The sequence below is a fragment of the Artemia franciscana genome, chromosome 4 (assembly GCF_032884065.1).
Source record: "Artemia franciscana chromosome 4, ASM3288406v1, whole genome shotgun sequence".
Classification (NCBI taxonomy): domain Eukaryota; kingdom Metazoa; phylum Arthropoda; class Branchiopoda; order Anostraca; family Artemiidae; genus Artemia; species Artemia franciscana.
The window spans coordinates 40311555-40377873 of NC_088866.1; the positions used below are offsets into that span (position 1 = coordinate 40311555).

Here is a 66319-nt window from a genome sequence, read left to right on the forward strand (position 1 = left end):
CAACCCACCAAAGCTTTGCAATGGCACGCGACTTGCCGTAAAAAAAAAACAATGGAAAACCTAATAGAGGCCACAATCTTGACAGGGCCTTTTGAGGATGAGGCTGTTCTTATTCCTCGCATTCCCATGATTCCAACGGATCTGCCTTTTCAATTTAAAAGATTGCAATTCCCAATTCGATTAGCATTTGCAATCACCATTAACAAAGCTCAAGGTCAATCATTAGAAAAATGTGGTATAGATCTCAATACTGATTGTTTTTCCCATGGACAATTGTACGTTGCACGTTCGAGGGTCGGTAAACCTGACAATTTATTTATATGCTGCGACAATTGGACAGCGAAGAATGTTGTATATTCGCAAGTTTTACGCAGTTAATTTGTATTGTATCTATCTATATAAAAACGAGTTGTGTGTATGCATGTTTGTTTGTTTGTAAAAAGAGCGTTTGCATATGACGTCATTATTAGTACATACGGCTTTGTACATGGACAGACAATGGGAAAGCCAAGAATGTTGTATATTCGCAATTTTTACGTAGTTTGAAACACATATATAAATCTATCTATATTCACAGGTGGGACACAGGGACACAACTACAATGGCGCGTAACTAATATGGCACGTAACGACTTACGCGCGCGGGGGGGCTTGGGGGGCGCGAAGCGACCCACCAACTAGGTGCTGGGGTGGCGCGAAGCGCCACCGCAACAGCTAGTATATATATATATATATATATATATATATATATATATATATATATATATATAAAACATATATATATATATATATATATATATATGTTTTTATTTACGTAAAACTTGCGAATATACAACATTCTTTGCTGTCCCATTGTCTGTGCATATAAATAGATTGTCAGGTTTACCGACTCTTGACCATGCAACATATAATGGTCCATGGAAAAACAATCCGTATTCAGATCTATACCTCATGATTCTAATGATTGCCCTTGAGCTTTGTTGATGCTGATTGATAATCGACCATTCCCTGTGTCGCCGTCGTCATTTATATATCCCCCTGTACCCCCCGGCGTCCCCGTTGTAGTTGTGTCCCTGTGTCCCGGTCGTCGTTTATATTTCCTGTGTCCCGGTCGTCATTTGTGTCCCAGTGTCCCAGTCTGTGATTTCTCTTTGAGTGTCCCGGGCGTCATTTATATTCATTATGTCCCGGTCGTCATTTGTGTCCCGGTGTCCCGGTCTGAATATACATTCGTTTTTGAATTGGTCTTTTTTTAGTTTTTAGTTTTTTACCTTTTTTTAGTTTTTTTAGTTATACCTCATGATTCTAATGATTGCCCTTGAGCTTTGTTGATGGTGATTGCTAATCGAACATTCCCTGTGTCCCCGTCGTCATTTATATATCCCCCTGTGCCCCCCGGCGTCCCCGTTGTAGTTGTTTCCCTGTGTCCCGGTCGTCATTTATATTCCCTGTGTCCCGGTCGTCATTTGTATCCCGGTGTCCCGGTCTGTATATACATTCGTTTTTGAAATGGTATATGATGAAATAAATTTTTGTATTTTTCCCCTTTTTTTCTTTTTAGTTTTTTTTTATTTTTTTTATTTTTTCTTTTTATTTTTTTTTACTTTTATTTTTTTAGTTTTGTTTTTCTCCTTTATTTTTCATTTTTTTCCTTTTTCTATTTTTTTTCGTTTTTAGTTTTTTTAGTTTTTTTATTAGTTTTTAGCTTTTTTTTCTTTTTAGTTTTTACCTTTTTTTAGTTTTTTTTACTTATGTCCTAGTCGTCATTTATACTCCCTGTGTCCCGGTCGTCATTTGTGTGACGGTGCTTTGTTGATGGTGATTGCTAATCGAACATTCCTTGTGTCCCGGTCACTTTCTCTTTGAGTATCCCGGTCGTCATTTATATTCCCTATGTTCCGGTGTCCCGGTCGTCATTTGTGTCCCGATGTCCCGGTCTGTAATTTCGTCAGTCGAAAACATGAAGTCAGTCGACACACAAACATGACGTCACTTGACAGACACACACACACACAAAGACAACTTATTTTTATATTTAGATATATATATATAAATATATATATATATATACATATATATATATATATATATATATATATATATATATATATAGGATTTGGGATCGATTGTGGTGTTGCAGTTATCTATCCCTCCACTGCCACCACTGTAATGCTCTTAGGTCACTCGGTTCGCTGCGCCTGAGGACTGTAGTTGCCCAACGGTCAACTGCCTGGCGTGAATCTTTTTCGGGGGTCCTTAACGCTTGTTAAGGAGGGCCCGCCGGGTTCGAAACACCCAGTGCTAGCAGCCGCAGGCGTAGATAACTGCAACACCACAGTCGATCCCAAATACCTAGACAAGTATGCGTTGGTCCTGGCCGAGTTCAAACTAAGGAAATCCAAGGTTCTCTTTCAACTACTAGAAAAATTTACTTTTTATACTTCCCCAAAAAACCACATTTTTCCAGCCAGGTCCTTTTCTGTTGTTTAATGACGTGCGTCGAATCGGCTAAAAATTCGATAAAGATTTATTAATTAGATTTTTGGAAAGGAAGATTTTCAAAAAATCTAAAGAGAAGATTTTTCTGACCCCCCCCCCCCCCGCCCTCCCCACCCCCGGACAATACGACTATGACAATACGAACATACGACTATGTTTGCAAAGACAGTTCATCACAGCTAGTAGTCACCACATCACGATTCATTGTGTACACTGTCCAACTATATTTGATATATATATAGTTGGATAGTGCACATAGTCCTTTTCCTTTTTAGGAATTAAATAAAAAAAACTTTCTTTAACTGAAAGTAAGGAGCCACATTAAAACTTTAAAACTTTTAAAGCAAACATTAAAACGCACAGAAATTACACTGTATATGAAAGGGGCTGTTCCCTCCTCGACGCCCCGCTCTTTACGCTATCAAACTTTAACTCTTTCTCTCAACTCAACATTTTATAACAGTAAAAAACTTTAGCGTAAAGAGCGGGGCGTTGAGGAAGGAACAGCCCCTTTCATATACGGAATAATTTCTGTTCGTTCAAAGTTTTAATGTCGCTCCTTACTTTCAGTTAAAAAAACTTGTTTTTTTTATTTAATTTCTGGACGTTTTTGAATCGATGCATGTTTTGATGCCCCACTTCTGAATATCTCGCTCTTTACACTAGTGCTTAAATTTTGTCCCAATTCTTTAAGTATGGCCCCTTGAATCACAAAGGCCGTAAAATAATTGTTTAAATTACTAAAAATATTTTAGCGTAAAGAGCGAGGTATTTAGAAGGAGATGAATTGTTTAATAATTTCTGTCGTTTTAAGTTTTAATTTTGTTCGTTACTTTCAGTTGAAAAAACTTTTTCATATTTATTTTTTCATTGTTTTTGTTTTAAATAATACTAGAAAATCTTGTGTCCCCTTCATGGAAATTTTGCTCCCCCATGAGAAATTCCTCCATGGAAAGATCCTCCCAAATAGACCCCTCCCCTCAACCCCTCCCCCCCTTAACTAAAAAAAACTGAAAATGTCTGTACGCTTCCAAATAACCATTCCTGTATGTAAGCAATGGTCAAAGTTTATAACTTGCGGCCCCTCTCCCGGGGACTCTGAGGGAGCAAGTCGTCCCCAAAGACATAGTTAATTAGGTTTTTCGACTAAGCTGAACAAAATGGCTATCTCGAAATTTTGATCTGTTGATTTCGAGAAAAAATGGGCATGAGAGGGGGTCTAGGTGCCCTCCAATTTTTTTGGTCACTTAAAAAAAGCACTAGAATATCTAATGTCCGTTGGAATGAGCCCTCTTAGAACATTCTAGGACCACTGGTTCGATATGATCACCCCTGGGAAAAACAAAAAAAAAACAAACACGCACCCGCGATCGGTCTTCTGGCACAAAATACAAAATTCCATATTTTTGTCGATAGGAGCTTGAAACTTCTACAGTAGGGTTCTCTGATACGCTGAATGCGATGGTGTGAATTTCGTTAAGATTCGATGACTTTTAAGTGGTGTTAGCCCCCCACCCTATTTTCCAAAATAAGGCAAATTTTTCTGGCTCACAACTTTTGATGTTAAAGACTAAATTCGATTAAACTTATATATGTAAAATCAGCATTAAAATCTGATTCTTTTGATGTATCTATTCTTTTGATTTTTTGTTTGAAACGATGAATTTAAATTAGAGTCTATCTTTTTTTTTAACTGACTCAGTTTTAATTTGTGTTTTCTAAACTTTACGGCCAAAAACTAACATTCAGTTAAAATTTTCGACCTACAGTGGCTTTGTGAAAAAATTTTTAATACTTTAAAATTGGGAATGGACGGTTAATAGAATTCTCGATCCAATTGATTGAAAATGCACAGAATATTTTGTGTTATATGGCATTGAGGCAATCTTTGGAAGAAAAAAACATATTCAATCTTTCTGTCTACATACAAGGCCTGCAAGTTACAAGCTTATTATAGGAAAAAAGGTTGTGGGCCATTTTATGGAGTCCCAGTTCGAAAAAAAAAAATTTCCGCACAATAACTTTTTTCTTCATTGAGGTATTCTTACCCTAGTTTAAATGCTTTATAATTTTCAAGCCTATGAGAGACAAAGTAAAATAGGACATATTTTCTGGCTTTATGATTACATATAGCCTAGTTTTTTTTGCAATGTGGTTCACTTAGCTTTTCAAGCCGGCGAAAGACGGAAAATGTTCAGCATTACGTAATGACAAATTAGTTGTTTTGTTTTTGTGTTTTGTTTTTTGATTGTATTGAGGTCCACTTGGCTTTTTAGACCGACCAGGCAAAAGGCATTGGGCTGATTTTTCGGCGTCACAAATTTGTTTTTCTTTTCGTCTTTGCTGATGATATATATTCCGAGGCCGTTATCTTCTTTGGTCTAGCCTCACTGAAACTACGCTGAGTCTGGTTAATCGAGGGCAAATAGTTCCTCGGCCCATTTATGCGCAAAACAAATCCTCTGCTCTAGTTTTTCTGGCTGGTGGTCTCCTTGGCCAAAAGGCTCGAGTCCTTGCTCGTGGATCTGCTGGGGTTACATAATAGCCGGAGCCATATTTATTGAACTTTTTTACTGTTCTGAACAAAAGAGATAACTAACAAACTGCTTCCGATGCCGTGGGGATTTACAAGGTGCCCGGAGGCAAAACAGTATAGGAGAAGGGCTGTTTGCACTCTAATCACCTTTGGTCCTTATAAAGAGCACTAGGGCTTTCAATTAACAACCAAATGAGACCCTACCGAGTTTCTACGACCACCCCTTCTGTATGATATGACTAGGGATAAATAATATTTACTTTTTACTAAGTCATCTTTATTGTAGTGACCCAGGTACAGACTTCATATACTTTTTGAGGTGAAAAGAATCCCGTCTTAGCAGAGATACACGTAAGAACAGGAGCGACCTTTCCTAGATCAAGACCGCTCAATTTACATCAAAAACAAAATAAATAAAAGCCACATAAAAAATGCATCACCTGTAGCAGGAAACTTGCTCTAAGTTCTTTGGGTCTACTTTATATCCACATTCTTCCATAACTTCTTCTGCTGCAATCTCAGGCAATGATTTGTTTTTATCAATGATACCAGCACAGAGCTCAATTGTGAACCCTTTTGTTACATCATGGGCCGCTACACTTATCCTGTCGCCTATTTTAGGCTTTGCACTTGCTGGAAAGTCTGCATAGAAAATAGCTAAAATAAAGAATATGAATGAGAAACGATATTCACTAATTCTGGAATATAATTAATTAATAATAGAATTAGTCACTTTTTCCTTCAGCGCAAACTGTAAAAAAAAAACCGAATACTGGCCAGGTGGCGAAGTAACCTAGAGTTACACTCTGACACCATATACCGAAAACAATATGTTAGTTCAGGGATTAATGATACTAAATAGCATTTCAATATCTTCTCATTTATAAAATGATAACCACAAAAAAAATAAAAAAAAATAACAGTTTACAAAGAAAAAAGATAATCTCTCAAACCATCACTCTTGGCGCTGAGTTGAACATGTTCCACCGAAGCTCCAAGAACGAAAGGTCTACAATAAAAGTAATGTTATAAAAAGCACCTTTCCAAACAAATTTATTGGATACAATTAGAGTACTGACTTTCCTGTGTCGGATTCCATTTTGAACAAACTCCCACTCAGACTCAAATCTAAAATCTTCAAGAAAAACATCAACACATAGGTTGTAAAAACATGGCTAATTTTTGTACAGGTTCACTACCCTGTTTACTTGTGAAACCAACTGTGAAACAAGACATTCTTTTTTTAAATACGAGTCCATTTTGGTTGCACACTTTGCAGAAAATTATACAAAATGACGATACAGAAAAACGCGTTGTAAAAAAAAAAGTGAAAAATGAATCGACATTCGACGCTGATTCAGGAATTATTGACTAAGGATAATAAACGGCTCCACCACTCACAAGTAAACACAAAAAAATTTAACAATAACAAACTGATTTGAAAAGACACAAAAAATGAAAGCAAAGGAAACATGCGCCGTTTTAATTTTTGCCACGATATTTGCTAGGGAAGACTATAGTGGTTGGGAATAAAAAAACTGCTGAACTTGTCCCAAATGCTGACAATTTGTCTGTTGTAATTTCAAATCGCGAAAGGTCATGAATGGGAAGTAAAGAGCGTTTCTTGTCAACAGTTACTAAACTTCAAAACATGAAAACTTGAAAACGACATATACATTGTGGTAATTACCGTTTTATCTTCATTCTAATTGCGTCAAATTAATTCATTTTAAAATTACCCATCAGAAGTTATAAGCATAAGCAAATACACATAATTTTAGAAAAGGGGGAAAACACCAAAAAAAGGAAAAATTCTGGACGACAACTTCACCATCAAATTCAACATGTCTGAGAGTCTTCGAACGCTTGTAAGAAACTATTTTTAAGCAAAAGCATAACAATTCTAATTTTTCTAATTCTAATTGTGATTTTATCTTCATTCTAATTGTGTCAAATTAATTCAGTTTAAAATTACCAATCAGAAGTTATAAGCATAAGCAAATACACATAATTTTAGAAAAGGGGGAAAACGCCCAAAAAAAGGGAAAATTCTGGACGACAACTTCACCATCAAATTCAACATGTCTGAGAGTCTTCGAGCGTTTGTAAGAAACTATTTTTAAGCGAAAGCATAACAATTTTGCCCTTTCCCCAAATTATCAATTATATTTTTGCTCTTTCTTTTTTTTAGCGGAGGTAATCTTACCAAACAACTGTTCGTGAAATATTGAGACAGGGCTATTGGCTCGAAATTACATGGACTTAATTATTTTCATTTATTAGAAACAATAAAAATTTGAAAACGTAACTTAGACTCAATCGCTCTAAAAAAAGAAGGTAATTAAGAAGAGGATTCCAGGGAGAGGGGTAGGGGCATTACAGTTTTAAATGCTTGTTTTTAAATTGTTGACTTATTTGACATGTTTAGTTTTATTTCATAGTCTTCAGAAATTTATACTTCTGAAATTCTCTCCCTTTTTTTAGATCAGTTACTATTGAACTAACAACACACACAGACCACAAGTCTTGCTGATGTGCATGTGGGTTTGGGTGTGCTGTAAGCTTGCTAATACTCGTGTCACATATGTCTGTGTACTATATCAACATGAAAATGATAAATAAATCCTAGATAATTTAGTCCTTTTCCATAATTTGCTGTCTTATTTTGCAAAACAAAGACTGTTTTCCTGTGTTTCAACCTGATATTTGCTTACTATAATGCTTTTAATTTTGCTTTTTAATGGGTTATTGATATTTTTAGCCAAATAGTCCTGTTTGTTGTTGGATATTTTTTTTCGTTGACTGGACTACTAGATATAAAGCAACAGAGGATCAGAAAATCAAAGGACTTTCCATGAAAACGTGGAGGGGTCAAAATACAAAAACGTGCATTTTAGGTCAATGGTTTTAATTTTCCCCAGAAGAATCCTTCGGATTTCATATCGATTTCAAAAGAATCCTTCTCTTGTACACAGGTAGGTTCGAGATACGAAGACAATTTTTCTCTCTAGTCATAATATAACGAACCCATGACACAATAACCTATCAAAAACGACTAGGCACGTTTCTCTTCTTTCATTTTTGTTTTCCTGAAATGTATACTAAGAATACTTACGAGGTCTAAATTGCTTGACCAAAACCAGCTTATTCCTTGAAACATTAAATATAATTATGCTGACCCTGAAAGAAAAGTACAAACATTTACAAGTTTTCCAGTTGTCTAAAAATACTTTCACAAAAATACTGTAAATACAAAAATATGCCTTCGAGCAGTTTTTACTCACATTGATTCAATTCTGACGAAAAATAGCTCTATCAAATCCAATCTCTAATCTCCTGATAATCCTGTATCCGCCGAAGAACCAAACACCACAAAGAACTAACCTCTTAGCAAGCGATGTCACGATTCTGATTGCACTTCATTGACCAAATTTGAAGTGTGATTTTTTGCAAGATTTACCTGTTTTGTTTTTTGAATTGTGTCCATTCGAAATGAATTGATGCACATATGCCTGAATGAATCAGTTTTAAAAGGAATATATTTCGTCAGGGGTCCCTCCCTAGGTTTCTACCAGAGGTGATTACATTGAAATGTTGGTTATAGAAAGTACAATGAGACTTGATCATTTTTTTCAGATCTTGTGGTTTTATATCCGCAACTTACTGAATAAGAATCCCCCCCAAGAAATGGTTCTAGAATCAAAAGAGTAAAAATAAACACAGACAAATAGTTATAAGAGGTAACCTCAAGCAAAAAGCAAGATCAAAGCTTAGAATCAGCCAACCCTATTCACTAGCAGAGGTCTCTAGCCCCCTCAACTCCCATCGTAAATGCTTCAGTCACACTTATGACTTAAATTAAGACACGAATGGTTCAGAAAGGTATAACAATAACTAAAAGTGGCAATACACCAAACCTCTCTGAACATAACAAGTTTGAACACTGGGATATATAATAAACGAAGTTTTTTTTTGTTTTTTTTTTAGAATCTTCTAGGTACTACGGGAGGGTCTTTAAACCAAACGACAGAAAAAACTGCTGATGATAACGAATGAATATATGAAACTTTATTAACCCAATAAACACAAAATGGTGTCAAAATGGAGCATACAAGGGAAAAAAGAAGAAAACAAAAAACAACTTCAATAAGAAAAACTTTTATAAAAAAAAGCACTAAATAAACTATTTAAAGTATCCAAATTATGTTCAAAGCGTAACCAATGCTCCACGACAACAGCACACGGATCAACAACTCCATATACAGAAACCATACGCCGATTTTTGGCCCACAGAGGTACACCCAGTAGGAACTTAGCGTAACGAAAAAAAATGAACAATAAGCTCCTTTACTGACGTACTAAAAACATTTCAAAAATGTGATAAGGCTAACAAATGGGGCAAAGAAAACGCGTTATAAATTTTAGAAAGCACTCTTCTTTTATAACCTGCTTTGCAAGGAACAGGCAGGCCGTATGCAATGCTAGGCTTTGCACCTAGAAATTCTAATAAAAGTGCTTGAGTATGCTTTAAGTCTCTTCCAATGGATTATCCAAGGTAATTTATGCTTGGCGACAGCTTAACAGGATGACCATTAAGACAAACGATTTCGGGGATGGGCCGATTGCGTGACATGAACTGACACAACTTCATTCTTTTCAGCAATAAGCTCAAGTCATATTTTCCTATATTCGGAAAATAAAATCTCAAAATTTTAGTCAATACCAGAAATGGTCCGACTGAGGTTCAGGACGTCGTCAGCATAATTTAAATATGACAAATCAATGCCTAAAAAAATAAACGATGTCAGAACTTTCTTCTGGACCTCTAGCACACTGTTATTATAAAATGGAGGCGATGATACCCCACCCTGCCCAACACCTTTCCAAACGCAAATTATAGCTCTTGAAATAATAAATCTTTTTGAGTTGGCACTTTTACAAAAGCATGAAGTTTACTATACATATGTTTGTAGACACGTAGGATTGAGCTATCAAGAGCCAACGGTGGCTGGCACTAAGCAGTAACTTAGGATGTATCCCAGAATCGAACGCCCGTGATATATAGTGACCAGCCAAAATAAAAATATTATTATTTTCTTCCACGCCAAACACAACATTTGCAATAACTCGGTGGATATGTTCACGACTGTAGCTTTTTTTAAGCCAAACTGATTGTCTCGCACCGAACAAACTCGGGTAATCTCGTCAATAACTAACAGCTCTAATAATTTACATAATACTGGTGAAACAGTTATAGGTCGGTACGAACTACGCTTATTTTTGTCTTTTCCTTTCTTAGGCACAGGGGTCACAACACCAGCACGACAAAGATGAGGAACTAACCCACTATTAAATATTATCTGGAACAGTATTCCAAGATGGTGTAAGAGATTTAAATGTACATGCGCTAGATGCATGCCACAAAACTGGTCAATTCCACACGAATATTTCTTTTTGAGTTTCACAATACATTTACTAATTTTTCTTGACGAGATTCATAATCACTCAAGGCCATATCCAGCGCTCAAGAAAATTGATCTTTTAAGTAGCATCAAGGGGTGAGAACTCACTTTGTAATATTTGAACCATTCATCTTTAGAGGGTGAGGTTTGACTCGCATTCGGTATTCATTTCGCCAACGAACCGCCATATCTCATTAGGGTTTCTTAACAGCCTACCGCTATATTTATCTATAACATCTGCCTTATATTTACTAAGGATCTTAGAAAAATTACACTTAGTATGAAGTCTAACATCGTTAACAACACCAAAACGAGGTCTGCAATCTTTCCAAACACGATATCAAAATTTAGAAGTTTCACATGCTCGTACTAGCCAGGGTTAAGGAACTACAGATGCAACGCGTACTTTACGTTTAGGTACAACAGCAACTTCTGCACATCGCATGGCTTGGGTAAGCTCAGAACAGTATATTTTTAACAGAATCTGTTTTTCACTAGCTAATATATCTGCATTCTGCTGAAGGAACTGGAATGTTATTTTAATTTTTGTCAAAATACTGTCTTGAGCCCATGAGTATGATGTTAAGTCATTTTTTTTTTCCATTCAATGACCAGAAACTGATACGCCGGTGTCAACACGACGATTATCGAGCGCTTTTATATTTTTAAAACAGAGAAAGAAATCCAAAGAGCTAGTATAGCCTGAATGATGGACACAGGTGAAGGAGCAACCGTTCAAGACAGGTTCCAGACCAGCAATAGCGGTAGATCACCAGTATAGTCTCCCAAAAAGATCCCCTGAACATACTTATCTAAACATTTCCTTACAGAGTGCACTAGTTTGGCGTGATCTTCCAAGGCAAGATCACGGTGGTCGGTTGGAAAATAGACGGAGAGCACATAAGTATCCCCAATTTTCACAGTTATGTAATGCTCATCTTTACTAACCAGTTGGGTGGCAAGGTGAGATTTGACAAGAATAGCAACCCCGCCTGACGGTCTCCCTCATCCCCAAGAGATAGCACGCACACCAAATAGTCGGATGTAGTCAGTTAATTTCAGTAGAGATTAATTTCAGTAGAGATAAATATGATTTGCAGATGATACGAGTTATAAATGATCAAGGGTTTGAACCTAATCCAGCCTCTGCCGGAGAGTGGGAGTTTCAAAATAATTTTTCGTCAGGCTAATTAGAGGGCAAGCTGGCAGAGTGCAACCGAACCTGGGCAACAGCTATAATACCGGCTTTGGTTATAAATACCTGATCCGACTTCTGTAAGTGACGGGGTAGATTGTTGTCAACCACGTTCACCAGAAAGGAATCTTCTAGAAACGAGTAGCTTATGCGCTAGATTTTTTGGTCATTTCTTGTTAAAGGTGTAAGTTTTACATCCCATAGCTGACTGTTTCATAGATAGTCGATAAAACAGAAAATTGTCATGGGCTATCCAAGGCAGTTGAGAGCCAAGATCGAAGCGTAAGGATCTGTTTCTCCATACCCCTCCCCCCTTTACTACCTTTCTACATTAAATTGCACGGAAATCCCATCAATTAAGAAAATGTCACCCTGTGCCTCTTTAAGGCTTAGACCCTGATTGTTCCCCTGCCACCTTGAAAACCCTGGAGATGTCACATACGAGGTGATCAAAATAGAAAATGTTCAAAACGCCCTTCCGGTGTTACTTCGTGTACACAAAACTTATTATGGAGGTGTTAACTTATTTTGATGATGGGATACATCACAGAACAACCCAAGTTCTTTTTCAAAATGAGACATTCTCCCGCTTACTGCTCCATAATAATGATCCATGGGCCACAGTAACTGAAACACTTCATAGAGCCATAGTACTAGAGGTCTAGTTTTCTTTTAGCATTCAGGAGCTATTTAGACTCTCCAGTTTCCCCCTTCATATACTAACAAAAAATAAGACAAATTCTTATCAAAATAAGCTTAAAAATAAGGAAGCGAGGGATAACTTCCAAAGAGACGAAACTTCGGCATCTGTCTTCTATAGCACAAAAAAGTTACGATTTTTCTCGGAATGATAAAGAACAAATAGCAAAAATGTTGAGCGAAAGAAAAAAATAAGTAAAAATGAAGGATAACTAGTCAACGAAAGAAATAGGTCTGCCTACGTTCATCCAAATATGGGAACCAGAGTAGCATTCTTGGGCTGGATTACTACTACTACCGCTACAGACAATTCATTACTACTACTACTACTACTACTAATAACTCAATGCAGCACCAAGCCGCCTGAGGCCAACACAGCTACGCACGCTCCTCCTCCAACCTAATCTATTTAAAGCCTCCCTCTTTACACCCTCCCAGGAAGTTCCCATTTCCTTTAAATCCTTATTTATGACATCCTCCCAACCCAGACAAGGACGACCTGCTTTCCGTGTAGCCCCAGACGGTTGGCCAAAAAGGACAATCTTCGGTAATCTGTCATCCTTCATCCGTAGAACGTGGCCTAGCCATCTCAACCTTTCTTTCATTATAGCCCCAGAAAGCGGGATTGAACCACACTTTTCGTACAACCTACTGTTTGAAATACGGTCAGTCAGCCGGGTACCCAGAACAATCCGTAGGCAATTTCTCTGGAAAACATCTAGTAAATTTTCATCTGCTTTTCGGAGTGTCCATGCTTCAGAGCCATATTTGACCACTGTCATCACTGTAGCTTCCAATATTCTAATCTTGGTTTGTAGGCTTATCTTTCTATTCTTCCAAACTTTTTTTAACTGTGAAAAAACACCCTGAGCTTTAGCTATTCTACTTTTAACATCTTCACTGCTCCCACCATCTTTACTAATAATACTACCAAGGTAACTGAAGCTCCCAACCTGATCAATCTTTTCGTTACCTAAGGTCACCTGTTCATCTTCACTTATTCCTAACCTTAGTGACTTAGTCTTCTTAACATTAATTTTCAAGCCTATTTTAGCACCCTGAACTCGTAAAACCTCTAAAAATTCATTCATTTTGCTCACACTTTCATCTAATATGCTTAAATCATCAGCATAATCTAAGTCCAGGAGCGTTCTTCCTCCCCATTTGATTCCATGGTCTCCAATTGCCTTTCCTGTGCTCCTTAAGACGAAGTCCATCAAAATGATCCACATAAAGGAGAATAGAGCACTATCCTGCTTAACTCTTGATTTAATACAGAACCAGTTGCTAAGCTCATTGCCTACCTTAACCGCAGCAGTATTATTCTCGTATATAGTGCAAATCACTTTAATGTATTTTTCTGGTATACCATATAACGATAAGACCTTTGTTAACGCTGTTCTATCAACAGAATCGAAAGCTTGCTCATAATCGATAAAACTAAGGACCAAAGGTGTTTGACAACGAAGGGACTTCTCAATTATTAACCTAAGAGTGAAAACATGGTCGACACATCCTCTACCTTTTCTAAAACCGCATTGTTCTTCCCTTAAAACTTTGTCTACAGCATGTCTCAGTCTAAAAAGTATCATATTACTCAGTAATTTGCTACCTACAGAGACCAGACTAATGCCTCGATAATTCCGACATTCACTCTTGTCACCTTTCTTATACAGTGGTTTAATTAAGGTTTTCCTAAAATCATTGGGTACTTCCCCTTTTTCAAAAATCATGTTCATAATCTTCAGTAGCTTATTCCTAACCTCAGAGCCACCCTATTTAAGGAACTCATTAATCATACTATCAGCACCTGGGGTCTTATTATTTTTTAATCCTTCTAGTACTGTCGCTAATTCTTCCTCACTAAACAAATCTTCCTTCACATCCAAGGTATCACAAACTTTTTCATTTTCGTCTATATCTTTTCCTGCAACTGTATCTCGGTTTAGCACATTCTCAAAATGTTCCACCCATCTTTCTTTAACTTTTTCCTTATCACTAATTGTGACCCCATTTCTATCTTTAACTGGGACTAGTCCGGATCGGCTACTCCCTTTCAATTTATTAACATGCCAGTATAATATTTTACTATTATGCCGTCTAGCCGCATCTTCCAGATCCTCAGCAATTTTATCCATCGCCTCCATTTCACATCTCCTTAGTTCATATTTTAATGCTTTCTCCACTTTCTTTACATTCCTTTTGTTTTCATACGACCTATCGCTCAGATAATTCTTATACAAACCCCTTCTACTCTCTATTAAACCTAAAGCTTTTTCACTAATATTCCTAGTTGCTGTCTTAGCACTCTTCCCTAGGACACCATCAGCAACTTCACAAATTGTTTTTCTGAAATTATTCCATCCATCTTCCACATTGTCAAATTTTAAACCCTCAAGTTTAGTACTCAACTGTTCCTGGAATTTTTTTCTTAAATTTTCATCCTGAAGTCTACCAACATCATAACTTTCCGGGAGGGAGTTACTCTTCCGAAATTTCAGCTTTAAATTAACCTTAGACACTACTAGATGGTGATCTTTACTTTTAACATCAATAACGGCACTCCTATACACCCTAGTATCTTGTATTGATCCTGCTAGTCTTCTGTTTACAATAACATAATCAATAAGGTTTGCTGTCTTACCATCACGTGAATACCATGTCAACTTATGGGCCATTTTGTGACCAAACACCGTATTGGTTATAACTAGGTTGTTATACCTACAAAATTGCAAAAGCCTATAGCCATTACTGTTTTCTTTTCCTACACCAAAATTACCTAGGCTAGGATACCATCTATCCCTATTTCTACCAACCTGGGCATTAAAATCTCCTAGCAAAAACACCATATTTCTACCTGGTACCCTGTCTATTTGCTCCTGTAACTGTAAGTAAAATTCATCTGAGTCACTAGTATCTCCATCAGTTGGTTCAATGGGGGCATATACTACTATAACTGATACCCTAAACTTTTTAGTCATAAAATGAGCAATTAGTATTCTATTATTAATACCTTCCCAGCCTAAACAAGACTTAGCAGCTTCCTTATTCATCATGAGCCCTACTCCCTGTCTATGTACCCCATCCTTCCTTCCTGAGTAAACAAATTCTATGTCACCTAATTTCATGCTTCCTACCCCTGGGATATGAGTTTCTGAAACTCCTAATAAATCCAGTTCAAACCGTCTGAATTCGTCAGTCAAAATGTCGATGCGATAGTCATTTTTTAACGTCGTAACATTCCAAGTTAAAACAAACTTTGTTTAATAGTTTTATTAAACAAATTTTTTGTTTAATAGTTTATAGGGCAACAAAAGCCCTATACAGGGCTTGTGCATGAGTTTGGGTCCCCACATTCTCATCCAGGAACCAATACCCCCCCCCACCAGTTCCCAAAGTCCTCCTACAAGGCCCCAAGTAGCCTGTCCAGAGCCCCAATGCCCCCTTTTAAGGCGAAACGTAACAAACTAGAAGACACTTGGAAAAAAACTTTTAAGGTGAAATGTAACAAAACAGAAAACACTTTGAAAAAAAACTATTGAGATGAAACCTAACAGTTCCATGAGGATTCTTTTCTTTTCTCGGCATTCATTAGAAAAATGATGATTTGAAGTTATAAATGACACCACAACTGATTTTATACTTAGGTTACATTATGTTAACTGATTTTGAGTTTGGTTCATTTATGCTCAGTAAGCGTGCACGCAAGCTTACTGAGCCCATTTTCACCCAATTGAAAAATCAGTTGTGGTGTCATCTATTACTTAAAATCATTCTTTAAGAGCGCTGAGAAAAGAAAAAAACTCGTATGTAATTGTTAAGGTTTAACCTTACAAATTAATTATTCGTACTGAGATGAGTAGCTTTTTCGATCAATTTAAAGAAGAATTCAAGTTCGAATTAAAGAAGGAACTAGATCCTATCATTCAAAGAATTACAAACCTTGAAGTTGAAATTCAAAACAAATGCCCTATGGATGATGTTAAGCTATACAAGAAATACAAAATTTCAGCGAAAATATTTCTACTGACATTACAACAAAACTAGAGGCAACTGCTGCGCCATCTTGTAAAAGCTCTCAATACTTGTCAGATGTAATTCACAAACAGAAAAATCTGATACTTTTTGGTATAGCAGAAAACATGCATTTGGAGACAGAAAGAGAAAAAGTGTCAGCGATTTGGCCGTTCTAAACAACGGAATATTTTGAGATTGCTCCTTTAAGTGCAGTTTTTCTGTAAGGCTTAGAAAACTGTAAGAGAATAAAGTTAGACCAATTAAGATCATTTTTAAATCTTCATTAGAATGTGGTACCGTTTGTAATTTTCTCCTATCGAAAATGAAATTACTTCAGACTCGACGTCCTCAGTTCGGGATATCTCACGACCGAACCAGTGTAGATCTTACTGAGAAAAAGACTTACGATGCATTGAAAGTGGAGCTCGAGGTAAATGTGTCAGCCAGCGAAATGGGTTGGAAAATACGTCGTGGCAGTATTGGACCAGAACTTGTGAATTTGGCTAATTTTCGTGCCCCATAGGAAGGACAAGCTCAAAATTCATGAGTTAATTGTTTTGTATACTAATGTTGACTGATCTGAGATTTATGCTATAAGTCCGATGAATTTAGTGTGAAAATCTCTGAGAGGAATCCGCATATTATAGTAGTCATGGAAGTTTTACCAAAGAACTGTAGTGATCCATCTGTTTACCATTTGCCCTTAAACGGTTATTCCCTTGAAGTTAATGTGAAAGCAAAGAGAAGGATTTTTGTGAATATATATTGTTCACTATCATAGAGCATAGTGCAGGATTTTCAGTCTCCTGATTTAATTGAGTTTATTTGTCCTGATGTACATGTTACTGGCCCTAGAAAAATAATTCGTTTTACTGCGTTTTATAGAAGTCCTTCATTAAATGATAAGTTTGAGCTTTTTGACTGTTTTCGTGAGTTGTCTAAAAATAGTTGTCCAGTCCTAGTAGTTGGTGATTTTAATCTGTCGAAGACAGATTGGCAAAATCTTTGCACGGAAGCTTCTGAGAATAGTAGTGAGCAAAGATTTCTATCTGCTGCTGTTGAAAATCAGGCTCTCTCAACACTAGACATAGTTTAGCCAAGTCCAGTGATTTTGTATCAAATATAGATTTTTGCCCGCCATTAGGAAAAAGTGATCAGGTTGTTTTAGAAATTAGTTTAAGATTATCTATTCCGGAAGTTAAATCGACGAAGTTTCGGTATGACTATGCGAAAGGTGATTATAATGGGTTTAAAAATTGCGTAATTGATTTAAATTTATGTGATGAGTTTAGGAAACCTGATCTATCGCTAGATATGATTTTCAATATTTTGCTCAATGTAATATCACAAGGACGTGAAAAATTTGTCCCAAAAATAAATTTATGCCCAAGGTTTGAAAACAGAGTGAGGCTTCCTAAAACGGTACTCCAGGCAATAAAAGGAAAAATGCAGCCTGGAGCGGTTTCATTGCAGATAGGACTGATGTGAATAAAAAAGCTAAAAATCATGTGACAAAACTGTTGCGTGAAAATAGGTGGGAGCTTGAGTCAATTTTGGTTAGGAATTCTAAAAAAAAATCCGAAAGTATTATGGCGGTATATTGCTCGCTTTTCAGGAAATAAGTCACAATCGTCCAGTGTTTTTAGGGATGGTACCATTCTTATAGAAAAGGACGTCTGTAAAGCCGAGAAGTTCAACTGTATTTTTAGCATTAGTTTCGAAGTTTCTGGGACATAGAGTTTGATAAAAAATGAGTTGCAATCTAGTGTCAAGAATATTTTAACCAGTCATAACAGAGTATCTAATGACCATTTATTTTCTATTTCCAAGGTTTTGAAAGCGCTGAGAACGTTGGTTAAAAGATTTGGCACCTGTTTTATGTGAACTGCTTGTCATACTGTTCAATTGGCCATTTTCGGCTGGGTCTTTTCCAAGCAGATGGAAAGAAGCTCTTGTGAAGCCACTATTCAAGTCTGATAGATGTGCTTCTCTTCAAAATTAGAAACAAAAGGACTGTTCAATTAGAACAAGAAGCTTTTTTAAAGTACTAAAAAAATTCAGCAAGGAAAATTATGCATTGAGGAAATGGCAGCCCATTTCATGTACAGAATAATTTCTGTTTGTTTGAAATTCTAATATTGCTCCTTACTTTCAGTAGAAAAAACTTTTTTATTGAATCATACATAGGCATAATCTTGATTCAGCCAGATTGTATGGTATCAGCTAGCCTTTGCGATTCAAAGAATTATTTCTTGTTTAAAAGTAGTCTTGATTTTACTCTGTTAGAATTTTAATTTGGTCTAATTAGAATTTTTAGTTGACAAGAAAAAACTGGACAAGACATTAGGAAAGTGACCATGAATTAAGCACACTAGATAGGGTTGATGCAATGTTAAATATAGGCCTAACTATATATAATAATAAGCTACATAGAAGTCTTAACAATAAATAACTAGCCCAACTATAAACAACTGTTGTTTTTTTGTGTTTTTTTTTTTTTGCCTTGCATTTGAATTTTTCATTTACAAAAATTCAATTACTTACCCACCATGAGCACATAGAAGATCCCATGCTTTGACATAGCCATTCTTAAAAAAAAAAAAACAGAATGAATAATATGGTTTAAAAAATATGTATATTAACATAACATGAGTTCAAATCTTAAGAAATAAACTTGTATAACACATATATTTTTGGGAAGTCTAGCACAAAAAAAAAAACAAATTAAAAATACAGCTAAAATATTCCTGAATTTTTTTTTACATTTAAAACAACTAATCTTATTCTGCTAATCTAATATGGCACCATTTCCCTTTTTTTGTTTAACTTTCAAATCCATTCTTTTCAACTTTTTTTTTACTGCTTCACAGATTAGCAGGAGACAGTTTGGATCACCTTTATTTTTATTTTTTATTTTTTTACTGTAGACTCATATTGGTTCATTGGTGAACTTCAGGGCCATTCAAATATCAACATTTTCATCTGTCTGCTTTAACAGCATTCAATACAGAAACGAAAGTTACAAATTTATTGATGAAAATATTGTTAGAAAAATCAATCCTAGATTTTTATGTTACTGAAAAAAACTAGTCAATTCAAAGACATAAAATTGAGTGTTTTAGTAGCACTCATCTTCATTAGTCAAACAACTTTGATCCTGATTTTCCAGTTTTTATATGACTTTTTTTGCTTGGCAGATTTGTTTTTAGGGCACTTGGTATTAACCAAGTGACATATAGCAATCGCAAATTCGGTTGGTCTGTTGGTCCTGGTTTTGCTACTTTGGGCACTTCCAGGTAAGCTAGGACGATGAAATTTGGCAGGCGTATCAGGGACCAGACCAGATTAAATTAGAAATAGTCGTTTTCCCAATTTGACCATCTGGGGGGGGAGTATTTTAATTCAGAAAAATTGAAGTATTTTTAACTTACAAACAGTTGATCAGATCTTAATGAAATTTGATGTTTGGAAGGATATTGTTTCTCAGAGCTGTTATTTTAAATCCCGACCGGATCTGGTGATATTGGGGGGGAGTTGGGAGGGGAAAACCTAAAATCTTGGAAAACACTTAGAGTGGAGGGATCAGGATGAAACTTGGTGGGGAAAATAATCACAAGTCCTAGATACATGATCGACATAACCGGATTTTTCTGAAAAAATTCTGAAAAAAATGGATTTTTCTCAAAATTCTGAAAATTAAAAAAAATGAGGTATTTTAAACTTACAAACGGGTGATCGAATCTCAATGAAATTTGATATTTAGAAGGATATCGTGTCTCAGAGCTCTTATTTTAAATCCCGACCAGATCTGGTGACATTGGGGGGGGGAGTTGGGAGGGGAAAACCTAAAACTTGGAAAACACTTAGAGTGGAGGGATTGGGATGAAACTTGGTGGAAAAAATAAGAAAGAGTCCTAGATGCATAATTGACGTAACCGGAACGGATCTGCTTTCTTTGGGGTAGTTGGGGGGAGGGTTAATTCTGAAAAATTAGAAAAATTAGGTATTTTTAACTTATGAATGGTTGATCAGATCTCAATGAAATTTGATATTTGGAAGGATATCGTGTCTCAGAGCTCTTATCTTAAATCCTGACCGGATCTGGTGACATGTGGGGGGGAGTTGGGAGGGGGAAACCTGAAACTTGGAAAACACTTAGAGTGGAGGGATTGGCATGAAACTTGGTGAGAAAAATAAGCACAAGTCTTAGATACATGATTAACATAACCGGAATGGATCCTCTCTCTTTGGGGTAGTTAGGGGGGGGTAATTCTGAAAAATTAGAAAAAAATTAGGTATTTTTAACTTACAAATGGGTGATTGGATCTCAATAAAATTTGACATTTAGAAGGACATCATGTCTCAAAGCTCTTATTTCAAGTCACGACTGGATCTGGTGACATTGGGGGGAGTTTGAGGTGGGGGAACCTAAAATGATGGAAAATGCTTAGATTGGAGGGATCAGGATGAAACTTGGTGGGGAAAATAAGCAGAAGTCTTAGATACGTGATTTGCATAATTGGAACATGATAGAACAATAGAATTAGGTGATAAAGAAGAAAAGAAAATCATTTATTTGAAGATACCTTTCATAGTCATAAAAATCACTTGTTATAGGCAATGATGAAAAACAGTACAAATGATTAATTAAATGATTAGTTCTGCAAGGAACTGGCACTAATTTGTTCTTCTTTCTGGTATTAACTACTGAGTTGGCAACAGGGGTTAGAAAATTTTGATACATAGGGTTAGCAAGGAGAAATTTCCCAAAATGCATTATCAACTAAAACATACAATCTCTAAGAGTTTCAGTGTTTAAAGACTCAAGAGCAGACTTATAATCTACAAATTTTTCTCCAATATCAGATTATAATTGAAGCAATATCTATAGCAATTTCAGCAGTCCAAAGTCTCCATCAGAGGGTGGATATGAACAGCAGAGTTCCCTGGGACTCAGAAGGCTGATAATTATGTTGGTGTTCTCTCAGGCCAGATACCTCCTCTTCATGAATGTCAAGTTGGCATTCAGAAGAAAAAGGAAGAAAGAAAGCCTGGCCAATCCAAGATTTTGACTGCAACCCTGTTCAAGATGCCATTTTAGAGACAGAAAGCCAAAAAGATCTCTAGAGAAAAAAAAGAAGAAGCAACAAAATATAAAGAGCAAAACACCACAAAAAGAAAACAAACACAGAAAAAGAAGCTAGCAAAAGTGACTTTACATTTAAGTGACAGAAGTAGGGGATATGTGGGTACCACAGGACACATTCAAGTTTATGGCAGATATCTGGAGAATGCTTTGGTCAAATTAGTTGGTTTTGCTACTTACTTAAATGGAACTGAATGGGCTTTCTCTCAAATTTTTTTGTAGGTTATTCTCTTGATAAACTTTTTTGTTACCAACAATTGTCATAGCCCCCTCTTATTGTCCCAGAGTACCCAGACCTCTGGATACTCTGGGACACAGAGCTTTTTTTAGCAAATATCATTTATTAAAAACCTATGATCTAATTTGATCTTTTGCTCTAATATATGTATAATATTTATATTAACCAATCATTCCAATAGCTAAGAAAAGAAACAAACTAAGAAACAATCTCAATAGTCAGAATTGCATCATAAATTCAAATTTAACATTTCATTGTGTCATAAATTAACTTAACCCCCCCCCCTTTATATATTAATTTAGGATATATATATTTGTGCATTAAAGTGTTGGTGGTAAAGTTTATTTCTGATGAAATGAATAGGCTATTAAATTTAGATTCAGGATACAATCCTGACTATAGAGGTAATAAAGTCAGTATATAGTAATATACTGAGGTAATATAGTCAGCAATATTGAGATTATTTCTTAGTTTGTTTCTTTTCTTAGCTATCTGAATGATCTGTTAATATAAACATTATACATCTATTGGAGCAAAAGATGGTAAAATTCTAGTTAATTGACTTCTTGTTATCTTGGAATGGGTTTAGGTTAGGAAAATGAAACTTTCAGGGATGGGTCTACAGGCTAAAGTATGTCCTGGGAAGGTATTTTGAAGTACCCACCTCCAATCCTTCTCCCTCTAGAGGGCCCTGAAATTTGCCTACATGACAGGTCTGTACCTATTGAAATTTTGACAAAATAACATTTTACCTTAAATTTCAGTTACTATTTTATATTACATTTTACCTTAATTTTCAGTTAGGCTACTAGTTGCTTTTTCTTTGCCATTAGTTCTGAAAATGCAATTCCTGTTACTTGAGTAGAATTTTGAGCCATATCAATGATTTTTTCAAAATTTAGGATATGCATTTGCATATCTATAAAAACCTTATAAAATCGGATTGAGCAAAGTTATGAAGCTGAAAACAATTTTGTTGTACTTTAATTAAGCAGAAGATCTATTTTGCAAGGTTTCTCTTTTATAACACACATATGCCTATTTTTAGAGGTCAGGGCTCTCTAGAGGGAGAAGTATGCCTAGTGGATGTAGGTACTTCAAAATACCTTCCCAGGACATACTTTGGCCTGTAGACCCATCCCTGAAAGTTTCATTTTCCTAACCTAAACCCTTTCCAAGATATCAAGAAGTCAATTAACTAGAATTTTACCCAAGAGATTGCTGATTTGGAGACAGAAAAGCAAAGGATATTTTGTTAGCTTAGGTCTATCTAGCCTTGTAACTAAAAACAAGTAGCCTAAATAAATCGCTGTGCACCTGTTCATAAGAGAGTCTTAATGGTGTCAAATAAGGAGACTCAATGCATGGTTCAACAATCATATCACTTATTTTCTCCATTTTTTACTACTTGGTTAAGAAAGCACCAGGTTTCTTATTTCCAATTCCAGAATTTTTAAATTTTATTTCATTTTTTATTTCAATTTTTGCTAGCCACTTTTAAAGAAGACGGCTAAACTAATGCGTGATTGCCAACATCCTTTAATGACATTCAACCGTCGCTAGCAGTGTGGTGATGCTACAATCGACACTAACCAGTTTCCCCTCCACCTTCTGTGACAAGATCCCATCTACTCTGAGCACTTGCCATGGATCTTCTATACCACTTTAGATACTTTTAACAATTTTTGTAGTATGATTTTACTAATTTTCACAGTTGCTTTGCAAACTTTTAAGAAATGATAAACTGCTGGTGCTTGTCTTTTGAATCAGAATGATTTCAAAGGAAAGTTTCCACAAGCACCTGTCATTCAGTGCTTCATGCCATTTACAGAGCTTTAAAAGACGACTATTTATAGTCTCTTTTTGGCATTTGACCTGTAAATATCCATACTGGGTAAATTTCGAAACCCGTTTTACTACTAACAACTAACCACAGAACCAAGCCGCCTTAGGCCAACACAGCTACGTACGTTCCTCCTCCATCCCAATATATTCAAAGCCTCCCTTTTTACACTCTCCCAGGAAGTTCCCATTTCCTTTAAATTTTTCTTTATGACGTCCTCCCACCCAAGACCAGGACGACCTGTTTTCTGATTAACCCTAGACGGTTGGCTGAAAAGGATATTCCTCGGCAATCTGTCATCCACACAAAGTGTCCTAGCTATCTCAACCTTTCTTTCATTATAGTACTAGAAACAAGGACTGAACCACATTTTTCGCACTGCATGCTGTTTGAATTAAGATCAGTCAGACTGGTACTTGCCAGATCTGTAAGCGGTTTCTCTAGAAAGCATCCAGCAAATTTCCATCCGCTTTTTGGAGCGCCCATATTTTGGAGTGGTATTTGACCACTGTCATGACAGTAGCTTATAATATTCTAATTTTGTTTTGCAGACTTATCTTCCTATTCTTCCAAACTTTTTTTTAACTGCGAACAAAACATTCTGATCCTCGGCTATTCTATTTTTAAAATTTCCACTATTACCATCGTCTTTACTAATAATACTACCAAGGTGCGTGAAGCTGCTAACCTGATCAATGTCTTCGTTACCAGACGTCACCTTTTCATCTTCACTTATTCCTAACCTTAGTGACTTAGTTTTCTTAACATTAATTTCCAAACCTATTCTAGCACCCTGAACTCCCAAACCTCTAAAAGTTCATTTATTTTGCTCACACATTCATAAACGATGCTTAAATCATCATCATATTCTAAGTCCCAAAGAGTTTTTCCTCTCAGTTCGATTCCGTGACCTCCCATTGCCTCTCATGTGCTCCTTAAGACAAAATCCATCTAAATGATCCATATAAAGGGGGATAAAACACAAACATGTTTAATTCCTGATTTAATACAAAACCACCTGCTAACCTCATTTCCTACCTGAACCGCATCAACGTTATTCTCGTTCATAGCACTAAGCACTTTAATGTATTTTTCTCGTACACCATACAAGGATGAGACCTTTGGTAAAGCTCTTCTACTAACAGAATCGACCGCTTGCTCATAATCTATAAAATTGAGGACCAACGGTGTTTGAGAACTAAGGCACTGTTCAATTATTAACCTAAGAGTGAAATATGGGTCGACACATCCCTTCCCTTTTTTAAAACCGCACTGCTCTTCTCTTAAAACTTTGTCTACAGCATCTCTCAATTTAAAAAGTATCATAGTATTAAGTAATTTGCCTCGATAATTGTCACACTCACTCTTATTACATTTCTTATACACTGGTTTAATGAAGGGTTTCCTAAAATCGTTAGGAATTTCCCCCCTTTTTCAAAAATCAGATTCATAATCTTCAATAGCTTATTTCTAACATCAGAGTCATCACATTTAAGAAATGTATATACCTAACTATCAGAACCAGGAACTTTTTTTTAAATTGTCTTAGTACTGTTGTTAATTGTTCCTCGCAGAACAAAATTTCCTTCACATCCAATATCACAAACTTTTACATTTTCTTCTTTATCTTTTTGTAGTCCCAATTCATTATTCATTATAACCCCATTTAATATAATCCCAAATTAAGTCATTGACAGGTCCTGAGCTTTATAATCTCGATCATTTGTTTCACTTTTATTTCAAGACCCATGAAATTCAAGTGCCCAGGGTGCAGACTTCGTGCCTCTAGTGGAACAGTGCAGTGCAGTCGGTTTCAATAGTGGTATCAAAAGGCATTTCCATTGAGGAGAGAAAACAATGTGGTGAGTGGTTATGTTTAAATTACCAGTCCCCACATTCTCCGAATGATGACACTGAACAACCTTTAACACCATTGTCTCTCCCCCTGGCTCTAAACCACACTGTACACCGAAGTCTGTCACAAAATCAACAACCCCAAAATCAGTTTTTTTTTTAAATCAAGCTTCCCAAGTCTCCTCTTGTGTTAACTGTATTAAATACTTAAAACAGCTAGCTAATACCCGAGTTAAATACAAATCGCAATTAGAGAAGAATTTAAACCACGAAGCAGCCATAGAAGATTTGAAAAAAAAACAACAAGTTGACGTATTCTTTAATGACCAAAAAAAGGTAACGATACACTCCATGAACGTGATCTGGAAATTAAAAACTATGTAAAGAACTAACTTATTGCCTTGTTATGGAGGATGAACTTTTATACTTTACAAAACAATCAAATGACCCTACAATCAAAAATCATCAAATTATAGCAGGACTTAAAAAATAACGAAGCAATTATTATTACACCAGGGGATCAACTATCAAAGTTCAGTAGCTTCAGCATTGACTGCAAAATATCCCAAGAGAACATACAAATACCTACTTGTAGTATGGCTACAGATGAAGCTCTTGAGTTCGTGAACGGTTCAGTGACTTCTGGTTTGATACATAAATTATCAGGTGACAATGAAGCATATGAAAGGAATAGCGAGGTTACTAAGAAGTTCTTACCAGACGAGGAAATAAATATTATTTTTGAAAACATTACGAAAGAGAAGGATAAAAGGAAAAGAAACGTAAAAATAAGCAGAAAGGAAAATGTGATCAGTAGCCATTTTACTAGTGGTTTCTGCAAGTTTCGCAAAAAATGCAAGTTTCTAAATATTTGTTGTCATTTTATTTCGGAGTTCTGCATGGCTGATAAGCTCATTTTTGATCATGGTGACCTGTGTTCTGTTTTATCTTGTATTGAGAAGTCGTGTAATTTTGCTCGTGCATCATTAGGGGTTGAGGGTAGGTTTAAAACCCACCCTAATTTAGGGGGGGGGCACCAAAAGTATTCACGAACCCTCCTCCCCTAGATCGTGTTCCATTCCACTTTCAGCCTTATCCTCCTGCATATCCGATGCATAACAGTATACCCCAGGAATCTGTCCCTCGAAACAATCCTCCGTCCCAAGCACTTAAACGTTTACAGTCAACCCAACTGCCAAAATCGCGTTTAACAATTCCGACCATCTCCACCCCTCCCCCTGCCCCCTCCCCTTTCTTATATTCCTCCTAAAAAACCTCTTCCTTTCGACTCCGCTCTTATCCGTACGTCCAAGACGGTGCCGACTGGTTCTGAACACCACCCGTTATTTGCCGAGATAAACCCAACCCCTCCCCTCTCAGATACCCTCCATCGTACTTCCCTCCCCCAGCAGCATCTTGCCTTACCATTCCCCATATAAAGAACACTCCCAATTTGAATTATTCCCGGATCACCAGGAAACCTTTCACCTATCTCTTGCACTTTATCTCCCTGGGTACCCTACAAGTGTTACTCTGGTTTGAGAGTTCCTACAATTATCAAATTATATTGTAATAAATAGTCTGCCCCAAAAATTATCCACTTTTTCCCATCGCCCAGTTAAAGTTTCACTTAAAGTCCAACTATTGACCAGTTAATGCTTGACTGATTACCCATGATTATTCAGATAAACGATACAATTCCCCCTCTTTAATAGAAGAAAATTTTACAAAATTTTACCGGCGGCTTTCTCAATCTATCCCCAACTTTTAAAAGTGAACCTCTTCCCTTCGTACTTAAAAACTAGTTTAGTAGTCTCTCGGTCCAGGGCGGTGATTTTGAGCCTCACGACAAACCTTCCTAAAATATCCCGAATGACAATATTTCACTTTTAGGGGATATTCTCCCCACTCCCAGCATCAATTTTAATGCTTACACCTTGCTAAAGTTGCCTCAGAATAAAGCTTTTTTGAAGAAATCTGTTGTTAAAGAGTTTGATAAAAAAAAAACGTTATCATTTCCCCGTTTTCCTCCTTACGAATGCCAAAAGTTTGAATTTCCAAAAGTTAGTTGAGTTAGAAGCAACAGCGAAATTGAACCATATTGATATAATTGCAGTTACTAAAGTCAAGGCACAAATTACAAATCTACTTAAAATGACTGGTTTTCAGCAGTTTATAAAACTACCCACTGGGGAAAAAAGGAGCATGAGTAATCATTTTCGCAAGGGATTGCCTATCCCCTACTCTTATCCATGTGCCGGGACTAGAAGATTGCGATGAAATAATTTGGATATCTACTAAGCCTAAATGCCTACCACGACCTTACACTAATTTAGTAATGTGCTCATTTTATTATTTACCCGGACAAAATGCTCGTTCTCGTCTTAATTTTCACGAAAGGCTACAAGCAAGTTTTAAGTTTGTGACAACGAAGTATCCAAATGCCGTTAGTTCTATAGCAGGAGACGCAAACGGACTAAGTCTCAATTATCTGTGCAAAGATCAGAAGCTTAAGCAAATTGTTGATTTCCCTACTACAAAAGGTGGAACCAGTTTGGATGTTATTTGCATAATCTTAAAACATTTTACAATATTCCAACTACAATCCTCCCTCTCTCGTTGGTATCTATCGCTTCATGCTACATTTGAAACCAGTGTTAGTTTTTAAAACAAATTACTCAGTTTCTAAATTCTCATTCCGGCCAATAGCTAGTCAAGGTCTTTTTGATTTTGGATTACATCTGAAAGTTGGGATAATGTTTTTGTCTTGTCCCCCCTTCTCTCGAAAAACTTTCTAATCCCTGAAACCCTAAAATATAAAATTCCAGCGAATCGAATAATAGAAAAAATTACAGAAACTGAAAAAACTAGTATTTGTTCCATTGATATCCCAACTGATCTAATAAAACCATTCCCTGATAAACTATCAAACCCCTTGTTGGTATTTTTAATAATATGAGTAATTCGGGATGTTACCTATCGTGCTGGAAGCTGGGCTATATTACTCCAATCCAAAAGAAGGGAGGCCTGAACAATTTTACTGGAGTATGTTTTTTTTTAAATGTACGAGGATTTATTAGCTAATTGATTAAAGGCAGAGATTCTTGAACTTATTGGTTTACAACAATTTGGAAACCTGAAGAAGACGTCTACTTCACATTATCTTGTTAATTTTCTTGACACCCTTCTGAATAACCATGAAAAATCTAATGTTTGGTTTAATCTCTTATTAATTGAACTCCATAAAATGTTCGACCTAATTGAACACAATATCCTTGTGAATAAACTGCTGACGGAGCTTCAAGTGAATCCCTTTCTAGTTAAAATTGTTGCCTCCTTTTTAACAAATCGTTCTCAAGTACTTAAATATAAAAATGTTTATTCCAATCTTCTTCTTATATTTTGTGGGGTCCTCTGAGGAACACTGATGGGTCCCGTTTTATTCCTCATAATGGTTAATAGTCTCATGACTGACCATACTGAGCGATGGAAGTATGTGGACGACCTGTTTGCCCTTGAGGTTTGCCAACGAAAAATTAAAAACTCAATTGTGACATTATTTGACGATGTCACACAGGAGGCTTCTTTATCAAAGATGAGAGTTAACACTAATAATTTGTCAGTTATGACAGGTCCTTTTTTAAAATCATTGTATCAATTACTGCCAACTTGAAGTGGGATGTCCATTTTCAAAAATTCCTAAAACAAACTTCTCCTTCGGGTTCTCTTCCAAAACTGTTGGATAAAATTGTCTTTCTCCCCTAAGGGTCTTCTCGAACTTTATTATTTTTTTTCCGCCAATATTTGCTTTTCCGGTGTGGAATTTTGGTATTTCTTCAGATCATATCTATATGATTGAAACTGTCCAAAAACGAGCACTTGGAATCATAAATGGTGAAGGGAAGGTTCCATATTGTGATCTACTAGGTAAGTTAAAGCTCACCACGTGGGCCGAGAGAAAGAACCTCCTGTGCATTCGTTTCGGTACCAATACCCTGTCTAGTCCCCGATTACGTTCCATCATCCCAAACCCTACCTTCCCGCCTGCAATGGACCGTCCTGTATAAAATCCCAAAAAGTCCCCAAACTGATTCCCATCCCCGCTAATTCTATTGTTCGGTAAATGACGACTTATACTTATTGACGACATGACTGCCTGTCCATGGATTATTCTTTATGGTTGATTGTGTGTGGCTATGCTGTTTGACCTATGTGATTGTATGGATGAGTAGGGTTGAGGCCTCATTCAAGTGCTGGTCTATATTAATCACTAATTTAGGAAAACAGTCTTCCTTTTCTCCTTCTGTCTCTTTATTTTATTTTTTTTTTTTTTTTTTTTTTTTTTTTTTTTTTTTATTTTATTTTTTTTTTTTTTTTTTTTTTTTGTGTGTGTTTGTGCTGTAGCATTGGTGATTTCTCTTTTCATGATATATATATATATATGTGTGTGTGTGCTATTTTGACGTAAAATTCAAATTGAGCAACATTGCTGTGATAGATATTTTTAAAATAAAATTCTATTCTATTCTAGTTTCGAAATTTGTCAGTGGTCGTCAACCTTGAAATAACTTTCTTCTTTTGATAAGATATTAAATAGTAATCCGTTTTAAAATGTATCTCAAAACCTGTAGTCATACTTCAATGTAAAGATCAAGGGGTTAAGAAGGGCGATAACCCTCGTAGTATTGAGGATTATACTTGTTATTTATTAAAAGTGGTCAATGGTCCCCTAAATATATGAGCTAATTTTTGTTTGTATGAAGTTCGCACTCTTGCTCTTTACATCCATGAATAAAAAAAAAATCTTAATTTTTATTCTCTTTTTTAATTTTTTGCTCGGACTTCTATATGGTGAACGTCATTTTTTGCTACAACCTGGCATTAAAGATGGATTAGTATTTTGTTTCACCAGGTGTTTTTCATTCAAAAGAAAAACACCTGGTGTTCTTTTCCTTTATCAAAATAATTATCAACGTTAACAATGTAAGGTTACCAGATTAAGAAGGAGACCAAGCTTAATAATAACAATAATCAGAATAATAATCAATACAATAAAGGTTAACAGTTTTCATAAAAAGAGATTTCAATGATAGACTGTTTATGTATCCCCGCCTTTCAACTCTACAAATAACACAAACTCCCATTTCTGGTGCCATATGGAATTTAGCAATGGTGACTTTGCCAATTTGTGAAAAACAGGTAGATGCAAGCAATAGCCTTCACATGAGCTCTCCTATTTGTGACAAAAATGATCATAGTATTTAGGATAGAGCATTTATGGACCTTAGTCATCTTTTTTCTTCATAATGCAACCTTTGTATAGACATATTAACAGGCCTACTAAAATAGAACAGTATATGATTTATTGGCTAAAATAGCACACAAGCTAGCATAAGCACGTCAGAACAATTACAATGATAAAATAAATGTTAAGGGATAAACATAGTTACAAAGTTAAATCAATTATTAAAATGGGAAACAAAATAGGGAACGAAAGAATTTTTGTACCTCATTGTCAACATTTGGGGACACAAGTCAAGTTGGGTATTTGGAGCTCTACGAGCATTAAGTCTTGTATTGGGAAGGATTGGGGGGTTTTCTTTGAAGGGGGGAAGAAGACATCGATGATAGTCAGAACTAAGACACTTGTGCCGAAAGTTCACGGTAAGGAAGTGACGTCGTGATTCCAATGTAGTGAGTTCAAGTCTAGCCAAACCTTCATCATAAGTAGTATAGGACGTCCCCAGTATAATTTTTATAGCTCTTTTTTGAATGCTTTCAATTTTAGAAAATTGGGATTTGGTCAACCCAGGGTGCCAGACTATGAATATGTAATAAACACAAATTTATCAGAATAAAAAAGAATTATAAAACTTTCTTTTAGTCTTACAGTACACTACTGAAGCAGATAATGAGCTGAGCTCAGCAGGGAAAGGCGGATTCGACATCTAATTTATAAAGAACGTTGTGGAACAACTAGATAGTTGTTAAAAGGAGACACTTTTTCAAGCTGGAAGAATTGATTTGACGTCAAGTCAGGATTGATGGGCTTCAGGCTCTATTTGAAACTTCCAAAAATATGTTACCATAATTAAAACTATTGCTATTTTAAGTCCCTATAATAGTTCAAATGGAAATTAGCGTAATTTTTTTTTTTTTTACTGCTATTTCTCTGAAAACCTTTAAAACCCGTTTAAAGATGGGGCACAAAACCACTGTTCAGACCTCCTTATGTAGGAATTTTTTTTTGCTGTTATTTCTTTGAAAACCTTTAAAACACGTTAAAGATGGAACACAAAACCATCAGCCAAACCAGTCAAAATTCCTTATGTTGGAATTGTTTTTTTTACTGCTATAAACCCTTAAAACACGTTTAAAGACGGGGCACAAAGACACCGGTCAAACCTGTCAAACCTCTTTATGTTGGAATGTTTTTACTGTTATATCTTTGAAAACCTTTAAAACACGTTTAAAGATGGGGCACAAAACCCCCGGTCAAAGGTTTTCAACCACGGTCATTCCACTGGTGCACTCAGAATTCCCAAGAAGTTGATTCTACACTAAAGTTTTACTATTAAGATAAACCTATATTATAGTCATAATTCCAGATCACCTTCAAACCAAAAGAATCCTATTAGCCCTTTTTTCGAAACACGCTTCTAAAACTTTGGTTACTGTAGTCTCTTTTACTAGGTTGGAGCTATTACTGTAACCATGATTGGATTTCTCAGCTAAACATCTTATAAATCTTTTGGTGGTTCGCATTTTACCAAGGTATACTAGGATAAAGCTAGAAATTTATTAAACTATTAAATAGATTTCAGCCATTGATAGATAGTTGATATTAAAACATTTTTAGAATGATTTAAAGAGGGATAGTTGAAATTGATTTAATACAGCTATTTTAGTAATACTCAGTAATACAAAACCAAAATCCCTAATATTGCTGCAAACATGGGCTTCATATCGTAAAATATGCATAATAGCCCCAAATCAAAAATATCAAGAGAGAAAAAGTACAGAAACAGATCCGTTTGCTCTCAGACTCAGCATGTAAGAAATACCTAAAAGCCTTTCCATCGCTCATTTATCAGGTCGCGTGTAACTTACATGCCACTAGTTGTCTCAATTGAACATTTTAATCTAATTTACTCCTTACCATTTTTAATATCAGTATTCTCATAATGCTCAATATATCAAAGGGAACTAAAAGAAATAGATCCATTTTCTTGCAAAACGGATAGGCAAAACCTAATTCTTCATCCATTTTTTGAAGACATGTAAACAGAAAACAAAAACAACTTGTTTTATTAAGTCACTTCACTGGTTACAAAAGCCGCAATTAAAATACAACCCTACTAGCTAACCCATAATGAAACAAAAATATTAATAAAAGAGGTTCTGAATATCAATGTATGCTTTCAAGAAGTAATGCGATACCCTGTCCTCCTCCAATGCAGGCAGATCCGATTCCATATTTGGTACTACGTTGCCTGAAAAATCAACACGTTTATTATCCACGTAATTCTGTGTTAACTGACCATAAATGATATCATCACTCAAAAAACAAAGTATACCAAAACTATTAAAAACCAACAGGAGTTTTAAAGCTCCATGTCATGGACTGGGAAAAAATTGTTGCGCGAAACTCGGTTCTGAATCTGATAACTAAAGTGGCAACCAGACAATAAATTGAACATAAACTGATACTTTAAACCTGTCAACCTCTAGGCCTACCGAATGTGTGCCGACACATATTCGGGAAGAGAGGAAAGACAGAAGATGAGGGAAGTTTTTGGCCAATACTCACCTTCCTCCCCAACAAAAATCTCCCATGTTTTGCTTTTTCTATAATTTATACAATTTCTGTATAATTTGAATACTATTTTGTGGTATTTACAAATATGACAAACTAATTGTACACAGACATACATATAGGAAAAGGGAGGGGCAAGCTTTTGGCCAGTGCCCACCCTCTTCCCTAACAAAAATCTTGGGAAATTTGTGGTCTTTTCTATAGCATAAACTATTTCTACATTATATCTTTATTATTTTACGTTTCAAATCCCGCCTCCCCACACACACACACACCCGAAAAATTGTCGATCTTGCCTTTAAAAGAAATCCTGCTTAAGTATCTGAATGTATATTAATACATTGGAATTAATGTATTCCCTGTATATTAAAACAGGGAATTAAATTTATTTCCTGTTTTTGATTGTTGACATTTGGTTTTCTCCTTTGATTTGGATGGTCTTCTGTGATCTTATTTTTGTTTACTTGGAAGAAAAAATTAGCCGTACTTGACATAACTTTTTTTCTTAGATATTAACTATAAAAAACGTAAAATAATATTTCCAAAAAGCACTCTATTTCCAAAGAGCACTCTAAAAAATCTTGTTAAAACCTAAGATGAGCAGAAATAAAGTCACCATTCAAATTTGAACAGAAATTACTATCAATGAATGAACGAAACCCCAAAAAACCAGAAATCAAAATGAGTAGCCACAGCAAATACAGAAATAACAAATACTGTACTTGACGAATCCTAAAACGAACATAAATTACCAAAAATTAGATCGGGGATACAGCCCCCTAGAATTTTGAGAAGAAGAACGTGATTTGAATTATATCGAAAATGATTTATATATCACGGAGTCTAACTTTTTTTTCTAATATCAACGGCAACAAAAAAAAAAACATATCACAAAGCGGTTTCTTTGATTTGAGCATTTTTTTTCAAAAATATCTTACGCTACATTAGAAGACGATTTTTAACTATTCCTAAATAAAAATTCAAAAGCTTAAAACAAAATTGACATTCGGAACTAAGAGGGAAGTTGTTTAACCATGAGACCCCTGCAAAGTTTTCTACCCATCCTAAGCGTTTGAACTTGATTCATCTCTGATACTACATAGGCGGGAATGCTAAACTGATACGAAATTCACGTTTAAAAGATGAATATAGCCGTTGGTGCGTTTTTGACACTCTTTCCGAATGTACTAATCGCTATCCTTGCAAATGGTCCCCACCCTGACAAGGCGAAATCCTGATATTTGTCAGACCATCGACAAAGAAAGAAAAGAAAAATCACTCTAATAATCCACACTATTAAAGATAAATATTGAATGTAGACTGACTGTTTAATATATAAACATACAAATCCCTAGAAGTATCAGCACTTAAAATTTTTTAGTGCTAAAGTTAAAAAGAGAAACTTCTCAAAATATGTTTTGTTTTGGAGGTATTCCTAGGAAAATATAGGAGGGGGCGGTGTCCTTACTCATGTTTCTGGCAATTGCTGTTCGTTATAACCTTGTCTTGATCAGTGTTTTAATTTCTGTTTGTTTTAGGATTTATCAATTAATCTGTAGCAGTAACTGTTATCTTTCTTCTAAAATAACCAAAAAGATGGAAAGTCCAGTAACTGGGCCGTGCAAAGCTGTTACAAGTTCCTGGCTGATCGAAAAAAAAGTATTTGGCCCATTTTCAATCGAAGCATTTTTGTTCTCCTAGTTTTTCTATGCACAAGGGTCCCTTTGACCTAATGCCTTACAGATGTAAGTTTCAAGCAATGAAGAAAAATAGCTGATTCTTTTTGGGCAAAATTAAAGTCTTCTTGTCTTTCCCACACGCTCCCTGAAAGTTTAAACTCGATCCCCCTTTCCCCCAGCCGTTCCCAAGATCCAACAGATAGGGCATTTTTATGACCAAGGTCTTTTGATGTAACTTACTACTTCACCGCGACAAAATGCAAAGTTTCACTGAGGAAAAAGTTTTAGGCTTATCAGAAAAGTAAATTTAATTGTCCCACTCCTCATTCCAATGAAGCCCCCATTCCCCAGAAAGTTTCAGCTCGATTCCTACAAATGGCTCCCGGGATGTTACAAAAATGACCTTTCGATAGCCTTGATACATAGTTCCTTTGATTTGCCCCTGCCTCCCTCCTACTTATAAGTCGAAGCATATTTCCTTCCCCCAACACTTTCAAATCCAAGGTATTGATTTCAAATCTATCCCCTAAGCCATTCACGAAACAATGCAAGTACATGGAATGGGTTTAAGCGCATAAGCCCAAGATTTAGTCAAATGTGCTCTTCTAAAAGTACTTTCCATTCAACTATCAAACTGTTTTCGTCGCCTCGAACTATTCCTTTTTTAATTTATTTTGAGGCAAAGCCCCAATGATCGAGCAGTTATGCTTTTACACTAAAAATTCAGCAAACAATAATTCATTTAATCCAATTTGGCTTCTATATGGCTCATACTTTATAAAACAAATAAAACAAAACTAGCATGGATACAGGAAAGCCATTTAATTAAAGACAAAGAAGAAGAAGAAAATGCGAGCTACTTCTTCAAACCATCTACTACTTATTGTGCACTTTTCACAGTTCGGCACGTTTTTTTCACAAATATACGTACGTGGTGCCAACCCCAGGTTGTAACATGTTCTTTCCACTCACTATCCTTGCTGAATTTCCGATCATCAAGGAGTGATTCAGGTTCTAAAGAGGTGGAAGTCGCAAGAGGAAGAGTTAGGGTAGTCAAATTGGTCCCAGCAAAGCCCGTAAGAATCTTTTCATTCACAGTGTGACGTCCGGTATTATTGTGCGTGTCCACAACATTAGCGGACATTAATATAGTTATTCTTTATTGCACAATACACCTTAGCAAAAATCTCCCGGCAAACATTTTCATTAATTGATTCCTATAGGGAAAGCAAAATCCAGTATTCCAGCAATGATTACTACCTCAAAAAAGGTTCTACAACATATTTGACAGCATAGACGGTAACATTTATGAAGAAGGTACACAAAAACTTTTGCTACTCTATAAAATCGTCAACAAAACAGACGGAAGCTATCATTAAAGACAGTTTGAAATGTCTACTTTTTTTATCGAAAAAACGTACTTGTGCATTATCCAGAACACACGCAAGAAGTGAAGTTAGGTTAATCATAATGAAATTTACCAAAAATATGACGAAAATTAAAGACTTTACTTACAAAATTATGGAAACTACAATGGAGAATTATGGAAAGCAGGCCACATAGAACGCATTATATTAAATACTTACCTAACCACCTCTAAATATTAAATATTTAATTAAAATATACTAGCATCGTAGTTTTTTTCATTGAGACAAAGGTAACTATAACTGACTGCAGACAGTCAAACCACTTTTTCTTACAAACAGAGCAAACTTCTTGATTGTGTTCTGGATAATACCCAAGTACAAAAAAAACAGACAAAAACGAAATGACTTCTGTATCCAGAATCATTTCATTTTTATAGGATGAACATGGTATACTAAACGTAATATAAATGAAGCAAAAGAAACGAATAAATGAACTTCAATAAGGTCTTTACCGAAGTGCGTGAACCAAGTGCGCGGTGATTCTTGACCCAGATGCGCCGAGAGGGTGTCCAAGAGCAATAGCGCCTCCGCTAGTATTCAGGATTTCTGGATCTAATTTCAGATCTTTGGCACACGCAAGAGTTTGGGCGGCAAATGCTTCGTTGATCTGAAAAGAGGGCGAAAAGTCAAATTAGTAAAATATCACTCACTATTGACATGATCCTCCTTTTTCCCTGATCGATAGTAAACATTTACAAAATTGGCTTTATTCCTATGTCTGTGTATGTGTACATATGTTGGATTAACACCTAAACGAATAAAGCAAGCTTTTTTATAAACAAGCTTGGAACCATGGGAAACACTGGATACTACAATTTTGAAACTTAATACTGATAAAAGAAGATTTAGAAAAATCAACGCGTGGAAATACTTTACGATTTTTGTCTGTTCGATCTTACTTAAATTCATAGACAGCTTGTATCTGATCAGGAGAGATATATCTTCTTCAAAATAGATATAGTTCATTTTTTCAGTCCGTTTAAGAAACAAAATTAGCTTCATTATCATTTCTGATAGTTTTAAGTTTTATGAGCATTTACCCAAATCTTTTTGCGTTAGTAGATTTATTTTTTATTTTATTTTCTTTATTTCCCTCAAAAAATGGGGAGTACGCTACAATATAATATAAAGAAAAAACAACTGATAACACTTACAATCAAAACGTATCAAATATTGATCGAACACTTAAAAAAAAAAAAAAAAAAAAAAAAAAAAAAAAAAAAAAAAAAAAAAAAAAAAAAAAAAACTGCGGTTTTTACGGAAAGTGTGGACCTTAGGCCGGATTGATGAATATGACTTTACATTTTGGAAAGCTTCGTAGAACTCTTGCCTGGGGCCAAAAAGGATGGTTTTTGCTTGTCCTTGAGCCAGAGCCTATAGTGTGTGAAGTGAAGAGGAGTTGTATAGCCTATGTCAGAGAGGACTATCTGAAGTTATGCAGCCAAGCTTTCGTTTCATCAAACCATGTTTCTGCTTTCGAGTGGAAAGCTCCGTTCTAGCAGGCAAGCAGGCAGGCACAAGTTTCAAATTGAAGATGGACTAAAATCTATAAGTGTTAAATATATGCGACAGTTACCCTGCCCCACAGCCAATATATCTTCTTTGAGTGATAAATAGAAAAATTTAGAGAAGCAAAAAAGCGGCGTTTTCCCACGGGTCCGAAAGTGCTCCCATCTATTGTTTCTACCCATTTCTGTTCGTGATTTCAGCTGAGTTTATCATTCGGTTTTTCGCACTTGGGATTGCGGTAGAGAAATGGTATCAGATGTGCCTCTTAAACTTTAAAAGTTCTCTCATTGCTAAAGAAATTAGAGTTTATCCTTTGCTCCTTTCTAAGTGATGACGTTAGAAAGTTGGCCTACGGCAAAAAAGTCAACTTTTGAACTAAGACAGATAGATTTTTTTTTTTCGACGGCAGTCGATAGCTTTTGATGAGCTGATCAAAGTATATGTCATCCATTTTTTTGTACAAAAATTCCTTCATGAGATATACCAGTTTGAAAGTTTAAAGGGGTTGACAACTTCAGTAGTAAGGTACACACTGAAACCAAAAATAGGCCGATACCAATTGTGAGACATAGGGGAGTTGTAAGCAACAGTCGGCTGTTAGCTCATAATCATCCTCGGCAATGAGGGGTTCGCAACTCTTTCTAGTTGGTGTACCTATTTTTTGTTTCCGTTGTATTTGATGGTAAGACCAATTTGGTTCCAGTGGTAAGACATGTAGGGGACTTGTAAGTAATAATCGGCTGTAAGGCTACAATCATCTTTAGCAATGAGGATTTTGCAACTTTTGCGAGTTGGTGTACCTAGTATGTATTTTAGCATCCTTACAGATTAACAACTTCAGCGTTTAGTCGCAGCGAGGAAACAAAACCAAAGTGTTGCTCTCGCAACACTTTACTCGGCGAAGCCGAGCAAAGGTTGCCGCAACACCTCACGTTGCCCATGCAACGTAGATCTAGTTTCTTCTAATTTGCAGCATTACTGCACTAAAGTGGTTAACTCCTCGAAATTTTCAAATGGCATATTGAATGAACGAATTTTGATACGAAAAAAACCAACCTCGAAAACAATAAAAAAAAGCATTATATAAAAAAAACTGTCTTGCTTCAAAAGTAGATTTTCTAGCCATAGGTCAACTTACTAATATAACTACTTGGAAAGAAGCAAAGGGAAAGCTCCAATTTCTTTCCTGATAAGGCCAGGAAGCCGTTACATATCTTAAGTACTTTTTGATTTTAGTCCAACTTAGCCAAAGTGAGCTTACAAAATACAGTTCGTTTTCATTCACCAGATTGTAAGACCAACAACTTGATACTGATTAAAACTTATCATGAATTTGTCAAAAACTCATTAACAACTCGAACTAACTTGAACATTTGAACAAAAAATGAGTCAGTAATATGCTTTCTCAGTTTTACAAGATAGTAAATTTGTATGATTACCCTCAATGGGTAGATAGTGCTGCAATAATAGTTCTGCTCTGAAAAATCCAACATCCTATTCAGTCTTCAGATACAAATGAACTGGTAAGTACCCTCCCTCCCCTCTTTATTCAGTTCTGGTTTCTGCTAAACCGCCTCTACAGCCATTTCCGTGAAATTCAAGTTAATTTTTATTTTCGCCCGTTATAATTTAGCGCGTTCTTGTTTTGCATTACCTCATTTCGGGCTATTCACCATGTTTTTCCGTATTCATTCTTAACAGCTATCTTAGCACTCAAGAGTAAACGCTAAAATATGCCACTTTAACAGCCACAAAGAATACGCAAAAGAAAGAGTCAGTTGTTAAATGCAAAAACAAAGTAGGACAAGAAGGAGTTTGCCAATCGGTTCGCACAATACTTGACGGGTAGTAGTTTGTTCTGATACCCGTCAAGTCTGCTGATTGGTGCAAAACGTAAGAGGATGGATCTGTTTCTCATTTGCTAATGCCATTTTTCCAAATTTTATTATTAGATAATATCTTCGATCGAACAACAACGGCAAGTTCAAGAATTCAAGGGTAGTTTCGTAGTTGCTGCAGTGGGGTCCAGCATTATTTTAGTACTGCGTCTTTTAATATCTTCTATTTCCTCTGACAAATAAGCAGCGTTCTGAAAATGGGGACTCCAAACGAAATATTCGATGAGAGGCCTGACATCAATCGTAACTGCAGAAAGGAGTTGATGATCTGAGGAGTTCATCCTACACATGCTTATTAAGCTCTGGATTGAGTAGCAGCCCTTGCGCTCAATATTGTGGACATGGACCTTAAATAGGCAATTCCTTATAGATGTTACACCTAGTATTGTAGCTGAGGAGGCAGTTGGAAACGGCACATCTGGGATCATCATATCCCACTTGAATGGATTGAATCGTGGAAGTTTCTGTTTCCGTTCATTCACTTGTAGGCTATTTGATTTTCACTGATTGATGAAGCCTGTTAAGAGTGTCTGGTCAAACTACTGCTTTCTACTGTATTTTCAACTCTGTACTTAAGAGCTGAATTTCAGATTCAGCTTTGTCGTCCTGTATACACATCTAAGGCACCTAAGCCACTCTTTTCAGAGCAAATTAGCCTTAAATACATGTTAGTATAACTCTTGAAATATAAACAAACCTCAACTAATCCGATATCCTTCAGCTCCAAATTACTGATTTTCAGCAGTTTCCGAATAGCTGGAACTGGGCCAATCCCCATAATATTTGGATCCACACCAGCAATGGCGTAGCCAACAAGTCGTGCTAAAGGCTTCAAATTATGTTCCTTGACAGCCTCTTCACTTGCAATAATTACGGCACCGGCTCCGTCACAAATGCCCTAAAATAAACAATCAAAGTTGAAAAAAGAATGGCACACTAAAGTGAATAGCTTTTTATGAGCTAGTTAATATTTTTTCTTTGAATTATAAACAGAACTTTTCATTTCAAATTTAGAATTTCTGATTTTGTTTCCTAAAGCCGAGTACTTTGCTGTATTTGAATTCTTACTGTTTATCATATTGTCTTTTCCAGGAAACTAAAAACTGGATCAGTTTTTCTTTCGCATTCCTTTAAGTCAACTCACGAAAAAAAGTATTCTAGAGATATTTGAAGCATATGGCAGAATATACCCCGCAAGTTTTCAAAGTTAAAATGTGCAGAAACCGAAAAGAAGAAGAATATTCTTTGGAAGACGAGTTGCAATTCACTAAAAAGAATTTGTATTGCTTTCATATCCAAAGAATACAGAAGTTCTCTTCCAGTATGATTTCTTGATTTTTGAGTGAAGCACAGCTCCAGCCTAAAGCAGGGATGTTTGATAGAATAAACCCCTCTTGTAATCAAATCAAATCAGTAGCGCAAACTAATGGCCACACGAAAGTGAACTTTTATGACTGTATAATAAAAAAAAAACACGAAAAAGCATCGCTTTTCATCTATTTTTACATGTTTTAGGTTGAACAGCTCACCGGGAAGTTGAAGAATGTTAACTCCTATTGTAAATATTAAAGACCTTTTTTTGATCCTATATATTCTTTTGCGTTTCATGTTAGTGAGGTTTTGCTGCACAAAACCTCTGTGCAGGGACCAATACTATACTTAAGCTATTTTATCTAAACCTAAAGAAGCTTCCTATCAGTCTATTGGTGGAATTGCAGCGATCAGGCCTTAACTTACAACTTAAGAATTGTAGAAAGCAGATATTTACACTTTCTCGAATAGATTTCGGAGAGAAGCTGTCAATGTCTCGGACATATACCTTTTCAATGACAAAGACCTACATGACATTTGTAAACATTGCGTTAGAATTAAGAATCAGTCCTTTCATCACTAAAACTGTCTCGGTAAAAAGTATATCAGAATATAGCGGTATTTATTGCACGAGAGCGATTTTGAAGGTATAACTCTGCCCCTTCTTCTGCAATTGCGCAATTTTCTCAATTCTCATATGTAGTAGCTATAAATTTAGTGAACTTATAAAAAAGGTTTGGCTATACATTTTTTGGCTATATGTACTGTTCTTATAATTTAGTTTTTTAGCGTTCTGTTTTGTTTTTTTTTAAGGATAACTCTTTACAACAACGAACTGTTTACTAGACTCTTTATTCCTAAAAGCAATGTTGTGACCCCCAAGATTAAAGACGATTAGAAAACGATAAGTTTACAGGAATAGATCAGTAGTACTTGTTATATGAATTCTAAGAAAAGTGAAACAAAAGCTGTTTAAAAATTTTTTTTTTTTTTACTGGCAGTTTAAAAACTTTTTCCGTCCTCAGGAAAAGGATATCTATCATGATATCGAAAATAGCATCAATGCTAAGGCAACATCAATCACCAAAACATATAAGAATTCAAACATTGATATTTGAGCGTTAATTTTTTAACATATTGGTGTAAATGAAACTATGATACTTCACACTTTCCAATGCTCGTTAGCAGTCCTTGAAACGGCTGTACTTTTTCTATTTTCAAATACAGCATTGAAGAAAATTAGTCTATAATTTAGTCAAAAAGGAAAACAATAACGTATTTAAGCGCAAAGATGACAGCACCGCGAGTTTTTTTATTTTACTATGATGCATTCGTAATATTAAACTGGAAAAAATGTTAACAGTAAAAATAAAACAGGTATTAATAGACATTTCCCCACCCACTCCTTTGGCATCCAGGACATGTAGCCCCGTTTGATTCACCTGTCCCTCCTTGTATTAAATAAAAAAAAACAAGTTTTTCTTAAATGAAAGTAAGGAGCAACATTAAAACTTAAAACGAACAGAAATTACTCCGTATATGAAAGGGGCTTTTCCCCCTCAACGTCGCGCTCTTTACGCTAAAGTTTGACTCTTTCTCTTAACTCTATTTTTAAAACAGTAAGAAATTTTAGCGTAAAAAGCGGGATTTTGAGGAGGAAAAGCCCTTTCATATACGGAGTAATTTCTGTTCGTTTTAAGTTTTAATGTTGCTCCTTACTTTCATTTAAGAAAAACTTGTTTTTTTTTATTTAATTTCTGTACGTTTTTGAATTAATGCATATTTTGATCTTGGCTCTCCGCACATAAATAATTAAAACGAAATTTGCATACTAATTAATTGCAATTAATCGGAAGATTTTGAGAAAAAAGGGGCGAGGGAGGAGGCCTAGTTGCCCTCCAAGTTTTTGATTACTTAAAAAAGCAACTAAAACTTTTAATTTTTTACAAACGTTTTCATTGGTAAAAAATATACGTAACTTACGAATTAACTTACGTAGCGAACTTCTATATTTGTATGTTTTTATTGCGTATATGAGGGGGTTCAAACCTCGTCGATACCTCGCTCTTTACACTAAAGCTTAGATTTTGTCCCAATTCCTTATGAATGACCTCTGCATCAAAAAGACCGTAGAATAAATAGTTGAAATTACTAACAATACTTTAGCGTAAAGAGTGAGGTATAACGAGGAGGTACACCCCGCATATGCGTAATAATTTTTGTTCGTTTTAAGTTTTAATGCTGCTCCTTAATTTCAGTAGAAAAAACTTTTTATACTTATTTTTGCATCGTTTTTTCAAATAATGCTAGAAAATCCTGCGCCTCCTTCATTGAAATTCTCTCCCCCCATGAGAAGTGTCTCCATGGAAATATCTTCCCGCGTACCCCCCCCCCCCAAACCAAAAAAATCCCCCCTGAAAACGTCTGTACACTTCCCAGTAACCATTACTATATGTAAACACAGGTCAAAGTTTGTAACTTGTAGCCCCTCCCACGGGGACTGAGGGGGAGTAAGTCGTCCCTAAAGACATAGTTATTAGGTTTTTCGACTATGGTGAATAAAATGGCTATCTCAGAATTTTATCCGGTGACTTTTGGGAAAAAATGAGCGTGGGAGGGGGCCTAGGTGCCCTCCAGTTTTTTGGTCACTTAAAAAGGGCACTAGAACTTTTAATTTCCGTTAGAATGAGCCCTCTCGCGACATTCTAGGACCACTCAGTCGATACGATCACCCCTGAAAAAAAAAAAAAAAAAACACACACACGCATCCGTGATCTGTCTTCTGGCAAAAAAAGGGAAATTCCACATTTTTGTGGATAGGATCTTGAAACTTCTACAAAAAGGTTCTCTGATACGCTGAATCTGATGGTGTGATTTTCGTTAAGATTGTATGACTTTTAGGGGGTATTTCCCCCTATTTTCTAAAATGAGACAAATTTTCTCAGGCTCGTAACTTTTGATGGATATAACTGATCTTGATGAAACTTATATATTTAAAATCAGCATTAAAATTCGATTCTTTTGATGTAACTATTGGTATCAAAATTCCATTTTTTAGAGTTTCGGTTACTATTGAGCCGGGTCGCTCCTTACAACAGTTCGTTACCACGAACTGTTTGATAGGTGTATCATTGATACACCTAAAATATAATCCATACCGAGTACGTGGATTAAAATTAACTTACAGATGCAGTACCAGCGGTGACAGTGCCATTTGTCTTGAACACAGATGGAAGTTTCGCTAGTCCTTCTGGTGTCGTCTGTGGCTTTGGGTGCTCATCCATATCGAAAATCACCTCTTTTCCTTTAATTTTGAGAGCTACAGGAGCTATTTCATCTTGAAAGCGACCTGCATCATGGGCTAGAAAGGCAAAAAAAACATGGAACACTTAAATTCAACTTGGAAAAAAATAATCGATTATTAACTTCATATTACAAGTTTATCGAAATAATCAATACTCTAAATTCTACATCTAAGACCAAAAATGCTTGCATTAGAACACTTCGAACGAAGTTTGAGACAAAAAACTATTTCAATGAGCGTTTGCTTGAAAAATTTTTACCTACAATTATATCTCAAAAGTATATACATTTTAAAAGCAACTTTGATTTACTTAAAAATATTTTGAAGGTAAGTTTGGTAAAAGATGGTATCTAAATAATAAAGGAGGACATTTGAAGTATAATCTTTTTTTGGCTCGTCTGGATGCAACTATTCATTTATTTTGCCATTTTAGGATTGGCAAATATAAGTAGATCTTTTAGATTGGCCATTATTAGATGGCCATAGATGACCGTAGTTGTGTGTTCAGAAGAAAAATAATTCAATGAACTTCATCAACTCTGATTATCAAATAAAATTTATTTTTATTTCTAGACTGATTTTCCTCACATTTATAGCCATTTGCAGTGCATAATTTGAGTTTGACAGACCATTGACTAAAACACATTTATGACAATCAGTGACTTTAAAAATAGTCTGACACGCAACTAATTAGTTATTAAAAAACGTTTCATTCACTTGTCAACTTGTAAATCAATAAGTATATTATATAATACGTTGAAAATCCACAAGCATACTTGGAAAGGCATTAAAATACTATGATTATGAGATTTTAACAGCCAAACCCGTAGTTTCAAGATTAATTTGAAAAGAGACTGATGATCCAGTATTTGAACAGTTTATTCACAAACACACAAATACGAAACTTGCACACACAGACAAAAAAACACAGATATAGACACATTAACGCACAGATACAAATACTATCGCGAATAAAAAGGCCTACATATACAGATATATACACACATAGTGGATAGTGTTTATATACACTCGAGGAATAGCTGGGACAAACTGAGTCTCAAATGTTCTCAACTAGCAAAGTCTGGAGAAAAGTCATTGAAAATAATACTCAACTGTTATGCCATTATTTTCAAAAAAAAAGGGTATTCTTTCATAATTGTTAATAAAATAGTGCTTATTAAGCTTGAAATTAACAAACAGACCCTATGCATAATTGTTATTTTAGTTTTAGGGAAATTAAAGTCAAAAACCTGTTAGTATGGTTAACCTACATGGAAACTAAAAAAATATGAATTGACTCCTACAGCCAATTAGCGGCGTGGGTTCACGCCCCTACACCTTACTTTTCTGAAACAAAACGACTCACTCATAGTCTTTGCAGCAAAACTAGGGACTATGCGTGGTTAGTTCAATAGCGAAACATGCAGGGAGTCTCCCTCCCCCCCGCCTGCTCCAAAGTCTCTCGTGCTGAAAAATTCCTCACCACTGCAGTCAACTGAAACACATGCCAAAAGAACAAGCTTGAACCAGTGAAATGCAGAAATAATCGATGTAGAATCGCTTCAGTGATTCATTCCTCTTTTTACTATTCAAGTAGCATTAGCCGTATTAAATGATTCTGGATTCTTGTACAAGTGGGAGCCAAGGCTAGGCACAAGTAAGAAAATGACCCCCCCTATATTCTGCCCCTCCTCCTAGATTGATTTACCCGATATATTGCTGGTTTTCTTGTATCTGGTTCTGTTAAAATATTTCAGCACAGCCAAAGAACCGTTATGACGCAAGAACTTGGAACAAAAAGTGGATAACATTTGAAACAATAGCCAAATTTTCTGTCTTCATACGAAAGTGTACCGATAAAAACACAACATAAAGAGAAAGAAAGAGAAATGTTACCTTTTTTCCAGTTTTGCTGTGACTTCAATGCAAAAGCATCAGTTTCTTGCCTTGTAATTTGAAATTTTTCGGCTAAATTTTCGGCAGTAACACCCATGGGAGTTTTAACATGCAAATCTGTTAATGCTGCCCACATCATGTCTTCGAGCTCATATTTCTGCCCAAGCTTTGAACCAAACCTCATATTCCTTATGGCAAACGGAGCTTGACTCATGGAATCAGATCCACCAGTTAGGACAATCTTAGAATCACCCATTATTATATCCTGTTGGAGAAAAGAATAGCGATTTCATTCATTAAGTTAAGCAAGTGGTTGTAAGATAAAACAATTAATACCATAAGCTTGATATTTCTAATTATAATAAATTCTTTGATCCTCCAATATCTTTTTTCATCCTTTTCTCAACATCCCCGCCATCACCACGAAACCACACCATTTTACCATTTCCTCTATAATTTCCCTTGTTTTTTGCGTGATTTGCCTGTGCTTTTTTTCGAAAGCTCCGTGTCCGTCCCCGCTTCACCCAAATCTCAGGTTTTGTTCAACGTTTCCATATGTTTTCTATTTAATTTAATTATCGTTTCTGGTTTTTCAACCCTTTTCGAAACTATTTCTTCATTAACAACAAAAATGACTATGGAAAATAGGAACTGCTGCATAGAAGAAAGAATTAGTTAATCTGAATAGCAAGAGAAAAGTGGAAAAACAGTGGTAAGCTATTATTCAATCATAATTTTACTATATCAGATACCAGATAATAGAGAAACAAGCATTGTACGAGGCGATCAGTTAAAGAACTACCAAGTAATGGTGGTAATAAGCAAAGCAAACAACCAAGCTTGCTGCCAATATAAGCAAATAAGCTAAGTTTGCGACCAAGCAAAAAATGGTGGTAATAGAGAACAGACCTTTATAACAATTTTTGTCTGCTCCAAACAGCTTAGAAAACTTTTGTTGGTGTCATAGAAAAAAATAGGAAGGAACACACTAAAATACACTTGTCTAAAATCTATTTTAAATTAATGTACATATAGGTTCAATATATGGCAAAAAAAAGAATACGCCATTGGAGTTTACAGCCCCAACCGGCAGCGCTCATCTCCGTTTCATGGCTCTTAAACGCGGAAGTGCAATGGGAGGTTGGGGGCAAGGCATCCTGTGCATTCGCACATCCTTCCTGTTTGATTTCTCCAAGTACCCATTTGAGGGTGAGTCGACACATTTTAGATTTAAAATAAAAAAACGATAACTATGCTAACATTAATTTTTTTTTTTTTAGCATTGTTTTATTGTGGGAAAGTGATCTTACCAATACTTTGCCTTCTTCTCAAAAATTAAAATAAGCTCTCTTGGATGAGCGACTTCTCGACTGTTGGCCAGTACGAGACAGAATTAAAGTTACAAAAAATTCTTTTTATCAACGTCAAGCAACTGATCCACTCTATTTTAATGATTTGGATTAGTGCAAGAGAAAAAAAGCCATTTTTGATGGATATCAGTTAAAGCTTAAATATCCCCACACTTAGATGGTATCATTTTATTTGATTAGTAGCATTGTAATAATTTTTCTGCAGTTGCGATTTCTGAATAAATCATATTCTCCTAAAAAAAGAAAAAAAAATACATTTAGGCATATCCATCTTTGCATAAAGAGTACGTGTGTCTACACACGTACTGTATTTCTTCCATTTATGCTGAATTTGCAACTAAAAAAAAGAAATGCAACAAAAAAAAAACTATTCTTACGTGAGCACCATTGACCACAGATTGAAATCCAGATCCACAAAGACGATTAACTGTCAACGCTGGTACTGGTATAGGAATCCCACATCGAAGTTGGACATGGCGGGAAATGTAAGGGGCGTCAGGAGACGATGCCTATGAGAAAAAATTGTGCAAGCTTCGTTAAATATTAAGAAAATTGTTATGCTGATTTAAATTTTCAGGCAAGAGCTTGTGATTTTAAAGAGAAACCATTTTCTGCTCTAACAAAATTCTAAGAATCAATAGATTGATTTAAAAGGAAAATCAGAGGCTTAATGCCGGTCGGGACTTAAAATAAGAGCTCTGAGACACGAGGTCCTTTTAAATATCAAAATTAATTAAGATCCGATCACCCACTCGTCAGTTAAAAATGCCTCATTTTTTCTAATTTTTCAGCCCCCCCCCCCCCCCGATGGTAGAATCGAGGAAAACGACTTAATCAAGTCAATTTGTGCAGTTCCCTGACACACCTACCAATTTCATCGTCTTAGCACGTCCAGAAGCACCGAACTCACCAAAGCACAGGACCCCCTAACTCCCCCAAAAGAGAGTGGATCCAGTCCGGTTACTGGAATCACGTATCTACGACATTTGCTTTTTCTACCTACCAAGTTTCATCCCGATCTCTCTACTCTAAGCGTTTACCAAGAGTTCCGGTTTCCCCCTCCAACTCCTCCCAATGTCACTAGATCTTGTCGGGATTTAAAATAAGAGCTCTGAGACATGATTTCCTTCTAAATATCAAATTTCATTAAGATCTGGTCACCCGTTCTTTAACACCCCTCCCCCTCAACTTACCCAACGTGTCTAGGACTTGTGCTTATTCTTCCCACTAAGTTTTATCTCGATCTCTCCACTCTAAGATTTTTACAAGATTTCCGATTTCCCCCTCCAAATCCCCCAATATCACCGGATAGGGTTGGGATTTATAATAAGAGCTCTGAGACACGAAGTCCTTCTAAATATCAAATTTCATTGAGGTCCAATCAACAATTCGTAAGTTTAAAATACCTCATTTTTTCAATTTTTCCTCTCCCTCCAGCCCCCCCCCCAGGTGGTCGAATCGGGAAAACGACTGTTATCAAGTCTATTTGTGTAGGTTCCTAACATGCTTACAGATTTTTATCGTCTTAGATCGTCCAGCACCGAACTCACCAAAGCACTGGAAATCCCCCCAAATCCCCCCAAAGAGAGCAGGTCCGTTCTAATTGTGTCAATCACGTATCTAAAACTTGTTCTTATTCTTCCCATCAAGTTTCATCCCGATCTCTCCACCCTAAGCGTTTTACAAGATTTCTGTTTCCCCCTCCAACCTCTTATGTCCTCGGATCCAATTCAAATTGAAAATACAGCATTTGAGACATAAGATCTTTCTATATTTCAAGTTTCATTAAGATCCGATCACCCATTCGTAAGATAAAGATACCCCAATTTTCATGTTATCCAAGATTTTCGGTTTCCCCCTCCAATTCCCTCCTAAGTCAACAGATCTGTTTGGGATTTAAAATAAGAGCTCTAAAGCAGAAGATCCTTCTAAATATGATATTTAATTAAGATTTGATCACCCGTTCGTAAGTTACAAATACCTAATTTTTTCTAATTTTTCTGAATTGCTCCCCCCCCCCAGATTCCCCAAAGAGAGCAGATCTGCTCCAGTTGTCAGTCATGTATCTTGGACTTTTGCTTATTCTTCACACCAAGTTTCATCCTGATCTCTCCACTTTAAGCGTTTTACAAGATTTCCGGCCCCCTCCCCAATTCCTCCCAATGACACTGGATCCGGTTGGGATTTAAAATAAGAGATCTGAGTTACGAGGTACTTCTAAATATAAAATTTCATTAAGGTTCGGTCACTCGTTCGTAAGTAAAACTACCTCATTTTTTGTAATTGTTCAGAATTAACCCTCCCCTCAACTTCCCCAAAGAGAGCAGATCCGTTCTGATTATGCCAATCACATATCTAGGACTTGTGGTTATTTTTCCCACCAAGTTTCATACCGATCCCTCCACACTAAGCATTTTCCGAGATTTTAGGTTTCCCCCTCCAACTCCCCCTGATGTCACCCGATCCATTCGGGATTTTTAATAAGAACTAAGTAAGTTAAAAATACTTCATTTTTTCTAATTTTTAATTACTTTCTAATTTTTAATTTTTAATAACTTGGTATCGGTAAATACCAAGTGCCATAAAAACCTGATCGCCCTTAGATTATTCTGACTAGGCTTGTTTGTAAGTAGAAGCAGGACAGTTTAATTGTTTTTATGGCACTTGGTATTAACCAAGCGATATATAGCAATCGCAAATTCTGTCGGTCTGTCTGTCCCGGTTTTGCTACTTCAGGCACTTCAAGGCAAGCTAGGGCAATGAAACTTGGCATGTGTATCAGGGACTGGACCAGATTAAATTAAAAATTCAAATTAAGCAAATTCAAATCATATAACGACATCCTAAAATCCTTTATTTTTCTACTGGAAAAAAAGCAACAACAACAAAATATAATAAAGCGCTTAATGTTTCTACTCTACAAAGATCGTACATTGTTTTGTATTTTCAGTAAAGCGCCTGTTTTTCAAAATTCTATACAAACAAGGAAATATCAGGAATTGTTTGTTTTTTTTATTTTTACGCATAATATATAAGCTGCAAAGCAGAAACATTTGTTCCTTTTAAATGTAAAATTCACTTTTTACCTCCATTAGAAAAAATGTCATTTTTTGTGATACTTTCATTGTTGGCAGGGACATTACCTAACTCGATCAAGAGAAGCAAGAATGAAACGCAGTACAATCCAAATTTGAAGAATCAAAAATTTCTACTTTTGCTACAGATATAGGGCGGTAAAAATATTTCGGCCAATTACACACTGTTATCTTGCAACTTTTGTATGTAATTTGAACTCAAAAATGAGTTGTTTATTATTTCCTACACATGCCTATATCTGATTAAAACTATGGAGACGCAATCTCAAAAAATTAAGCCTAACCAAAGATAAAAAGAATAATACAATTATATAAAGGTAGCAACTCGCCCAAAGACCAAAATACTACAAACGAAATGAAATTCAAAATTTGATCATCAATTATTTTGGATGGATAAACAAACAAGAAACCCAAATCAAACCATAACAACAAACTACATAGAATGATTAATCCAGCTATAGAGAAACAGTAAAGTTCACAATGTTAATGACATAAGATAAGGTTGGGTATATGCTTCTCTATCAATAGCAAAGCCACCAAAATAAACACCTGCCCCTTCAATGAAACCAAAGTTTTAAAATTAAAAGAAGGGGTCAGTTCGTCAATGTTATTCAATTGACATTGATGCATGCTACCTCCTTTTTTCTATAAGCACCAAATTGTAGCTGTGAAAGCAGCGTTAGCCAACAATGGTCCTAAAGATGGGTGCGATGATTATCCCATGCTTCTGAAAAGAATTTCTTTATGTAAAATACATCAATTTTGTCTACTTTTAAAGTGTCTTTTCTAAAATATTTCTGTAAGATTAGAAAGCTTTAGAGACCCCACCCTTCTCCATTCCATTTAAGCTTGTTACTAAACTTAAAAATAGGGACTCACAGCCAAGACATTTCCAATTACTACTGAGTCAATCAATTCAGGATTGACATTTGCTGAAGCTAGAGCAGCTTTAGCTGCTATTTCTTGCAAGTCTACACAACTTTTGTTGGCCAATTTCCCACCAAATGCGCCAAACGGAGTTCTTTTGGCACCAACAACGAAAATACCTGAAACAAGAACAAATTCAGGCTATCAAGCAAAGGAAAGTTCAGCATACATCGGATTTAGCTATGCAGAAATTTATTTTTATCCTTACCTGCACACAAAAGGAGAAAAATGATTATTTTAAAGGATTCTCCACTGACGGAAAATTCTGTGACATCTCTAAAGCTTGAATCTACAATGTATGCCACAATGATATACTTGAATATATGGGTTTTTTCAGAATATTTGGAAAAACCAAAGATCCTACTTTTTTATATTTCCAAGGCATGAGTCTGCTTGCGTCTACGCTTCTACAAATAATCATGCATGGACCCTTTCTTCAGTCCAGTGAGCAAAATAAAACAATGTTCACATATAATTAACTTTCTTATCTATTTAACATAGGCAGAGTTTTATTGATAAGAAGGCTTTAAAAGCAAATATTGACAATCTTGCATTTATCATATTAGAAAAAAAGAAATATATGTCCAGGATATACAAACTACAATAAAGAAAATCAATAGACATAGTCGTGAAAATTAAAATCAATGTAAGAAGATTACAGAGCACACAATGAAATAACAATAGCAAATTGTATGAATCAAATATATAAAAAAATTTAATGTCCAATAAAATGCAATACAAGGGGAAAGAAAACAATTTTAAATTGAAAAGCCCATGAACATGCTAACAAATTTTGTATACATTTTTTTCGTAAACATGTCTGTTGAAGCTTTCCACAAGCAAAATACAATCAATATTAGGGTATTTTTATAGATTTTTATAGGTTCTTTGTCAGTTATGCCTCAGTTTGTCAGTAATTCCATGCTGAAAATCAGCAATTTTTTCACCTGGTTTTTTGTCAGGGGAACAGAAACATATCTTAGTCTCAGTTACCAACATAAGCTAATTGTTGCAAAAATTATAAAATAGCAATTGGTTTAAAAACTTCCTATAGATTGCAAATATTAATGGAGAGCGAACCTGGCTTTGCTAGCTAGCTAGCAGATATCTGTTTACTCTTCATAAATCATCTACCATAAACTGTTAATTTAATTTTTAGTTTAGTGTTAATTCCCAATGATTATTTAATAAATTTTCAATAAGAATTGAACTTCGAGTCAACAATCTCCATAAAAAACAAAACATCTTCTGTAGTCTTTGGGTTTCCATCTTTTTTTCTTTTTTTTTATGAACTGTAAGTAGTGAGGGTATGCTTCCAGTGACAATTATTATTATGATAAAGTGAATAAAATATATAGACTATGGAGGAAACATTTACTTTAATAATTCTACATAAATTACAAACTACCACATTTATTTACAACAGTTTTCACCTTTTATTTATTTATCCTGATCATAAATTAATTATAAATGTAGGAAAATAGAAGGAAAAAGAAGAGTGGTGATAGAAAAACGTAAGCAATATATTTCTAGGACTTGATTGTTTTTTTTTTCAACTTTCTTGAGAAATTTTTGAAGTTTCTAGAATTGGTTTGGAAATATTTTGGAACATTACCTTAAAGGAATCCATCCCCTTAATGTGTGTGTGGTCCATTACAATTTTGATTTATTTAATACAGAAGGAGTGGTGGTATGTGTAAAGAAATAATAAAACCAAGAATCCCATGCTGAATTTTGTTTATGCAAAGCACTTATTCAGGTTAAAACTGAAAAATATAACTTTTTTGGACCTCCAATCGAGTGTTGTGTGCAATTGTGGGTCCATCTTGATCCATCACAAGGTTTTTAGTGCATTGAAATGGGACTGCTAAACTTCCCATAGTTTTACTTTAAGGTCCATTAATTTGACTGACTTTGAGCATAGTTCTCCTGTGATCAATCTGTATTTGTCAGTTTGCCTCTATAGGATTTGAAATGAAAAACTTGTTCTTTATTTTGGTATGTAATGCCCAAGGGCGTGTTTGTGATGGCTGTATAAATCAATTGTGGTAACTAATGTAATGGAATTGAAAAAAAAACAGACGATAACATAGGCTTTGAAATACTAAAATACTTAAATACTAAAATTTTGCTTTTGCTCCCTAAATTTTTCAATTCCATGCAGAAAATCAGCAGCTATTTTCACGAAAAAACACTTAAAATTGAACTGTTGCTTTTACTTACAAATAGTCTAAACTTTATTACTGTTATAGTACACAATTTAAAAAATAATTGTTTGTGGGAATGGGAAAAATAAATGATCCAGCAACTTCTTTCTGACAACACACGTTGATGGGAAGCAAATCTGGCTTTACTAGCAAGCTCACATGTTTAAACCCAAGTTCAGCTAAAGACAATGAGCCCCATCCCAATCATGCCAAGAAATAATCCTAAAGGAAGAGATTGATTTAATTCAGATGCCAAAAAAGGAAAACAAATCATTCCCAGCAAAGCAAGAGCTAAGAGCTCATACAGCACCTGTGATGAGGTTGATTGAGCCAAGAGCTCATATGGTACGAGCTCTAGCGAAATTCTAAGAATCAATAGATTGACTTAAAAGGAAAATCTTAGGCTTAATGCCAGTCAGAATTTAAAATAAGACCTCTGAGTCACTAGGTCCTTCTAAATATCAAAATTCATTTAGATCTGATCACCCACTCATAATTTAAAAATACCTCAATTTTTTCTAATTTTTCCTCTCCCTTTAGCCCCCCAGATGGTCAAATCAGGGAAAAAGACTTAATCAAGTCAATTTATGCAGGTCCCTGACACACCTACCAATTTTCATTGTTCTAGCATGTCCAGAAGCACCAAACTTGCCAAAGCACTGAACCCAACCCCCTAACTCCCCCAAAGAGAGAGGATCCATTCCGGTTACTGGAATCATGTATCTATGACATTTGTTTATCCTACCCACCAAGTTTCATTGCAATCTCTCCACTCTAAGCATTTTCCAAGATTTCTGGTTTCCCCCTCCAACTCCCCCCAATGTCAACAGATCTGGTCGGGATTTGAAATAAGAGCTCTGAGACATGAGTTCCTTCTAGATGTTAAATTTCATTAAGATCTGGTCACCCATCCTTAAGTTAAAAATACCTCATTTTTTCTAATTTTTCCAAATTAACAACCCCCAGCTCCCCCAAAGAGAGCAGATTCAGTCTGGTTATGTCAATCATGTATCTAGGACTTGTGCTTTTTCTTCCCGAAAGTTTCATCCAAATCTCTCCACTCCAAGCATTTTCCAATATTTCTGGTTTCTAAGATTTCTGTTTCCCCCCTCTAACCCCATATGTCAGCAGATCTGATTCAAATTGAAAATGGAGCAACTGAGACATAAGATCTTTCTATATATCAAGTTTCATCAAGATCCAAACACTCATTCATAAGATACCTCAATTTTAATGCTTTCCAAGGTTTCAAGTCCCCTCCCCAATGTCACTAGATCTGGTCAGGATTTAAAATAAGAGTTTTAAAGCACAAGATCCTTCTAAATATCAAGTTTCATTAAGATCTGATCACCTTTTCATAAGTTACAAATACCTCATTTTTTCCAATTTTTCCAAATTACTCCCCCCCCCCAACTCCACCAAAGAGAGCAGATCCAGTCCTGTTATGTCAGTCATATACCTTGGACTTGGGCTTATTCTTCCAACTACGTTTCATCCTGATATGTCCACTTTAAGCATTTTCCAAGATCTCTAGTTCCTGGTAGAAAATGCAGCACCTTAATAAAAACGTGAAAGTGAAAAGCAGCCTATTTGTCTTCAGTTATCAAGTATTGTCTTATTATAAAGTGAATATGACAAACAGAATACTCACCTTAATTGACAATTTATTTAGTGGTCATCATTTACTTATTTATTTGTACCAAATTTTACCTAACTTGCTTTCTCTGTTGGTTGCCAAAATTCAAGATGCTTATTTTCACCCCTTCCTTTCATCTAATTAGGATCAAAATCTGTACACAGATTTGCTCTATCTAACATTTTTCAATATTCTGATACATATAGTCTCAAAAATACTTAATTACCATACAATTTAATTATAATAATCAGCTCAGAATAAAAGTATTTAGACAAGCATTCTTGTCTTTAAGCTATCTTCACTCAGGAGCAGAGATGACAGATGAAATAACGATTTCATCATATAAACTGATTCAAATTCCTTTTCTCACCACTGGACTTATTGTCACTGTTTCATAATAGGAATCAAGGTTTGAGAAAGGAGAAGTAAATTTCAGATTCACCCAAAACAAATTGGATGTCCTACTTGATATTATAATTAAAGAGGAAATGATTTTTTACTCTTTTTTAAGTGTAGTGGTCTATAAAAGCTAGAATTGGTAGGCCTAAAGATCAATGGAATGACAATCAGTGTTTTGGAGAATTGCCCCCTTTTGCAATTTTAGGGTCATTTCAGTTCTATCTGATAAGAGGTTAAGTATCCTGCCAAGATTCACACAATGCTTGTCTTTTTATATTTCCTGCAAATGTTTCTTGTACGAAATGGTTTAATGTTTTGTGGTTTTAATATAGTAAGTATTGAAAAACTAAGTGGGGACAATTTAGTACCAAAAAGAATTAAGTAAGTACTTTACATAAAAAACTTGGTAAAGCTTTAGTTTCATCACAAACTGTCTAAACTGGAAACTATTCTGCAAAGCAGGATAGTTTTCATACTATAACACTTAGAAATGCTAACTCTAGAAGTGTATCCATTCATGGTAGTCCCTCCTCCTGCATGGTACAAATTAAAAATGCATAAATTGGACAGGGGTTTGAAGCCAAGGGAAATGTTGGGGTTGTATAATATGAATGAAATTATGTTTTAAATACTAATTCTAGTAATTAATGGTAATTTCTGTATAGTAGGAAGTTGAAAGATAAGTAAAAAACTCATACATCTATTAATGTTGATATCCAAGATCATTCACTTTCAGTTTTAATTTTAAACTAGCCAGCCATATCTGAACAAAACACAAGTCCAATTTTGCTTAAAGATAACATTACTATAGAGCAATGTATATTAGTCCATGAGCAGGCAGCAGGGCAAGGTTTGTATTCTGATCAACTAAGAATTCAACCAATTCTTAATGTAATTGCAGAGCAATATGCTGCTTTGCAGCATAGTTTCCAGTTTATACAGCTTGTGATAAGACCAAACCTTTTAAAAACCATATTTTACAAATGGACTAGATAGGGAAAATAAATTTTTTGGTTACTCCAAAATTTTCTGATTGTTGTGAACTCTTTTGATCTAACTTGTAAAAATTTTAAAGTGATGCACATTTTAAATTATAGAACTATTAATTTGTCATCCATATCAGTCAACAAATTATGCTTGAATGATAAACAGTTAGATAGCAACAGTTAGTTGACTGAAACCACATTTAAATTTTTTGAGTTTTAACAAGTTTGAGTAAAAGGTTTCAAAATATTCAGACATTTGAAGTATATATATATATATATATATATATATATATATATATATATATATATATATATATATATATATATATATATATATCAAAAGTAGGTAAAATTCTAGTTAATTGACTTTTTGCTATCTTGGAAAGGGTTTAGGTTAGGAAAATGAAACTTTCAGGGATGAATCTACAGACTAAAGTATGTCCCAGGAAGGTATTTTGAAATAACTACCTCTACTCCTTCTCCCTCTAGAGGGCCTTGACCTTTAAAGATATGTCTGTTATAAAGGTGAAACCTTGCAAAATAGATCTTCTGCTTAATTGAAGTACAACAAAATTGTTTTCAGCTTCATAACTTTGCTCAATTCCATTTTATAAGGTTTTAAAGATATGCAAATACATTTCTAAATTTTGAAAAAAAAAACATTGATATGGCTCAAAATTCTACTCAAATAACAGGAATTGCATTTTCAGAACTAAAGGCAGAGAAAAAGCAACAAGTAACTGAAAATTAAGGTAAAATGTTGTTTTGTCAAAATTTCAATAGGTATAGACCTGTCATGTAGGGAAATTTCAGGGCCCTCTAGAGGAAGAAACAGTAGAGGTGGGTGCTTTAAAATGCCTTCCCAGGACATACTTTAGCCTGTGGATCCATTTTTTTAACCTAGACCCTTTCTGAGATAGCAAGAAGTCAATTAACTAGAATTTTACCCAAAAGCATTCTTTAGAACCAAATATTTATTTCCCCTCATTAGTACATTTGTAAAATTAAGTTTTTGAAAATTTGTTTTCTCTAAAGTGTATATTTATATTGACTGCAGCAGAGACAGAGGGAAGATTTGAAAATCTTCTTATTCTTTCTAGGTACTGTGAACTTGGGTTTCTAATATGAATCTTGAATTTATACTGGAAAATAACTTTGCTTAAGATGTTTACTTAACTAAGTTACTTTCCAGGATAAAATGCCCCTCATCTAAATTTTTATTCTTAAACAGGAAAGCAAGGGCAGTTCTAGACAAAAAAAAAGGCTATCCATAGCTTTGCCAAACAGAACTGTCATGCTAGCAACCAAAATAGCTCAGTCTCAATCACCTTTTGTTAAGGATGCCATTTTAAAGGCTAATTGTGCTTAAAATAGGCTGGCTTTAAAATGATTGAAAGATACTTTGGTGGTTCACGTGTAAACTTTATTAATATCTAATAAAGATGGAAATTAGGCAAGCCCCTCTTGCTTCAGCTGTTTTGAAATTTTTTTTTTGGACACTGTTGGGATCTACCAAACAAATTTAGAAAATAATTAGCCATAAAAAGGAAAACTGAACAGAAACTAGCCAAAACATCTTTGTGAAGCCGCATCTACATTCTGCATTTTCTAGAAAACTGAGACAGAAAACTAGAAAACTGGGTTGTGAGGACTGCTACTGCTGTTCTCTTTTCCTGTTTCTGTGTATGGCACAAAAAGATGCCGGTAATGCATATGCACGCTAAAAATCGGGAAGCAAAGACTGGACTTGAGAAATGATTTTTTTAAGGAAGATAGATTCGAGAGGGATTTAAAGATTAAAAAAGGATATCTGGGAAATCAATTTGCTCTGTTCTTTGTAACCACAGCTGTGTGGAGCTTTTTGTGTCAAATAAACATGCATACATACCTACATACGAGAACTTCGGATTTAGTTCAGAAATAAACATGTTGATCTATGTCTGTTGAATAATGACTTTAGGCCAAATCCATAATATGATACGTTTTGAGGTGACAAGGCTACATTTTGATATCTGATAATTTTTTAAGTTTTAACAAGTTTGAGTAAAAGGGTTCAAAATATTCAGACATTTGAAGTATATATATATATATATATATATATATATATATATATATATATATATATATATATATATATATATATATATATATATATATCAAAAGTAGGTAAAATTCTAGTTAATTGACTTTTTGCTATGTTGGAAAGGGTTTAGGTTAGGAAAATGAAACTTTCAGGGATGAATCTACAGACTAAAGTATGTCCCAGGAAGGTATTTTGAAATAACTACCTCTACTCCTTCTCCCTCTAGAGGGCTTTGACCTTTAAAGATATGTCTGTTATAAAGGTGAAATGTTGCAAAATAGATCTTCTGCTTAATTGAAGTACAACAAAATTGTTTTCAGCTTCATAACTTTGCTCAATTCCATTTTATAAGGTTTTAAAGATATGCAAATACATTTCTAAATTTTGAAAAAAAAAAACATTGGTATGGCTTAAAATTCTACTCAAATAACAGGAATTGCATTTTCAGAACTAAAGGCAGAGAAAAAGCAACAAGTAACTGAAAATTAAGGTAAAATGTTGTTTTGTCAAAATTTCAATAGGTATAGACCTGTCATGTAGGTAAATTTTAGGGCCCTCTAGAGGAAGAAAGAGTAGAGGTGGGTGCTTTAAAATGCCTTCCCAGGACATACTTTAGCCTGTAGATCCATTTTTTTAACCTAGACCCTTTCTGAGATAGCAAGAAGTCAATTAACTAGAATTTTACCCAAAAGTATTCTTTAGAACAAAATATTTATTTCCCCTCATTAGTACATTTGTAAAATTAAGTTTTTGAAAATTTGTTTTCTCTAAAGTGTATATTTATATTGACTGCAGCAGAGACAGAGGGAAGATTTGAAAATCTTATTCTTTCTAGGTAGGCCTACTGTGAACTTGGGTTTCTAATATGAATCTTGAATTTATACTGGAAAATAACTTTGCCTAAGATGTTTACTTAACTAAGTTACTTTCCAGGATAAAATGCCCCTCATCTAAATTTTTATTCTTAAACAGGAAAGCAAGGGCAGTTCTAGACAAAAAAAAAGGCTATCTATAGCTTTGCCAAACAGAACTGTCATGCTAGCAACCAAAATAGCTCAGTCTCAATCACCTTTTGTTAAGGAAGCCATTTTAAAGGCTAATTGTGCTTAAAATAGGCTGGCTTTAAAATGATTGAAAGATACTTCGGTGGTTCACGTGTAAACTTTATTAATATCTAATAAAGATGGAAATTAGGCAAGCCCCTCTTGCTTCAGCTGTTTTGAAATTTTTTTTGGACACTGTTGGGATATACCGAACAAATTTAGAAAATAATTAGCCGTAAAAAGGAAAACTGAACAGAAACTAGCCGAAACATCTTCGTGAAGCCGCGTCTACTTTCCGCATTTTCCAGAAAACTGAGACAGAAAACTAGAAAACTGGGTTGTGTAGACTGCTACCGCCGTTCTCTTTTCCTGTTTCTGTGTACGGAACAAAAAGGTGCCGGTAATGCGTACGCACGCTAAAAACCGGGAAGCGAAGACTGGACTTGAGAAATAATTTTTTTAAGGAAGAGATTCGAGAGGGATTTAAAGATTAAAAAAGGATATCTGGGAAATCAATTTGCTCTGTTCTTCGTAACCACAGCTGTGTGGAGCTTTTTGTGTCAAATAAACATGCATAATTACATACCTACATACGAGAACTTCAGATTTAGTTCGGAAATAAACATGTTGATCTATGTTTGTTGAATAATGACTTTAGGCCAAATCCATAATAATGATACGTTTTGAGGTGACAAGGCTACATTTTGATATCTGACTTTTAAAGACTACGTTTTGCTACTTTTTTCGATTTTTACCAGTGTTGACAATTACATTTATCCCAAATTTCCACCCTAGCCTTACAGAAAATGCCGGATGTAGTCGCGGCTATGAGATTTACTCGGAGTGCTGTATGGACTGTAACCAAAGAACTAGGTAAGGTTGTTTCTTAATATCCAAAATAAGGTATTGGAGAAATTAATTTTTTATAGAGGGTGAGTAATACAAATGCAGCTTTAGAGATGTGCCCAGAGTGCTGCATGGACAGTAACCAAAGGGTGGGGTAAGGTTAATTTTCAATATCCATAACAGATACTTCTCCTAAACTACAACACTTAGCTATTTAACATATCAAAAGAAGTTGCCCAGAAGGGTATACTCGCTTTTCAGGCTTGACCAGGTATCCACTGACGGTGCGAAATACGAAGGAGGAGGTGTTTGAGTTTGTGACCAAACTGACAGAGTCTTGACGTGACCAAACTCAACCGTCAAAGAAGTTTTGTGGGTTAAGCCGAACCTTCCAAATAAATATGTGATCATTGGGATTATATGTAACCCTCTAACCTGCCAGATCCCTAGCTACCTTTAAACCCCTCTTGATTAAATTCGTGGGAAATGCACTTTGTTTGCCATCATATTCCATGGAAAATTTAACGTCCGACATAAAGAATGTCTCCGTAGCAAAACACTAATAAGGAGGCAGAAGCGGATCCAGGGGAGGACAGGGGGTTACTACCTCCCCCTTATAATGGGCATAAAGTCTTATCATTAGATTTCTGTGACTTGATTGCGAGATCAATGCATGTTTGAAAATTTTTTGATGACATTTGATCTGTCTACCTCAAGTCTTTTAAGAATTGCCCAAAGTGTTTGGCGTCACCCTATCTTAGAAAACATTGTGTAGCTTATCATCTTGTAAAACGTTGAAGCTTTAGAAAGTATGCAAGACCTATTTCTTTCCGAGTAAAATGCGAATTTTTTCAAATTACAACAATTAACAGACACGTCTTAGGTTTACTCATGATTCTAGAAAGGTTTGAACAGTATAAAATTATTTGGATCATGTTAACCATTTATGACATCAAAGTTAAGACAGCATTCAACTATAGAAATTTTTTTGGATCAAAAATTAGGTGAGTGGAAGATCTACATCTAGGTGAAAATGAAAATAATGAGACTTTGAGCGTTGAAACCTATTCCAGCGCTGCTACCAACTGTGAAATTGTGGGTGATTCAGTAGCATGAGTTGTAGTTGTAGCCCCAAACCTAAAACAAAACATCAAAATTATAAGCATTTTCTGCTAAAATGATATCAAAACTATATCGATAGAATTGAAAAACTAGATGATCTTACACGATATTGATTTCTTTAGATCCCTTGGATTTACCGTCTAACATAAACTTCCCTCATTCCATTCACTAGAAGCAGGTCAGGGACCTAAAGAGATTTTTCAATCGTACTCGCTTGGAATAATTATATGGGCTAGTATTCTGAAATAAAAGGAGGGGCTTATTCTATAAATATTGTGTTTTATTTAACGTCCTAGGATTAGGAGGCTCCAATCAATAACTAAAGTTGTTAAAAAAAAAGAACTCCTGGTGACTTTTGATAAGTGAACTAGAAAAGACGGCGACTTGGTATCTCATACAAAAATCAGTCGGATCACCATTAAGTTGATGTTGGCAAAGATTTTCTTCTAAAATACAAATATCCCTGAAATCAGCATTTTAAGCCTCATAAATGAAAATACAACAAACAACTGTAGGAAAACAGAACCAGATTGAAGTTAATTGTAAAATCCATGTTTTGCTTTGGCCAACAGAACGTTTCCCTTTGTAGCCATAGAGATGATGGATAGTTATTGACAGAGATGGACAGTTTGACAAACGAGAGGAACTTTTTAGAAATTCAAAGGTATTGTGTAACTAGAGTTGAATTTACTTTAACATAGCATCTGAAAATGTCGGATGCAATTCTATTCCTATAGACAAAACAACGCAGAATGAGTTAATCAAAGTTGTCCCAAACAGGCTCCTAAAGAAATTCTTGCACGAGTTCATAGCGCCACGTTGAACATTGTGGTTTTTGATGAAACTACGGATGTGTCACACGAGTCACAGCAAAATGTGATAATTCCACTATTTTTTAGACGTATACAAAACATGCTACTTGGGCAATACTCGAAACTTCGAACAGATTATAAAAGAGGAAATGTATAGTCATTTTCTTTTGGATTTTCTACAATCTCTCAGGCTACCCTTGTAAAATTGTGGTCGCATAAGATGTGTTGTGATGGTTTCAGAACTTGGCAGTGCTGCAAAAGAAATTCAAAAAGTGCCAAAGAATACCTTATGTCACCCATGTTTATACTAGGCTCTAAATCTTTCTTTGTCAAAAAGTTCTTCTGTCTAGAGTATTAGAAACTCCTTTGGAGTAATAAAGGGAATAGTTGCTTTTCTATACTTCTGCAGAGCGCAATTAGGCTTTAATCAGAGTAATAAAAGCACAATTTTTTGGCATGTGTGAAACGAGCTGAATCAAAAGGTACGATTCCTTAATAAAGTTCATGATAGAGCTCCCTAAGATTACGGTAGCCCTTGAGATCATCTGCAGCTTGGCAAAATGCACAGATGCAGCAAAAAAAAAAATCTGTGTTGACTGCTGTCACATCCTCTGATTTGATTCTGACAATTTACGCTCTTAGTAACGTCTGGACTGATTTTAAAACTACGTTGACTGTTTTAGACGAAGAACTTGGACCTTGCCTCAGCAGCAAGCTATGTTAAGGATATTATTATCCAGCTGGAAGCCAAGCGTCGGGAGACTGAAAGTGAGCTTAGAAAAATGTTTGACGGGGTCACTAAAGTAGCAGCCGAGCTCTGTCCAAAATAACAGTCCCAAGGTTAGCGAAAAAGTAAACGCACTGGATTAGTGTGCCATTCAATTCACACAAGGAATATTTTTATACAGTAAGTTTCATTTTCCTTTTGGACAAGATAATCTTGGACTTGGAAAGCCGTTTTTCCTCGAAGAGCAAAAAGGACAGACCTAATTTAATAAGCATTCTGACAACAAGAAATTCATCACCAACCTCCAAAATGCTTTCTGCTGAGAGCTGCTTGTTAATTGTCACAGAGGTTTTACGGTCATTTAAAGAAACTTCAATTGCTTCTCTAAAAATAAATGACGGGATTATCGTTCAAGACCGAGAGGCAAAGATGGAAGCTCTTGCCAAGGCGTTGACAAATCATCAAATCTAGATGAAGACGGTAAACAAGTTCACGGTTTCCCTGATCGAAACGATATTTTCCTTTGGTCATTTGAACTATTCTATTCCTAAAGATTTTAACATTCTACAGAGTCTTGATGTAACTAAATCCTTAGGCCTTGATCATTAGCTTAATCAGTACTTGGAGTCAAATGACCTCTTAAAATGACCGCAAAGAAGCGTTCGGCACTTCACTGCTTAATGCCCCAACTCCGGGATAGGACCGAACTTCTAGTGCAAGGATACATCAGGCTATTGTCATTCAACATTACTAAAGCCTTTGAGAGAGTATGGCATCGTGGCCTACTGAAGAAATTTTTCGTGTATGGTATCAGAGAACATCTGTTACTGGTGAACGAAAGCTTTCTTTCTGATAGTTCGCCGCGGCTTTTTCTTAACGGGGTCCATTCCCCCGAATATCAAATAAAGGCAAGCGTACCCAATGGTCATATATTGTGACCCGCGCCTTTAATTTTCTACATAAATGCCGTGGGAGATAACCTTGCAAGCTTCTCCTACAGACGGATCTTTTAAAAATTAAAAAGTAGTCCGATGTCTGGATGGTTAGTTTAAATGCATAAAAAAAGAGCTGTTGGTTTCCTGATTGAAAGTGTCACATATACACCCACACTTCATCTTTAGGAATGAGGCTATAAAGAAGCTGAAGAGCCTTGTCTCTTCAGAATCCACTTCTTCATAAGTCTCTTGTTGAAGACCCACCCTGGTCTGTTGACAATCTCCTGCACAAGAGAGCTGGGGATCACCCTTTCCTGTAAAAAAAAACTTCTACCGCTCAGGTCGATCATGGCACTTTACAAGTTTTGCTTAGACCTATCGACAAGTAAGGATGCCCACTGTATGCTGGTGTTCCAAAAAATAATGTGGACACAGCTCCAAAGATCCAGAATATTCCTAATAGGGGAGGTTCAGTCGTTCCCAACGATTCTCTCAAGTCTGTTAGTGAGAAATTTGGCGCAGTGTTCATAAACAAAAAGAAAATGGCAAGTTAGCTTGCCTCTGGCACAGTTTGAGTTTAGCAAGGAAATATATTCATAGCTTCCAATATAACCCTGCAAATGTTACGAATATGCACAACAGAATAATAAATTTGGTTGTCTCTGGTGCAGTTTGAGTTTGTACGAAAATCAAATTGTACTAGAGTTGTCTCTGGCAATCCTAGCTAGTCATTCTGTTATGCGTATTTGTTCTATTTGCATCGTGATGTTGGAAGCTCTTAAGATATTTCGAACCTAATCTGTACCAGAGACAACCTATTTTATCATTATGTTGAAAAATATTCGTGCTATTTATATAGTGATATTGGTAGTTATTAAGGCCGTGATTAAGTGAACTTGAAAATATCGAGCTTCAAAATTGAAGTAAGGTTAGCCTTCTGTCTTTTAATTCTCTAGAGACCGTCGATTGTCAAAACTTCAAATAGCACCAATTATCAAGTCTTGTCAAAGGTTTTGATAGACAGCTTCAGCTTCCTTTGGCGAGAGGCTTCAGCCGAGAAATAGTAATATATTTGGCTGCGTCTTGCAAAGAATGGTTACCGACCAAGGGAGAAGAGAAAATGAGCAAAAGAGCACTATCATTCTCAAGTACAAAAGGCCCATGTATATGAAACTGTGACGGCATGCATAGAGTGCATTTAAAAAAAAAAAAATTCCACTTTTTTTTCCTAGCGATAGACTATTTAAAATACCTCAGTTGATTAATTCGAAACTAAATACCAAACTTAGTTGAAAGCTTATATCGAGGATTCTTAGAAAACCAAAGTTTTCTTACGAATTAAATTGAAAAAAATTAACTCAAAGTAAGGAGTGACATTAAAACTTAAAACGAACAAAAAATTACTTCGTATATGAAAGGGACTGCTTCCTCGTGAACGCCCCGCTCTTTACGCTAAAGTTTTTTTACTGTTTTAAAAATAGAGTTAAGAGAAAGAGTCACTTCTTACTTTAAGTTAAAAAACACTTGTTTTTATTTAATTTAATTTCTAACCGTTTTTGAATCAATGCATGTTTTGATTTATGCTCTCCGCAGATGAATAATTAAAACAAAATTTGCTTTTTTTTTGCTAAATGGCTTTCTCATAGTTTTGATCGAATAATTTTGAGAAAAAAAAAGGAGCGGGGATGGAGGTCTAGTTGCCCTCCGATTTTTTTATTACTTAAAAAGGCAACTAGAACATTTAATTTTTTATGAATGTTTTTATTAGTAAAAATAAATTTTATTAGTTAAAGATATACGTAA

The 66319-nt window shown here is 35.4% G+C and overlaps 2 protein-coding genes across 3 annotated transcripts; both read right to left on the bottom strand.

Annotated features, from left to right (window-relative positions):
- Window positions 1–5387: 5387 nt before the first annotated feature.
- Window positions 5388–23310, bottom strand: LOC136026427 (uridine diphosphate glucose pyrophosphatase NUDT14-like). Its single transcript, XM_065703008.1, has 4 exons — window positions 23109–23310; window positions 18952–18995; window positions 8150–8214; window positions 5388–5691 (listed from the first exon to the last, which is right to left on the bottom strand). Exons 1-4 carry the CDS (start codon window positions 23187–23189, stop codon window positions 5471–5473), a joined length of 411 nt encoding a protein of 136 aa, XP_065559080.1. The 5' UTR covers window positions 23190–23310; the 3' UTR covers window positions 5388–5470.
- A 9468-nt stretch (window positions 23311–32778) lies between these two features.
- Window positions 32779–60259, bottom strand: LOC136026428 (3-ketoacyl-CoA thiolase, mitochondrial-like). 2 transcript variants are annotated; one of them, XM_065703010.1, is made up of 8 exons: window positions 60101–60259; window positions 51673–51839; window positions 48076–48207; window positions 46329–46593; window positions 44314–44489; window positions 40515–40715; window positions 36863–37017; window positions 32779–32981 (listed from the first exon to the last, which is right to left on the bottom strand). In XM_065703010.1, exons 1-8 carry the CDS (start codon window positions 60117–60119, stop codon window positions 32897–32899), a joined length of 1200 nt encoding a protein of 399 aa, XP_065559082.1. In that variant the 5' UTR covers window positions 60120–60259; the 3' UTR covers window positions 32779–32896. The 2 variants fall into 2 exon arrangements, with proteins under 2 accessions (XP_065559082.1, XP_065559081.1); XM_065703009.1 differs by lacking the exon at window positions 60101–60259 and adding an exon at window positions 58277–58449.
- Between the last annotated feature and the right edge of the window lie 6060 nt (window positions 60260–66319).

What these genes read in the sequence shown, in the direction of transcription:
- LOC136026427 (XM_065703008.1), bottom strand. Translation starts at nt 23,189, where the DNA reads ATGGAGAAAATAAGTGATATGATTGTTGAACCATGCATTGAGTCTCCT. An exon ending in TAAGACTCTCTTATGAACAG is followed by an intron (nt 18,996 to 23,108) that starts GTGCACAGCGAT and finishes TTTTTTTTTAAG; the next exon opens with AATGGCTATGTCAAAGCATG. An exon ending in GGTCAAGCAATTTAGACCTC is followed by an intron (nt 5,692 to 8,149) that starts GTAAGTATTCTT and finishes TCTTTATTTTAG; the next exon opens with CTATTTTCTATGCAGACTTT.
- LOC136026428 (XM_065703010.1), bottom strand. An exon ending in AGGATATCGGATTAGTTGAG is followed by an intron (nt 37,018 to 40,514) that starts GTTTGTTTATAT and finishes CCCTCTTTTCAG; the next exon opens with ATCAACGAAGCATTTGCCGC. An exon ending in CACTTGGTTCACGCACTTCG is followed by an intron (nt 32,982 to 36,862) that starts GTAAAGACCTTA and finishes TTGATTTTTCAG; the next exon opens with GCAACGTAGTACCAAATATG.